General features: G+C 40.5%; 4 protein-coding genes across 4 annotated transcripts; 2 read left to right on the top strand and 2 right to left on the bottom strand.

The window, feature by feature from the left end:
• Positions 1-2,727: 2,727 nt before the first annotated feature.
• On the bottom strand, positions 2,728-9,893 carry OOSP1 (oocyte secreted protein 1). Its single transcript, XM_076001364.1, is given in 6 exon segments — positions 2,728-3,399; positions 3,402-3,505; positions 3,744-3,884; positions 4,700-4,797; positions 6,125-6,306; positions 9,644-9,893. Coding segments are annotated over 6 exon segments (714 nt in total). The 5' UTR covers positions 9,720-9,893; the 3' UTR covers positions 2,728-3,286.
• A 6,639-nt stretch (positions 9,894-16,532) lies between these two features.
• Positions 16,533-24,780, bottom strand: OOSP3 (oocyte secreted protein family member 3). The gene is made up of 5 exons (XM_076001365.1): positions 24,600-24,780; positions 22,670-22,824; positions 19,287-19,376; positions 17,681-17,833; positions 16,533-16,906 (listed from the first exon to the last, which is right to left on the bottom strand). Exons 1-5 carry the CDS (start codon positions 24,670-24,672, stop codon positions 16,826-16,828), a joined length of 552 nt encoding a protein of 183 aa, XP_075857480.1. The 5' UTR covers positions 24,673-24,780; the 3' UTR covers positions 16,533-16,825.
• Positions 24,781-29,363: 4,583 nt separating this feature from the next.
• Positions 29,364-40,672, top strand: TCN1 (transcobalamin 1). The gene is made up of 9 exons (XM_012759842.3): positions 29,364-29,534; positions 32,159-32,338; positions 33,411-33,551; positions 34,452-34,607; positions 35,833-36,023; positions 37,615-37,795; positions 38,774-38,957; positions 40,168-40,286; positions 40,445-40,672. Exons 1-9 carry the CDS (start codon positions 29,456-29,458, stop codon positions 40,504-40,506), a joined length of 1,293 nt encoding a protein of 430 aa, XP_012615296.2. The 5' UTR covers positions 29,364-29,455; the 3' UTR covers positions 40,507-40,672.
• Positions 40,673-46,060: 5,388 nt separating this feature from the next.
• Positions 46,061-60,215, top strand: CBLIF (cobalamin binding intrinsic factor). The gene is made up of 9 exons (XM_012759830.3): positions 46,061-46,139; positions 47,031-47,207; positions 47,971-48,084; positions 48,533-48,673; positions 50,223-50,404; positions 53,888-54,065; positions 55,274-55,475; positions 57,810-57,928; positions 59,942-60,215. Exons 1-9 carry the CDS (start codon positions 46,061-46,063, stop codon positions 60,001-60,003), a joined length of 1,254 nt encoding a protein of 417 aa, XP_012615284.1. The 3' UTR covers positions 60,004-60,215.
• Positions 60,216-63,393: the final 3,178 nt, after the last annotated feature.

Below are 63,393 nucleotides of genomic sequence, written 5' to 3' on the forward strand. Positions count from 1 at the left end.
GGGTCTCTTTCTTCTTATCTTCTCTTAAACCTGAATCAACAGACTTTCCACCCATATCTCTCTACCAAAACTCCCTTTATAAAAGTCATCATTGCCCCCCATGTTGCTAGATCTAATGGTTAATTCTTAGTTCTCACCCTACTTAACCCTTCAGCAACAGTCGGTGTGGTCAACAGCTCCACCTATGTGGCTTTCAGGATCCCACTCTACCCTGGTTTTACTTCCAGTCTACCTTACTGACTTCTCTTTGGCTCATTTAAAGGTGCTGCCTCCTCTCAGCTACTTCTTAACATTGAATATCCCAAGACTCAAGGCTTGGACCAATTATCTTCATTTATTTGCTTTGAATTCATGCAATCTTATCAGCTTAACTTTTTACTGATAAATCCAAATTTTCTACATCCAGCCTGAACCTTCCCCTTTTGAACTCACGGTCTATATATTCAATTACTCACTTGCTGTCTCTTCTTGGAGATCTAATGAGCCCGTCTTAAACATGACACTTTCAAATAGAGTTCTTGAGCCGACATCTTCCATATTTTTCGTTCTAAGTTAATGACCTCTCCCACTTTACAGTAACTCACCGATCATAAACTCTCCTGGATTCCTCTTTCTCATACCTTGTTTCTGTCTGCAAATCCTCCTCAGATAGACAGATCTGACCACTTCCTGTGAATTTCACTGCTCCAACTAACTCTGAGTTCTCAACCTCAGCACCAACATCTGGGCCAGATAACCCTGTCAGTGGCTGCCTTGTGCACAGATGTTTAGCAGCATCTTACCCACTGGATGTCAGTATTAACAGCACACTAATGCCTCCATTGTGACAAAACTGTCTCCAGATATGTTCCCTGGAAGGTAAAATTGCCCCTGGATGAGGACCGCCGGGCTAACAGTCATCATTACCTAACCCAGGGGTCCCCAACCTATAGCAAGTTGTACAATCATTTCATTACATATTACAATGTAATAATAGGGAAAAAATGCACTATAAATGTAATGCACTTGAATCATCCTGAAACCATCCCCTCTTCCCTCCCTGATCCATGAAAAAAATTGTCTTCCATGAAAACAGTCCCTGGTGCCAAAAAGTTTGGGGACTGATGCTAATCCATCTCCCTACTTCAGCCCTTGCTCCCTCTGTGTCTGTTCTCCCCACAGCAGCAGGTGATCTGGAAAAAATCCAAGTCAGATCATGGCACTCCTCCCTTTGGAACTTTCCAGTAGCTTCCTATTTTATTTCAAATAAAAACCAAGGTTGTCAATCAATTTTGAGAAACTAGATTATCTACTCCTACTCCACTCCCATTGTTTTAAGTTTTTTATGATTTTTTTCTTAAATCTCATTATGACTTTCCAACCACGCTGACCTTCTCACTCTGCGAACACTCTGGCATACTGTCCCTGCAGGGACTTTATACCTGCTGTTTCCATAGTCTCAACTGACCTTCCCTCCAGGGTCTGCACAGCTCATCCCTCACTTCCTCCCGGTCTTTGCTCAATCACCACCTTCCAGGGTGGGGTGGCCTTCATGATGCTGTATTTAGAACCACAACCCTCACCCAAGGATTCCCAATGTCCCTTCTCTGCCTTATGTTCCTGCAGGAACATTTGCTCTTTCCTAGAATACACTTTGTTTATACTGTCTCCTACTAAAAATGCGAACTCCATGGCAACGTTTGTGGAATAAATGAATGATTATGCACAATTACCAGGTCCAACCATGACTGAACCTTACCTAAGGGCATGAATCAGCAACTGAGGAACTTAACCTATTTATAATAACCTTAAAAACCTATTTATAATAAGCATGGAAGCTTAAAATTACCTACAAGTCAGCCCTTCAGTAATTAGAAGCAGCCATGTAATAGTACAAACTTTATTCGCAAATAAGACTCCAGAAAGTTAAAAGCAGGGGCAGCTCCATTTGCAAAAAGTGAACATAAAAAGGTATCATGCTATTTTATTTAAAATTGCAAATTAGTTTTTTTAAAGGTTGAGATATTAAATTCCATTCCTGCTTCTCAGATTTCCACAAAGTAGCATATTGCATCCTTTGTCCTATGGAGTCATGTTGGAGATTCCAAGTTGCCTCTCAATATTGAAGTGAACAGCTCAGTGTCTTCTCTTGCAATAAAGGTACATTTAATACACGAGGGAAGGTAGCATTCAGATTCTTACTGAAATGGAAGAAAGACAGTAAAAGATAGGCCCCCATGTAAACATTACTTAGCTACTTCTAAGAGCCCATTATTCATAAGTAAAGCCGTGTGTGTGTGTGTGTGTGTATATACATATAGGGGTGAGGGAGGAAAAAATGAGAAAGTAAATGTTCTATCCTTGAGACCATATCCTTAAGTGTATAAAGATTCAAGTGCAATACACATATAAGTAAATAAGGACATTTTTGCCCTTTCAGATGTGAAGTACATCGCAAATATTCTAGGACTATCCAGTTTATTCTCTATAAAACATAGCACTATCCCTTTATTAATAGCCAAATATCAATATATGGATTTTTCATAATATAACTTCATAGGGGACTCAAGAATGAAAAACTAAAGTACCTTTTTTTTTTTTTTTTTTTTTTTTTTTTTTGAGACAGAGTCTCGCTTTGTTGCCCAGGCTAGAGTGAGTGCCGTGGCGTCAGCCTAGCTCACAGCAACCTCAATCTCCTGGGCTCGAGCGATCCTTCTGCCTCAGCCTCCCGAGTAGCTGGGACTATAGGCATGAGCCACCATGCCCGGCTAATTTTTTTATATATATATATCAGTTGGCCAATTAATTTCTTTCTATTTATAGTAGAGACGGGGTCTCGCTCTTTCTCAGGCTGGTTTTGAACTCCTGACCTTGAGCAATCCGCCCGCCTCGGCCTCCCAAGAGCTAGGATTACAGGCGTGAGCCACCGCGCCCGGCCTAAAGTACCTTATAGTCATTTGGTTCTCCCTGGAAGAAGCTGCAACCAAGATTTATGACACTTTTGAGTTTCCTTCTTCAGAGACTACCAACATATGTAAGCCACTTCATAGGCTCAAAATTAATACTCATTTATTACAATTCAGAACTTTATTCATACTGGAATTAATAAGTATGTTACCTTTAAAATTTATCGTATTATTTCATATCATGCCAAGAGGGAAAGTTCTTATTTATATGGGGTCCCTATCAGTAACACATTAACAAGACCACCACGGTCAGTAATACATACCTTCAACAAACATGCATGAATTTGCCAGTTCTGAACTGGAAGCTCTTTAGGCACAAGGCACCTTAATACAAATAAATGTCATTCCTTTGACAATTGTATTGGCTCTTTATCTAGGATATGCCTGGACAAAAGACATAAGATGTCAGTTTTGAGTACCCTTACCAAGGTTGCATTGCAGAAGCAACTACCGTGTCTTCATTCTCAATGTGTATTCTCAGCCTTGTTTCCCATTGGGTAACATTGCCAGTTTCACCAACTCTTTCAACTTCATTTAAAGAAGGCTGCTGCCTAACAGAGAAATGTCACATGAGGCTCAAGATCTATTCAAAACCTAGCATTTACAAGGCTGAACTTGGGGCCAAATTCCTGTTACTAGTAGACGTATTGATTTCTGCTTATTTTTCCAGAACATCACAGGCAGTGTTTGTGGTGCTAAGAAGCATGAACTTACAAAACCAGACTTCCTGGTTCCACCACCTACCAACAAATGATCTTGGGCAAGTAACTTAATTTTTCTGTGCCTCAATTTTCTCACCTGAAAATTGGCATAACAGTATCTACTGCAGTTGGGTACTCATAGTCCTTGGGAGGTTGAAGATGGAGGTTGAGGAGGGAGACTTCCTTGGACCCAGAAATTTGAGGCCAGCCTTTTGGGCAACATAATGGGAATGCACATCTAAAAAATATAAATAAGTATCTGCTTTATGGAGTTGCCATGAGGAATAAATGCCTTCATACAAGTAAAGTGATTAGAACAGTATCAGCATACAGAAAGTGATTCATTAATGTTAGCTGCTATTATCTCTGGGAAGAACACTATGTAATGTGGCTCTTCTGTAATTGCTAAGGGGAAAAAAGTTTTTCAGGTCAAGATTTTAACCAGAAAAACCCAATAGAAAAATTATCTAAAAGAAAGTCCTGCCAAGTATATTACAGTTTTGCTAAGACTTGATCAAAGTTGTTATTATTCTAAACATTAATTATCTTAGACTTTCTCAGAAAGGTCAATTAATGCGGAACAAAATGATCAAATCTTAAGCCATGGATCCTGCTCTAATCTGGTCCATCTCTCTCCCCACAACCCTTCAAGGTACATGCTGATCTCAGCTCCCTGATGAGTTCATGTATATTTTAGACTTTTTGTTTATAGCCTTCAGGAATCTTGAATATGGGCCCAAATTCAAAACTAAAATAACCGAATTTGGTTGGCTAAGCTCTGTCGCGTTTGCAGTGACTCTGACATTTGTATTGAAAAGTGCATCATTTCATTTTTCAGCATTCCTAATAATCTTATATTCCAAAGGACAATTGTAACAAGTTTAGAAGACTACAGGACCAAGGATCAAGGGATTTATGTTCCCCACTAGGGTTTGGTGTCTCCCCCACCCCCACCCCCGGTTGTGCCATTTAACCTTTCAGGTTAGGGTTTTCTTATCTGGAAGGTAAAGATGAAGCCAGGGGCCAGGGCGGCAGTCTGGATGCTGTACTCACTTGCGGAGGACACACGACAGAGGCATTTCAGATTGGACATTACTGTACCGTGGGACATATGTGATTTTAGTTTTAAACAGAACAAATTCCTCGAAATTCTAAGGAGACAAAGAAAGATTTTGAACAGATGTTTGTCTCAAGTATCTCAGGAAACGTAAAGGCATTTGGGTAGGAATTTATAGATACTTCGAGCTCTCTAAAAATGGTCACACCCTCACTAAATTATAAAAAGCATCTGCTCATGGGAAACGGCCATTTTCTAATCTAAAGGGATAGATGGGTTAAAATCTGTCACAGTGCTTGCACACAAAAGACAAGCAATGCTTGTTAGTTGAAAGAGAAAGGATCTTTGTGACTCATTCAGTAAAGTGTACCATTTACTGAGCAGCAGTGGTAGCTGGAGTATTGCTTACCCACAGAGAACATGGCTTTTGAGATCCTATCAATCCTATTTGGAATCTCAGAGCTGCCTCTACTTGGAAATTCTGTTTAAACAATTAAGTCTGTTTCCTTATTTCTAAAAAAGCAGTGACAGTGGTGGCCAGGAAGAACATTAAAGTTCTCAGTATATAGTAAATGCCTAATGGGAAGAATTGCTGTTTTAGGGTGAAGAGGGAGTTAATAGTAGAATTCTTTTCTAAGAACGTGTATAATAGTTCTCAATATAAGGCCTGGTCCTTGATACCATAGGAGGATAAGATGAATCAGAGGTACTCACATTCATTATATAATTTTAAATGCAATGTTTCTATTGCCTTCAGATATATTATGCTCCTTTTTAGATAATTTGAAAATATAAAGTGAAATTCACATACTATCGTCTCCCACAGATGCTTCAGTTAACACATGAATATTTCCCCTGAATTTCCCCTGAATTTCCCCTGAATTTTCCCCCTAGCTTATGTCAAGGTTGATGATGTTCCCCTAATACTTGTGTGGTGGACCTGGAATATGCTTCCCAGATCCCGTAAGGGCTTGTTGTCCCAGCTGCTAGGAATGCAGTCCCCAGAGAGACTTCAGCTCCTAGCCCCTCCAGGAATTGTCACAGCTGCCAAAAGCTGTCTTTTGGCGCACGGCCACATTCCTTTCCTGGTGTGGCCCACTTCTACTTGCCTATCCAGCAAGAATGTGAAGCGCTCTCTCTGCAGGGTCAGCCAAAGCTGTCTTTGGGCCTGCATCACAGCTCAGCTTCACCTTTTACACAACCTTCTTTCTCCCAAGGAGGTTCTTGCTCTGTTGCCCAGGCTAGAGTGAAATGGCACAATCATAGCTCACTGCAGCCTCAAACTCCTGGGCTCAAGCAATCTTCTGTCCTGAATGTGACTGTTAGAGAAACCAGTCTAGCCATATTACAAATAGAAACTTAGTGACTTCCAATTTGTGGGTCTGTTGAAGGAATCAGTAAGATATAGCCATTTCTCTTACTTTAGTAACAATACCACATTCACTAGGATAGTAGAAAAACTCATAGTAAACATCCTGCTCAACAGCAGTTACAGGGCAGTTGTCTCCTAAATACACTTCGTGGGCATCCACATAATTATTGTGAAATATCGTGGGTTTAATCCTGGCACAGAACCAATGATGACTGCATTGTACTTGAATAGCTGAGAATTTAAAAAAAAAAGAGACATTCTGTTAGTATGCAATTACATAGATCAGCTCACAAAAATTTTAGCATAACCAGTTAATACAAATGGAGAGATCATCCCTTACTTGAACAAAACATCTTAGGGACAAGCCAGTCTGTAAAACATGGTCTCTGTTTTATTGCTTCATCCCCTAAAAATATCCACACATGCACCCATCCTTCAAAGAGACTCTTTAGTGATATTTTCATATACAGATTCAATATAAAATAAGATCTTATCCAACTCTCAAAAGTCAGCTTTTTATAGAGCTAGAATCATAAGAATATATCAATATTTATGCTAAGTAATATGGAGCATGTTCTGTCTCTCTCATTCAACTGAGGCTCCTAATTTAAGCAAGTCCTTGTTTCCATTTTTGTATCTGCAGCTTCGTGATATATAAAGGTAGTCACTGAGAGTTGATGTAGCAGTAAATACTAGTCCTCAAAATTAAAGTCTCACAACTAGGCTTTCATACAAATTTTCATGATAATATGCTATCCTTCCCCTTCTAACTTGAAATGTCAGGACAGTAATTTTTTGTCTGAGGGAACTCTCCTTTTTGAGCTAGGTCCCAGAGAAGGAGAATTAGAACAACCTAGAAGTTATAAGAATAGGTAGGCATGAGGAAAAAAAGAGTAAGTTTGGCTATTTATCCTAAAACCTCACTAAAGAAAAATCCTTTCAGTTGCACTGAAGATATCGGAAGGGGCCTGAGTCCTTAGGAGATACTGAAAACTCACTGACCAAACAGGAACTATGTAAACCTGCAATCCCTTCACCTAAGAAGCTACACATGAAAAGATGTTCAACATCATTAGCCATTATGGAAATCCAAATCACTACATACTTATCACAATGGCTGAAATAAAAAATAGTGACAATACCAAATGCTGGTAAGGATGTGGAGAAACGGGGTCATTCATATGTTGCTGGTGGCAATGTAAAATGAATCAATTACTTCGGAAAATAGTTTCTCAGTTTCTTTAAAAACTAAAACATACAACTACCATATGACCCATCAATTAAACTCTTGGGCATTTTCCAGGGAAACAAAAGTTTGTTCACATAAAATGTACAGAAATGTTTATAACAGCTTTATTCATGATAGCCAAAAACTGAAAACAGCCCAAATGTCTGTCAGTGGGTGAACAGTTAAACTATGGTAAATCCATGCCATAGACTACTACTCAGCAGTAAAGAAGAATGAACTATTGATACATGCAATAATTCCTTAGAGGAATCTCCAAGGAATTATGCCAAGTGAAAAAAGCCAAGCCCAAAACATTACATATTATGTGTCCATTTATATAACATTCTCAAGATGACAAAACTGCAGAAATGGAAGATAGATTTGTGGTTGACAAAGATTGAGGACTGGGAAGGAGGAACAGTTGGCAGGATTGGTTCAGGAGGAAAGCGGAAGTGGCTGTAAAAGGCAATGTAGGGCATCCTTATTGAGATAGAAATGTTCTGTAATTTGGCTGTGTCAGTCTCCCATTGTACTATTGTATCATAGTTATGTACCATGTTACTATTGAGTAAAGCTGAGTAAATGTTACACTTAAGCTCCATTATTTCTTACAATGGCATGTGAATCTACAATTATCTAAAAATAAAGTTTTTTTAAAAAAATGTAAAAGGCTGAGTTGTTTCACACCCAGATGAGCAAAAAACTAAGGCATCTGTGAATACCAAATGATGGTGAAAATGAGAAGAAAGAAAAGCTTTCATTCTTCTAAGAAGACTCTTAACTGGACAGCCCTGTTAGAGAACAATTGAGGAAGAGGGAGTCAGTTTTCAGATCTGCACACCCTGTGGCCTCATGATTCCATTCCTAGGTATGAAAAAGGAAAAACAAAAAACTTAAGTACACACATGTACTCACCATCAAATTGCTTTCACCGATGAGCACCTAAGTGCACATATAGGAATAACATTTATTGGGTGTCAGGCAGATGGGAGGGGGAGGAGAGGATGAGTATATACATACATAATGAATGCGATGCGCACTGTCTGGGTGATGGACATGCTTGAAGCTATGACTTGGGGGGGGGGAGGAGAGGACAATATACATAACCTAAACATTTGTACACCCATAATATGCTGAAATAAAAAAAAAACAACCTCAAGTACAAACATTACTTGTAATAGCCCAACACTAGAGAAATTCTAGCAATATGAGAGTAAAAACAATTTGCAATGTATCCAATCAATGGAATACCAAACAGTAATTAAAAGTACAAATATACACCTCTAAATAATTTTGAGTAATTAAAAAGCTATAGCATGAAACAGAAATAGAAGTTTAAATGCCTGCAAAACATATTTATGGACCCATAAATTTGATGTAAAACTATAAAACACACTGGGAAATGAATAATGCCAAACTTACATATGGGCAAAAAGGAAAGACAAGAGAGTCAGGATGGCCACAGGGACTTCAACTGTACTTGAGCTTTTACTTCTATCCGAAAAAATAACTTAAGCAAATGTAGCAAATTATTGATTTAATAAAGCTGGATAGTGGGTCGATGGATATTAATATGATTCCTTATAGTTTTCTGTTTCAAATAGCTCCTAATAAAAAAAAAAAAGCATCATGAATACACTAAGATCCTTACAAGCACTCACACAGCAGGTCAGGGTCGTCTTGTTGAACAGGTACCTTGACAAGAACACACAACCTTTCAATGCAACTCTGAAATTTCAATATCAGAAACTGACAGTGCAAGTTGATACTCAGGGTGACCAACTATCCTAGTCTGCCTAGGATGGGAGATTTTCAGGGCTAACACAGGGAAAGTACTGAGAAAAAACCTGGACCAAGGTTGGTCAACTCAACTTGGGAGAAGCTGATGGCTACGGCCTCTCAGAGTCAATGGATCTATGAAGGGTAAAGGCAGACTGAGCCCTTGACGAGGCGTCCTTCCTATATGTCACCCTCCCCAGAGTCCTCAATTCCTACCACCACCCATGGAAGCTTCTTCTGCTCTCCAGGCCACTCCACACTCCTTACAGTCAACCCACTGCACGTATTTGAGCCCCAAGAATATGATACGTTCTGAAAAGTGCCCGAAGAAAAAGGGAGTTGGACAAAGAAAGATACTCTCAAGTTAGGGCACATTCTCTAGCCTCAGTGTCCAAGAGAAGAAAAATGACATCTCGAGATCATTCATTTAAAAGAGGCTCCCCCCCTCCCATGTATCCTTAGCTATTATAAGATTCAACCAGACCAAAGCCATAAGAATCTGAAAGCCACATCTTTCAGCACTCTTTATGAAACTCCTGTTCTCCGAGTCATAAGTTATACCTGTCCAGTCTTCAGCACAAGTCCATATGAAGCAGTGAAGGAGAAAGAGCCCCCTTAACTCCAGGAAAGTCTTCATTTGCCCAGATTGGAAACCAAATCTCACTCAGGAAACAGGAAGTTGGGAGAATAGACAGTCTTATATGCCAAAATAGCTGAAGCCACACTCAGATGTAAGTCGTTAACTACGACTTCGGACAGCACACATGTGCCGTGAATATACTATCATTTCATTTTCTAAAACTTAACACTTTTTATTCAAATATCAAAGAACAAGAGCAAAAGTAAAGCAAAATGTGCTGAGCACAGTAGAAGGCTCTACTTCAGTGGCTTTAGAGCCCAAATCATCAAATACGGAGTTATTTTTATGTACTAAAGTTTACCTTATTAAAACCCCCTGTCATCCTAAAACATCTATCTCCATATCTGAACACTAAAGAAATAACTACAAGATAATTTAGTTGTTCTGTGCACCTCAGAAGGCAAAACCCTGAGAACATGCGGATTGAAAGACTGATTTTACCTTATTCCACCAACCAACCTCCAAACAGTGGCTCTCAAACTTTATAGACATAGAATCACCTGGAGGATGTCTTGACACACATCTGAATCTCATTTGGTTTTATGCTTCAGTAAGATTGATATGGGATCTGAGAATTTGTTTCTAGTAAGTTCCCAGGTGATGCAGATACCAGCCATGCAGAAACCACACTTTGGGAATCACTGGTCTAAAGGGATTTATTTGCCTTCACAGTGCATGCTGCGTCCATGCCCATTAACAGCATCCCTTGCTTCTCAGGCTTTAAGGAGCATACACATCACCCGAGAGCCCTGTCACAATGCAGATTCTAATCCAGAAAATCTGGGATGAGGGCTGAAATTCTGCATTTCTATTATAACAAATTCTCTAATAATACCCATGATGCTGGTCTATAGACTACATTTTGAGTAGCCTGAAAAATACTTTATGCATATTCCTTTCTTCAAAACAGAAGATGCCAACTTCAAATGAGAAATTCAAAATCTCAACTACAAAAGCTTAGAGAAATATTTGGTTCGAATGCATTCTGATTTTTTTTTCCCTCTAGATCACCAGTTACTAGAGTTCAGCAACTATGTGCTATTTTAACATAGCATGGAAAGTAGAAGCTTACTGGAAGCTTATCTTATCTTATTAGAAAAGAGTAGATAAATATATTTAACTATTCTCAGTATTATCTGAATTTTACCATTACATTTATAGTCTGTTTTAAAAGGTCACTAAATGATGAGCTCTTCAAAGGTAGGGACATGCTCATGTATTTTTGTGTCTTCAAAGCTTGACAAACCAGATGCCAAATACATTAATAATGCATGTCTTAGTGAAAAAATATTTCCATTTTTGGAACACAATGGTTGGAAAAATGAGGCAGCATAAGAAATAGCATGATCTGGGTGTGGTGGCTCACACCTGTAATCACTTGAGGCCAGGAGTTCAAGACCAGCCTATGCAATAGCAAGACCCCCATCTCTACAAAAAAATTAAAATTTAGCTGGGCATGGTGGCATAGGCTGTGGTCCCAGCTTTTGGTAACCTATCAAACAAACTTCAAGAGATTCTATGAATATCTGGCCTCAGACCAACGACTATTTTCAAGAAAAAATTATACAACACACTGAGAATATGTTCTCAAAATAGTTTTCTTAATTTAATAGACAACAGTTTCTGTGTTCATAATTGATTATCCCACAAGGGAGGATTTGGTGAGAGCCTGAGGGTTTTGAATAAGAATAACACACTAATGTGTTGTTCTTAAAACAAAATAAAACGTTATAGCTATTAAAGCAAGGCCTAGCAATATCTGAGCCTGGAACTCAATCCCAGGAATGATAGCTCTTAAGCCTTTGTATTGCTTTGCATTTCCTTTTTTTTTTTTCCTTTGAAAGTTCCTAGGTCTCACCTGAGTCCTCTATCAATACTCTACAGAGCAGAATATTCATCAAACACCTTTCTGCTCAACACTGATTCCTGATACAGAACAGGTACTGAGTGAGACATGGCTGTGCCCACTTCAGAGATGACTGGGTAAAGATACCTGCAAGGGCCAACATTTATGTACCCAACCAGGTATTTTATGATGCCCAAAAAGTATTCAGGGCAGGTAAAAACAGGGAAGGTATAAAACCCCTACTGAGACCTGAATGGCATGCAATTCAGCAATAGGGGTCTACAAGCAGGGGGATATGCAGTCTCTCTGGTACCTTGCGTCTCATCATATTTGGTATCCATATGAGGAAGACCTTTCACTTACCAGTCCTTATTCTCTCCTCATCCTACAGCTTTTTTCCTTGACAGTAAAGATTCCACTTTACAAAGTTCAGAACTGAACATGTGAGTCCAAAACCAGTGATTGTAATAAAAGGAGGGTTGATAAATTCAGGAGTTGCCAGTTTAGAACATATTATTTTTAGGTTTCACAAAGAGACCAAATATCTTAAGGTTTGGAAGGGGCCTTTGAAGGAATATTAGCTAAATTGTTTGGGTTTTACCACTGCATCTATTTCAAACAAAATTTCAAACATATACAAAACTTGAATTTGTTTTTTTCCTTTTTCTATAATCTTTAGGAGACAAGATCTATGTTGTTCCCATTCTTAAAATCCCGACTATCCCAAAACTATCTACCAAGAAGCTCAAGTCTGGGAGTTATACAAAAATCATGACCTAAAGTTATCCTTGTGTATTTTAGCTGGTTCCATTCCCATAGGTATGAGCTCAAAGAGTCCTCCCCATCTTTTGAAAAATATCCTTGAGCCTTGGATCTCATAAATATCAAACATTACCTGCTTATGAACTTTGTTTTTCTATAGTAAATTCCTTTTTATGGGCCACACAATCTTCTCAAAGGCATTTGATCCTCCTTTTCATCTGTAAATTTTAGAACTTTGTGCCCCTGGACATTCAGCAGCACCAAAAAATAACCCAATTTAATGACGTGATATGGAATTTTATTGCTATATTTTTACATGGTTTTAATTCATTTTCATCTATTATAATCCCTTTTAAGATGCTTTGTTTTTTGAGACAGAGTCTCACTCTGTTGCCTGAGCTAGCGTGCTGCCTACCTCACAGCAACCTCAAACTCCTGGGCTCAAGCAATCCTCCTGCCTCAGCCTCCCGAGTAGCTGGAACTACAGGCATGTGTCACCATGCCTGGCTAATTTTTTCTATATATTTTTAGTTGGCCAATTAATTTCTTTCTATTTTTAGTAGAGACGGGGTCTCGCTCTTGCTCAGGCTGGTTTCAAACTTCTGACCTTGAGGGATCCACCCACCTTGGCCTCCCAGAGTGCTAGGATTACAGGCGTGAGCTACCGCGCCCGGCCTTAAGATGTTTTTGAGAAAAGGACATCAGTATTGTTCACTTTCAATGTGACCACAAATCCATGGGTAAAACTTGACATATTTTATTGTGTATCTGTATTTATTGCATTTCTAATTTAGCTAAGTTAAATCTCATTAATTAAATGCTAAGCTGCTGGGCTGAGTTACCGGGATGGTGGGAGGTGGGGGGATAATCTTGCTTTTGATAGCTATTTAATGCCCAATTATTAAAAACCAGTCCTGGTTGTAGGCAATGTATGGCCAGTAAGCTTACTTGAAAGAAAGTGGGTGGAAATTGAAAACGTAAGAAACAGCTCAGAAAGGTGAATGAACAGGGTGTCTATTTAGATCCCCCACCAACCCAATTATTCCATAATATAAGTTGAAAGGGATGGATTTCTGGCTCTATCAACATGCCACCCCATCAGTCATTTGGACATATCCTCCGAATCTGAGCAATGTCAGCAACGTCCCCATTCTTGGTCCCAAAGATTGTGTTTACAGATGGTTGCACAGAGCACTCTGAAAGTTGTGATCATGTCTACCTCCACCTTTTCAGATTTTCCTTTCACTGAGATGTTATCATTTTAAATTTAGAAACCATGTTACCATGGGAGGAATCTCAATTGTATGCTCTGTGGTAATGATGTAAGCACAGTCACTTTCTTGTGTCTAACTTGGTGGAGAGGGCACAGGAAGATCTCCAGGTACAGGACAGAGTTTTCCCAAAATCCAAAAACTAGCCACTGAGCTTTAGTCTTGAACCTGGATGGGTTCTTCCTTGCCTAAAGTTCACCCCTGTCCATGTAATCACCATGTGTTTTCTGCTCAGGCATTAGTGATGACAGATATTTTCTGTTTGCATGTCCCAGGGTTGAGACAGAGAATTTGAATATTGAACAAATCCCCAAGTGACGCTGATGTTGCTACACTGGGGCACCACCCTTTGGGAACCACTGTATTGAAGGTTAGCTCCGGACGCCACCCACCCAGGTACTTCGAATGTCCTAAAGCTGTTCTAGAGATTACTCACAAACTACTTCCATTTGATTTGGCATGATATAATATCCTCTCTTCACACTTCAGAAGCGTGGCACTACAGGTATGTTGAGGGCTAATGAGTATCGTGTACACCTACTTACCTGTGGCATCAGGCATAAAAATCACTTCAGGCCTGGGGTCATTTTAAGTAAGAGTGTATCTCCTAAAATTTAGGCTAAAATTTTATAATCAAGAATGGTTCAAGGCCGGGTGCAGTGGCTCACGCCTGTAATCCTAGCACTCTGAGAGGCGGGGGCGGGCGGATCGCTCAAGGTCAGGAGTTTGAAACCAGCCTGAGCAAGAGCAAGACCCCGTCTCTACTAAAAATAGAAAGAAATTAATTGCTCAACTAAAAATATATAAAAAAAATTAGCCGGGCATGGTGGCTCATGCCTGTAGTCCCAGCTACTTGGGAGGCTGAGGCAGGAGGATTGCTTGAGCCCAGGAGTTGGAGGTTGCTGTGAGCTAGGCTGAAGCCATGGCACTCACTCTAGCCTGGGCAACAGAGTGAGACTCTGTCTCACAAAAAAAAAAAAAAAAAGAATGGATCAAATCTCCTGTTAAAGTGTCTACAGCTCCTGTACTCTAGTCCTTAGCAGTTTACGTATGTAGAAGTCCATTAACATCTCTCCCACTAAACTGTAAACTTTGCTGAGACAAGGATCATGCACTTTTGAATCCCAACCACTAAGCATAGGATCTGATGGGTCCTAAATATTCAAATATTTCCTCAATGACAGAGTGAATAAAGATATTAATGAATCCTCCAGTTAGGCCATAGCAGCTTCCCAAGAAAATACGTCAAGGGAATGGGTGAATACACATTGATGGCACCTCAATTCTCTCTAAAGCCCGAATTTCTCCAGGTGCCTAAGAGAGATTACTAACACTAACACATCACTGGGTCACAAAACAGTGTGTCAAATTTAGAGGAGCAGTCAGATCTTTGGTGTCAAAGGGAAGAATATTTAAAGTAAAAGTTTGATCAGAGCATTGTAATGGAAAACCAAGGCAAGGGGATTGGCTAAGAAGTTAGTTCAAAAGAATACAGAAAGGTGTTACAAAGGAGGATGAGGCATGAAGCAGATAGCATCATGCACCTGAAAATACACTATTTTCCAAAAACATTTTTGAGAAGAGAGTTTACTAGTCAGACCTGCTGGCCCTTGGAGGCCTTCACCTTGCTACCACTCACAGGCATGCACCACCATACCTGGCTAATTTTTGTATTTTTTGTAGAGACAGGGTCTCGCTCTTGCTCAGGCTGGTCTTGAACTCCTGAGCTCAAGGGATCCTCCCACCTCAGCCTCCCAAAGTGATAGGATTATAGGCGTGAGCCGCTTCACTGGCCTGAATTTGCATCTTGATGTTATACTTTTATTTCTTTTTAAAATATCAATTATCTAAACATCATAATATATTTCATATATATTAGTTGTTTACTATATGAATATCTATGCTTTTCAAATAAGTTTTTTCTTTTCAGACTGAGATTTATAAATCTCTGAGGGTATGCCAGAGGGTTGAAGGTAGCAGTTTACAAGAAGATACAATGGAACAATTAATAGCTGGATGATTTGTAGAAGGAAAAACTCATATTAAACATTGTTTTACATTTTAAAAAGTAAAAGTCTGTTAATGAAATAGAATGCAAAGTTTAGCTCCAAAATTTTAGATAAAAAGATTAAAGAAACCTAATGCTTGCCACAAGTACATTCCGACTATCTCCCCTTCTACACACTCCACGAAGGGGTTCATCCACTCCCTTTGGTACTACAGGTAATTTAAGGATCTGTACACTCAGGACCATCCAAATCTAAGACATTGATGTTTTTTATTGAATACAGATTTTCTAGCCTCATTTTTATCTTCTGCCAGCAGGAGGCACTGACAGATTAAAAGACATTTATCTTCACCCTGCTATTTTAAAATGACAAGTATCCAGACTCCCCCTATTGACCAAGGTTTGCTGATGTGAGGGATAGGATTCCACAGACAGGACTTGAGCTCTGAAAAGTTTTACTAAAGAGATTGCAAGAGCCTCATGAGCATGTTTCAGAATTATGCTATTACTAGCTGGAGAGTGGGAGTTGAAATAAAGAAGAGTGATCCTAAGGGATCACTAAAATGTAGTTCCTAGAGTGCCCAAAAGGAAGACTGAGTCTCATCCTATTGATCTTGAAGGAAGATATAGAAATATTCTACTACAGCTGTTTCCCCAATCCACAGGCCTTTAGGTCATCAAACTCTGCACTCGTCTCCTTGTCAATCCAATTATGTTCATTTCCACCATCACTACTAAATCTTTCCTATAGAAATGAAACTCCCAATGATGTGGGATTATTCTATGTCTACTGAATCTAAAACACAACCTGTACACAGGCTTAGAAAAGTGCTACTAGCAGCAGGGCGGGTGACAGTAACACTTCCATCCCTACCTCTTGGCTTGGGTCCTATTTTGAGGTAATCACTTGGTCACCAAGAAGTGTAGCCAAAGGCACGGCACATTTTATTTGTAAAATCAATTCCACATAAAAAGTACACAGAGACATCTTCTTGTCATCAGAGAAATAAGCAAGGGCACCACGGCCACCTTGTTGAAAAAGAAACACTTTTTAAAAACATATGAAGCACTAGGAGCACTATCCCAACCCTAACTTTGAGACATCCTCTCAGGAAATGGCACAGAAAAGTGCTAAAATATATAGTGATTGGTTTAAAAATTAAATTTTAAGGGAGCTGTAGCAACAGAATTATCAGGATTTTTGCCATGGAATGACCTAGAACATAGCCATGTTTGCATTCTCATGGACTAGTGGATGAGGCATATTAAGTAGAAGTGACGGAGAGCAGGACTCTACCTGCAGAGAAAAAAGAAAGACAATGAATGAAAAGCTTGCAATGTAACCACTAACAAACTTGGCACAGAAAGCACATTCACTCACACGTTGACTAATGAATTTGGAGCATCTACTATGCGCCAGGCATTAGAGGTTGTGGCAGTTGAGATACCTGGAAACTTTTATCCAAGCGGCTGAGCACTATTTACAGCGAGTGGTTTTCACAATGTTCTCACTTCAAAGTGGGAGCTTTCTCATGTATGCATGTCAACATAGAAAGTGGAATAATGGGCACTGGAGACTCGGAAGGGTGGAAGGGTGGTGAGGAACAAGAAATTACTTAATGGGTACAATGTACACTACTTGAGTGATGGCTATACTAAAAGCCCAGACTTCACCACTAGGCAATATGTTCATGTAACAAAACTGTATATAAAAAAATAAAAAATTAAATTAAATTAAGTGAGTTATTTGATTATCAACTCAGATTATGTTTAAACCATACTGGAGATTCAGTTAATTTGATGCAACAACTGGGATAAAGGAAGACTTATCAGTAACACGAGAACATACATAGACACATGGAAGTGGCATTTTTTCTAAACAGGACTATAGTGTACTTTAAGACTCATGACATAGCTAGACACTATTTAAACAACAACAACAAACCCATTAGCAGAGATTTAAGCTTATAGCAATACAATAGCCTTGTATCAATACAATAACCTTATATCAATACAATAGTTTCTATGTGAACACTGCCGCGTGTTGCCCGTTCCAAGGATCCTTACTCACCAAGGAGTCTTGGAAATGTGGAATATGAAGCAATCCAAGCAGGCAAGTGTTGGTTATGTTCCAGGCAAAATAAGAAATGGCAGAGGGAGAATCATTCCTGAACTTTGCAAGATTGTTTTGGTGGTGCTTGGAGTGGTCTCCAAACATGAAAAGCTATAATTTTAAAGAAGAAAAAATTTGCACATTACATTAATCAAAAAATAAACCAGTCTCATTTTGGCTCAATCCATTTTTGTTCAGCCTATTTTAGCAATAGATGTACCACTACCTCTCTGCTCCTACTTCATTTTTTTTAGACTTAACACCCTTCCCCACCCTTTCATGTCCCACCAGTCACAAATATATTCTAAACAGAAAATGTTAGCTCTGATAAGCTTTATCAAATCCCAAAACCAACCCCTCACAAGTGTAAAGCGGGCGTCCTGGATCTTTTAAAACTTGTCATTCATAAACTATGGGAAGGCTAACTGTGTTCTTCCATCCATCCTGGGGGTGTAACAAAGTTTAGGAGGTTTCCCCAAAAGCCATAGGGCCATAGTATCTATATCAAGCAAACATCCAAATTGCTATTTTTAAAAAATATCTTTCTAAGCAATGCCCACTCAATCTTATAGGATTTATATAAACTATCAAAACAGAAAAATGTTATGTCTTCTATAGAATAAAGAACAGCTTACACCAAAATGGTTTTCTTAAAATACGACCTTAAAGAGTTGAAAACTGAGTAATTTGGCTACTGTCTCTACTTCTCCAGGCACCTCCTGATTTGCAGGGTGGCAGCTATGTGACAACCTGCTCAAGTCCCGCCTTGCCATTTCCTAGCTACGTGATCATGGGTACAGCCACCTCTGAGCTCTATTTAACCCATTTTACCACGTCTTAGTTGGGCTTCCCAAAAGCAGAACTTGACAAGGGGATATATGTGCAGGCAATTTATTATAGAAGTGTTCCCAGTAAGGGAATGGGGGAAGCAGGACATGGAGGGCAAAGCCAACAAGCCAGAATGCTATTTTTAAAAAGTTTCACATGACACGAGAACCTTCGGAAATGAGGACCCAAAGAAACAGGAAAAAAACTATTTTTATGGATGGTTGTCCAGAAGTTTGATGGGAGAATAAAAGGATATGATCTGATGGTAAAACTGGAGGGAACTTAAAAAAACATCAAGAATGCTATCTAAGGCAGAGTCCTAGCCTTAGCAGGACCTTCCAGAGAGCTCCAAAGTTAAATCCTGTCTTCAAGTTTGTCCCTGACTCAAGCAACAGAACTGGGCTTTTATATTCCCAAATCACTCAATCAGAGGAGTGGGGAGCATTTTGTAAACTTCTAGGCCCATTTGGGGTCCTTAGAAGCCGAAGCACACACAAGCAAGGGGAGGGGCGCATGGAAATGGCAGTGGGAGTCCAGGGGCGTCTGGGCAGAGTATCTGCGAGGACCAAATGGCACAGATAAATATTTCATTGCACAGAGGAACCATGCACACCAACATTACTCCAGGCTTCAGGTGAAGCTGAGCTTCATTTCCCAAATGTTTTACTTTTCATGGTTAGTCCTTAGAAGGTAAACTGTGAACCAGCTGGTTCCTGATACTCTTTCTACTGAATACAATACACTTCGAAGGAATTTTGCCAGTGACTCCTTTGTGCATGGTGTTACAGTGTAGGGCAGAATAAAACATCATTCCATATGAGAAACACTAATGGGACAAAAACGACCTCTTTTTGAAGTATGCCATGACACACAGGAGTTTTTTAAAGAAATTGGAACAAGAAATAGATCAAGATGTAAGTTTCTTATACTGTACAAAAGTTTACCTGCACAGAGCCCTAAGGGACTGATTCCACAGAAAGATCAGGAAAACACTATGCCAAGCTCTTGATCATAAGAGCAACCAGTTAGCATTTGTGGAAATATTTTAAAAATTATGAAATTGAAATCCTGAATTGCTAGGCTAGGAACAAGGGCTACAACTTCTAATCAATACATTTTTTTATGGGATTTGCCCTTCAAACATTACCACAGTGCTGAGTCTCATGTCTCTGAAAATATTAGACCAATTAGAGGTTTATGCATGCTCATTGTAAAGGCATTAAAAAACAATGTTATGGCTACATAAAAATATCCATAATCGGCCGGGCGCTGTGGCTCACGCCTGTAATCCTAGCTCTTGGGAGGCCGAGGCGGGCGGATTGCTCAAGGTCAGGAGTTCAAAACCAGCCTGAGCAAGAGCGAGACCCCGTCTCTACTATAAATAGAAAGAAATTAATTGGCCAACTGATATATATATATAAAATTAGCCGGGCATGGTGGCGCATGCCTGTAGTCCCAGCTACCCGGGAGGCTGAGACAGAAGGATCACTCGAGCCCAGGAGTTTGAGGTTGCTGTGAGCTAGGCTGACGCCACGGCACTCACTCTAGCCTGGGCAACAAAGCGAGACTCTGTCTCAAAAAAAAAAAAAAAAAATATCCATAATCTTAATACAGAGATAACTTCTATAAACACATTTAAGTATATGTTTTTCTTTTACTCATTTTAACAAAAATGTCTTACGGAATTAGTATTTTTCAACCTATTAAATTATACAATAAATGTTTTAATGGAAATAAAATGTTTCCAAGGAGAGTTAATGGTAACATTCAATAACTTGGTTACAGTTGCTTTTGAATATATTGTTTTAGTCAGGTCTATCAGTTGTATGTGAAGTGCGGAAAATATATACCATATGCTCCTTACTTCTCATTAAATATGTATTCAATTGTCACTTCCAGTGAAGCAAAGACCACTAAAAATCTACTTCTCCATAAAACAACAAAAAAAAGTGGCAGAAATGATCAGATTCAACTTTTTCAAAACTCTGGAAATTAATCTAAGGCTTGCAACAATTCCAGGAGCATTTACTCAAGAAAAATGGTTGGCATCTCAGTAAGAACAATGAGCTTTGTGACACTTTAACTTGCTCTATTCTTATTCCCCTCTCCCCGGTCCATAGTAGCCATGAAAACCCACAGCCTAGCTGAACCTGGAGGGAACAAATTGGTTTGGAGACCAGGCACAGTCTCTCACTCTCCCCCCTCATCCTCTATGCTGGGCAGCTGGAGTTGGAGGAGGAGCCATGTGGCCCCCCCTTTTAGCCACCAAGTTCAGGTCATACCTGAAGCCAGCCCAGTGTCACCCACAGCCCGTAGTGATTGCTGCATGACTACCTCTGATGTTTACTCAAAGCCCAAGGGCTCTTTATCCAGTAGGTCGTGAATCCTGCCAGGACTGGGTCCTCCTCTTAAAGACAGCATGTTTCCCTCTGGCCCAGGGTGTGTCCAGAAATGCTGTCTGGGAAAAGGCCCAGACGGAGAGGAATCAGGAGTTTGCTTTGTACTTTATTTTACTGTGGATGAGCTGGTACCCAAGTTGGTAAAACAAACACTTCTGAATTCTTCCCTTTCCTTTCCCCAAGTGGAAGAAGACCCTGTGAGCTGTACTGCCTGGAGTATAGCTGGATGCCACAGCCGGTGTCTCACTGGGTCACATGCACCCCAAGTCCACGGGCTCCTAGCCAGTGCCGCTGTGGGAATTGCCCAAGGATGGCAGCCTTGGTGGCCTAACTGGTTTACTTACGAATTTGATCCAGGCCCAAGGCTGCTTTTTGTCAGCAAGTGATGGGGTTAGCTGGAATTTGGATTTCAGGGCAAAGAACTTCCCTCTGACTGGACTGGTCTAAATGCTCCCTCTGAGGGCACTGCATAATTTTGCCCTGTGCTGTGCTCCCCTGTGCCGGGATACCCCTGAGTTTCTATGCAAAGTCCCACGATCACTTCACTGTCCCTCCCCTGGGCACCCAGATTCTCTCTCCACTCAGCACTGATCCAGCACTGCCCGGGGGCATGGGAGAGGATGACATAGGCAACAAGATTGTCTTTTCTGCCCTCTTCAGTGCCTCTTCTCTTGTTGTTATGTTAAAACCAGGTAGTTGATCACTCACCTGATTTTTGGTTCTTTGAAGGTGCTTGGATAGTTGTTGAATTTGGTGTTTATACAGGTGACAATCACTGGAGGTTTCATTTCTATTCAGCCATCTTGCTCCACCCCCTCTCCTCAATATACTACTTTTGAATTCACATTGTATTAATGAAACCACTGCATGCTAAATACAGAGACTACTTTTTCCTCCTGCACCAAAGGTTAATGTTGAGTAGTCTGTAAGTTGCTGTCAGAAAATGTGGGTTCACTCCCTGCCACTCCTGCTCCCTGGTTCTATTACTTTAGACAAGTCACCTGGATTCACCTTCATTCTAGTTATACAGCCACAGAGTACAAATAAGAGATACAGATTTTACCACCAACTTCTACTGAGTATTTAAGGATCAAAAAATTCCAATCTTACTCAAACTGTTCTAAAACTTGATAAGGATAATATGAGAAGGGATATTTATAGATCAATCTCATTCATGGGCATAGATATAAAAATGAAAAACAAGATACTACCATAGTCACCTCTACATCAAATATTCTCAGGTGTTTCTTCTGAATTCCCCTAGTGAATTCTACCTCTGTTATAACTTACTGTCCAATTTAGCTCATTGCCATCTTCTTCAAAGAAAGAACATAAATTCCAATTTACCAATGTGTAAGTTTCAGTTACATGTCTGTTGGACAGCTCCATGGCCGGAAAACTGGGAAAGATGCCTTCTTTATAGTGTTTCTAGACTTTAGGAGATGTAAGGACTAAAAAAGATTTAAGTGTGCTTGAAAAATCATACTATATATATCAAATGTTCTCCTCTCTTAATGTGCTATGAACTCTTCACGGCCAAATCAAGGTTCCCGTTGGTCGGTATACCTATCCTGTAAGTACCAAACTCAAGTGTTATAAAGTCAGCAAGTTCTTCCTCTTTGGCCTTGGCTGCATCTACTTGCACTGACCGTACACATGGAGCCACTGCAAGGTAACATCTGGGGATCAGTTTATTATTTGAAATACACATAGCTCTTACCTCTTTCTGAATCCCATATTCAGTGACAGGATAATTAAACACATATCCCTTCTCAGTTATGTCAGTTACAAGACAACCAGTTCCCAGAGACATTTCACCAGAATGCCAGAAACAATCTTGACCAAGTAGAGTTGGTTCAGCCACGGCCCAGAACACTGTTGAAATAACCAAAGATAAAGACTCAGATGGCAATTTTATGCTAGAGGACATTGCAAGTTTGAACATCACCTTTTTCCCCCCATGCCATAAATATACACAATTTTACTTGTCATTTAAAACTAACACAATACAGAAACACAATTTCTTCCCCCACAGAGTGACCATGGAGCCTTAACTTGGATGGCGATGTTCCCCAGCTAGCACGCTGGAAATGAAAAGGTCGGGGGAAGAGTGAGTGCCAACCCGGGGTCAGCCCATGGGTCTTGGACCAAATATTCAGAGTAGATAAAAAGTGAAGGGTGGTGACAGCGAGGTCCCGCACTTGTAGAAGAGCCAGAGAACCCTGAGCTTCCAGGCAACACCCTGGCAGGGAACCCAAGAGATGGAGAGCTCAGGGACACAGAGCTTACTGAACATAGCCTTTTATTTAAAAAAAAAAAAAAAAATACCCCATCACAGCCTTCAGAGATGTGATGTGATCATTTAAATTGAATTGTAACAATTGTGAATGAAGCATATTTTATCTGATCAGTCCCACGCAGGCCTATCTAGGGACAACCTCTGTCCCTTCCCAGCACTGTTTCCTTAGAAACTACAGCACTAAGTTAAACGTGGGGTTTTGTCTCTGCTTCACTTCCTGTGTGGGGCTGCTCCTGGACTGGAGGAGACTCAAGCTGGCGCGCTGGCCTTGGATCTGCACGTAATTAGGACAGTGTAAGTGACTCGTGGAATACTGAATCTGCACCTTCTGTGGCTTCTGGCTCGCATCCCTGGCAGCCACATACACCCCACGCAGGTGGAAGGGACAAGAGAAACTGTATCCTTGAGCAGCTGCTGGACCTGCCGATAAGGTAAAGACCTGCACCTGCTGTGCTCCGCCCCGTATCCTTCCATAAAGCAAAAGGAAGATAGTCTTAGATTAAAACCTACTCACGTCTGGCACAACTGGCCACTCAAATCATTTTCCACAGTTGCCATGCTACAGTGGCATTTTCTCACTTTGCCCCACTAATTCTACCACCAGAAATATATCCAAAGGAAGTTTTTAGGCAAATATGCAAAGGCATGTCCTGCAAATGAAGCTATCCATCATGATAAGGAAATTATTATTTTCGTGATAAGGAAATACTAGAAATGACAAAATGTTACATTTAGTTTCTATGTCATATTTCTAGCCAGTAACTTTTAAAAAAAAAATGTGTAGTTTGAGTAAGATTACTATAAAATAAGCCGCAGGTAGGACACATGGACAAAGTAAGTGAAGTGCAAATAAAACAACAGATATTAACAACTTTATTACTTAGGGAGAATAAGAAGTGAGAAGAGGAAGAACCAAGGGCTTTCTTTCTACAGCCTGGTTTAGAACTAGCCCACAATCACTTAGGAGGTGCCAGGGGATACTGAGGCAGGTGGCCGGATTATGAGCAGGAGATGAGGAGTAGGACATGGAAGAGCAAGTTGAAACCTTAAATAGAGAAATATCTTTCCACAGGTAGGGTGAATGGCGTGGAGAGCTACACAATAGAAAACACCTACTACATTTAGAAGAAAGCATAAAAAAATAGCTTTTTCCCAAGCATAAGGATAAACTTAGATAAATCACTTGCTTTGGGTGAAGGTGAAGGGCAAAAGAGAGAAAACAACATGATAGCAAAAGTCAAAAAAATAAGTTGGCAAATCACATTTACTCAAAATAGCAAACAATAAAAGGCCCAGTGACCTCTAAGAAATTACACCTTGAAACAGCAAAACACGAGAATTGCCCTCGTACCTGACTCTTGCTCAGAAAAAGCCAAAATCACACACAAAAAGAAAGATGACTGTAACCCCACAAAATCCTTCATGGTGTCAGCTTCCAACTGATGGTCGATGAAAAACAAAGGAAATTAAAAGTGGCTGCCTCGCTTTGGGTAATTTTATACCCAATGCCCTACCCCCAGCTGACTGCATTTACAAATAACTTTTTGCCAATTGCTTGTATTTTCCAGGAATGTATTGTGTTTTTGTTGATCTAAATTGCTTGATGCTTGGAAAATCTGGAAAGTATAAAGGACAAAATAAAAACTTTGTAAAAGCCATCATTTCTATATTCAGAGAACGATTTCTTCCTACCTGCTGAAACTTGACATTCTCCTGATCAATTCAGTGCCAAAATCAGAGTGCGAATAAAGTGCTATTTAGCAAGTCTTTGATTTCTCCAGGCGGTCCAAAATTCCTAGAAGGACAGAACATTCAGGGAGTGTCAACACAGTTATTGAATTGCTGGGGAATGATATTCAGGAGGTTGTTTAAACCGGTGATTTTCAAACTTCAGCAGCATCAGAATCACCTGCAGGACTTGTGAAAACACAGATCGCAGGGCCATGCCCCTGAGATGATTATTCAGGGCTGGGGGTGGGAGGGCCAAGAATTTACATTTCTGAAAGTTTCCAGATGCTGCTGGTGCTGCTGGCCCCAGTACCATACTTTAAGAACTGCTGATTCAGACACTGTCACTTCAGAGAGTACCTATTTCATTGACTCCCAAACCTAAATTTTCAAAATTGTCTGGAAAACTATTTAAAAAAACAGATGTCCTAGCCCCAGTCCAGTCCAGAGAGATCTGTTGCAGCTGGAAGGATAAGAGTGCTAAGAGTGCATATGAGTCACTGCAGGGTCTTGTCGAAATGCAAATTCCATGAGTTAACTCAGTGGGGCAGGGCCCAGGAACCTGCATTTTTAATAATTGCCCCAAGGTGATTCCTGAAGGCTCATACTTTGAGAAACCCTGAGCAGACGCCCTCAGGATTGCTGATAGGGGAAAGAGGGAGGCAATTCTCCTCCAATTCTCCTTCAGTTAGTTTCATTTCACTCTCATCTGTTTTATATCAAACACTTTTGGGTTTTTGGTTTTGTTGAAAACCACCAACACTATAAATCTCAGCATCCTTTGATATAAAGTGTATGATCATGATTTTAAATGAGAAATCAGATATGCCTGGGGCTACTTATTAAATGGCATCTTTGCTGGATTAATAAGAAATAAAACAACGAATCCAAATCACATTCCTCATCATATATTCTCCTGAGATTTCCAATATGTGTTAAAATATAAACTTTGCAAAATATTTATCTGTACTATTAGTTTTTTGAGGATCTGGAATGAACTAAAAGAAAACAGGGACCATCCCTCCAACTAGCATAACATTGTACCAAGTTCCAGAATCAATAGTTTGACCGAAGTCTTTCCATAAGAAGGAAAAAACCTTCATGCCTCAATGTTTACATTTAGTGAGTCAAGCAAACAACTAGCATTAGGTAACTCTCACTTATCAGTATGGAGAGAGGTAAGGAGTGTAGATATCTCAAAGCAGATCTGCTTAATCAGATAAAGAATTGCTGGGGAGATGATTCTAACATACTTAACAATGGGGCCATTTAGACTTTAACTCCAGATACTTAAATCCCCAACTCACTCTCAAACTCAGTGGAAAACACCTGGGTCATTACTTTATTTTTATTTATTTATTTATTTTGAGACAGAGTCTCACTCTGTTGCCTGGGTAAGTGCCGCCATGGCATCAGCCTAGCTCACAGCAACGTTAAACTCCTGGGCTCAAGCAATCCTCCTGCCTCAGCCTCCTGAGTAGCTGGGACTACTGGATGCACCACGACGCTGAGCTAATTCTTTTTTTCTATTTTTGGTAGAGATGGGGTCTCGCTCTTGCTCAGGCTGGTCTTGAACTCCTGAGCTCTAGCTATCCTCCTGCCTCAGGCTCCCAGAGTACTAGCATTACAGGTGTGAGCCACTGTACCCGGCCTCCATCAGTTACTTTTTTTTTCCAGTTTGTTCCAGTATAAATTTCTAATATTTATCCAATGAGATTATCTACCTATACACATTATTAATTTATCACTTGGCTTAATGTTGTGAGGTTCCTTTCCACAAATATCTAACAACCTCTTATGTAATAGGCATGGTGCCTGGTGCAGGGTGGGACACAACAGTGAACAAGGAAGACTTATCTTGCCTTTGAGGAACTCACAGACTGGCAGGGAGACACACATTAAACATACACAGTTAAGAAATAATGCTTCAAAAAAGTAACTGCAATTCTCATAAGTGCTACAAAGGGAAGTACAGAGTATCAAGAGAGTGGCTAACAGAGGGGATAAGCAGGTCTGAGAGTGCAAAGAGAGCATCTCTCAGGAAGTAGCATATAAGCCGAAAGAGGGCAGGAAGCCCCATCATCTGACAGCAATAATACAGGAGAGGAAAACCACATGTGCAAAAGCAGGAAGGAACTTGGCATATTAGAAGAACTGAAAAACTGAGGCTGTAGCACAATGTACAAGACGGTGAGATAACATTTGAGAGGTAGAAAAGGGCCAGAAGATACAGGTTCTTAGAGATCACATTTAAAGGCTGGAGTATTATTCAAAACACAACGGAGGACTTCAAGGGTTTAACCAAGAATGAGGATTTTAAATTAAAAAAAAAAAAAAACATCAGCGTGATAACGACATATCTGTGTTGCAAAGAAAATTCAAAATTACCATATTCATAGATGAAAAGCCTTAAGAGCAATGTAATTCAAACTGTGTCCCTTGAGAATTCCTTTTCTTTAAATGTGGTCTATGTATGGACTGAGTTTGAGAAATGCTGCTCTAGGCGTTGGGTGGAGAATGGCTCGGAGAGGGGTGCGAGTGAATGCTGATACACAAATTGTCAAGTTATTTTGGTGATGCTGGAAATTATGGTAATCTCGACCACAGTAGAAGTAAAGGCAGGGAGAAGCAGACCGGTTCTAGAAGGTGAAATATATGCCACTGCTGATTGATTAGATAAAAGATCAAGGGAGACAGAGGTATGAGGCATTATATGCACCAGGGACTATTCTAAGAACCCTCCATGTATTAACTCATTGACTCCTCACCAAAACCTAAGCATTAAGAACTATTACTTTCCACATTTTACTGAGACTTAGAGAAGTTAAGGGGGCAAGGTGCGGTGGCTCACGCCTGTAATCCTAGCACTCTGGGAGGCTGAGGCGGGCGGATTCCTCAAGGTCAGGAGTTTGAACCAACCTGAGCAAGAGCGAGACCCTGTCTCTACTATCAATAAAAAGAAATTAATTGGCCAACTAATATATATAGAAAAAATCAGCCGAGCATGGTGGCACATGCCTGTAGTCCCAGCTACTCAGGAGGCTGAGGCAGTAGGATTATTTGAGCCCAGGAGTTTGAGGTTGCTGTGAGCTAGGCTGATGCCACGGCACTCACTCTAGCCAGGGCAACAAAGTGAGACTCTATCTAAAAAAAAAAAAAAAAAAAAAAAAAGAGAAGTTAAGGGACTTACCTAAGGTCGCACAGGTGTTACAATGGCAAAGATGGCAGCAGTGGCAAGTCAGTCTACAGTAGAAGACTAAGAATTCAAGTTTGAATATGCCGACTTTGAAATTGCTGAGACATTCAAGTAAAAGTGCAGGGAATGCACTTGTCTATAAGTTGGAACTGAGAAGAGAAGCTAAGACCAAAGTAAAAATTGGAGACATAATGTATTTGAAGGCTTGGACATGGATAAAGAGGGTATGTAACGTGAGAAATAATATTTTAGTATAAAGCCCTAGGATTGTATAACATTTAAAGTTTCAAAAAAGATTGGTAGTGAGTATAAAAAAGGAGTATAAAAGAAAAACTGGGAGAAAAATTAGGGGAGGATGATGGTGTTGTCACAGAAGACAAGGGGAAAATGTGTCTCACAATAAAAGGAAGAATCAACTGGATTCAGTGATTTTAAGAATTCAGGTAGAAAATACAACCCACAGAATGAGAGAATATTTGCAAATCATATATCTGATAAGGAGCACATATAAGGAATATATAAGGAACTCTTACAGCTCGCTAATAAAATGACAAATGGGAACCCAGTTAAAACGAGGGGAGCTAAACTATGGGTATGCATGGTCATACAGAGTGGAAAACAGACATTGAAGACTCCAAATGCAGGAGGGTAGGAGGGGATAAGGGATAAAAAACTACTTATTGGTACAATGTATACCATTCAGGTGATGGATATACTCAAAGCCCAGACCTCACCAATATATAATATATCCATGTAACAGAATTGCACTTTTACCCCCTATATATATGGAAATTTTTTGCAAAACACTATGCCAAAGATTCTCCCATGTGCCAGGCTCCCCAATCCTGCTTGCTGGGATTTCAGATTTACAACTTCTACTTTCATTTTTATATGTTGTATGTGCTTTCCTGATCAAATCTAATCTCTCAGGAGACATAAATAAATCATAAAGTGAAATAAAAACAAGAAACATTATTGAAAATAGTTACTCACCTAATATATGTTCATTGGGCTGAAAGCAAGTAATAAATGTGAAAGGTCTAGGACAAGAAACAACAAAAAAAATTATTTCCTCATTCTCTCTAACCATACCTTTTAAGTCTTCTTCCTGATTTATCACATTTCATGGACAAATACACTTGGCCACACCTTCTGACATTGCTCAATACTTGCTTAATTGAAAAAGGCTGAGGCAAATCAAAGGAAGGGCTCTCATTGCCTTCTCCCCATCACCCGATAAATAGCCAACCAAGCCCTCAACACTCCTGAACACTGTTGGAGAGATGAGACAACCACACTGGCTGCCCTTGGTGGGGCTCTTGCTGTTTTCTCTTATTTCAAGCCAAGTATGCACGATCTGTGGTAAGTACACTTTGAGCTAAAATTACTCTAGTGTGATAGTCTACTGAAGGCTGTTGGCAGCAGACACTGTGTAGAATTGCTTGAGAAAAGATCCTATTCTAATTCCATATGTGACTTGACCCCATTAGTGACAGAAAGGGTGGCAGGAGCTGGTGAGGAAAGTGCCACCACAATGTAGGATGTTTCAAGAGGAATCATAGAGTGAGCTTGTTAACTTGCCTACCTGCTCTTTCTAGGTTCAGATCCTTTCTGGCACAGCATCCCTACCAGGTAACTGTCTACCCTTGTTAATTTCCAATGACAGACAATTCATGATCCCAGAGATTTTTCAAGATTGTGGAAAATGATCTTTTGGTTTTGATATGTAGCTGATTTTCCTGGAGTTCAACCCATGATTGGCTTAATCACTTGTAACTACACAGCAAAAATAATAATCCCTTTCAAATAATGAGGACTACATTTTTGTCATTAGTTTAGATGTTCCACACTGCATACCTCCCTTCCTTCAACTTTTCCCCCAGAAGACATGGGCAAAAGGCTCATCCATCTCTCCTCTGGGTGTTGGCTCCAGAGATTGTTTGGTTCTATTAAAGAATAATAAAGTAGGAGAAATGAAAACTGGGTTCAGGTCTAGTTTAAGCTCTTAGGAGTTGAATGACCCAATGTTTCTGAATCTCTTTAGTTTCATCCATAAATGGAGGATAATGAAGGGAGGGTATTGAAGCAAAGATCTCCTGAAGTGTGATGTAGCTCTCTGGTGCATGACTTCCCATATGTGAGACTTTACTCTGGAATTGAGTTTTAAACCAGTCCAAAGATGCCTGGCTACAGCTTCCTCGTGCTCTATAGCCAATAAGAAGAGATTGGAAAACAAATTTTTGTTCATATAGGGTAAAACACAGAATCTTCCAACTATGATTTTTCTTCCTGGCCTGACATTTCCCCTGTTGGATCCTAAGAATAGAGGATCTCTATGGAGACTTTGAAGTTCAATTCATTGTACAAAGTAATTAAATTTATCTTTAGCAGGCAAAGAGGCTGATTTGGGTTGTTGATCAGGAACTAAAAAGCCTGTTTCAGTGCCAGAAAATCTGCTGAAATGGGTGCTTCCGTAAAATCTCAGAGAGACAACTCACAATTGTCCCATTGTGCTTGCAACAAACCATGACCTTCCTATAATCACTCCATTCAGAACTTCTTGACTCTTTAAAGTGAAGAAAAAATGGCCAAGGGAAATCACATTTTCTATATTCTCAAGTCTAGTGATAAAAACTCCAGTTGAGGCCGGGCGCGGTGGCTCACGCCTCTAATCCTAGCTCTTGGGAGGCCGAGGCGGGCGGATTGCTCAAGGTCAGGAGTTCAAAACCAGCCTGAGCAAGAGCGAGACCCCGTCTCTACTATAAATAGAAAGAAATTAATTGGCCAACTAATATATATATAAAAAATTAGCCGGGCATGGTGGCTCATGCCTGTAGTCCCAGCTACTCGGGAGGCTGAGGCAGAAGGATCACTCGAGCCCAGGAGTTTGAGGTTGCTGTGAGCTAGGCTGACGCCACGGCACTCACTCTAGCCTGGGCAACAAAGCGAGACTCTGTCTCAAAAAAAAAAAAAAAAAAAAAACTCCAGTTGACTATAAGTAATTATAAATATATATATATGGGATTTTACAGTTTATTAAATGGTTTCTTATCCAGTATCTCTAAGGCAGGTGTTAATAGCCACAATTTTAAAATGAGGAAACTGAGGGTTAGAAAAGTTACATAACTTATTTATAGTCATAAGTTAAGGAGTCCAGCTAAGGTGTGACTGAATCCAAGGTTCATATTCTTTTTACTCTCCCACTGACCCAGGAGACAATCTGGAAATGAGTAGGATTTTGGGCTACTACTCAAGATTCTGAGAAAATCGTGTTGAGAAATTGTACTATGTTTCAAGTGATAACTAACCCTTCTTATTTTCTGCTAGTTCTTTGGGGGCTCTGTATTCTCTTTTACTTCCATGTGACTTCCCTCAATCCTTGGAGTCTGGACATGTAGGCTAAAACTGGAGGGTTTTCCAAAGGGTCTACAATGCTGAATAATATTCTTAATGTCTGGCCAGCTGGACAATTAAACAATGAAGTGTTGGGGTCAATCACCAATGTAACATAGGATTTTTGCCTGCATTTCCTCAGTATTAACCCAATTGGTTCACAAGAAGATAGAGAAGGGAAGAACTGAATTCAGGAAGTAGAAGGTACTTATGACAGAGTCAGTAGACGTGTGTTCTAGTTTCTGCTAAGCCTCCAATTAGAGAGCTTTCTTTAAGGACATTCTCTCTGTAGGCTTCATATACAAAATTAGGGAATGGTACTCTATCTCCCAGGCAGGACTGATATCCTACCAGTACACAAAGGTAAGGCTGTAACAGTTGTTAACATTTTCATGCTGGTTGTTAAAAGAGTAATGTCTGGCATGGGGGGGCTCCAGACTTGCCTTCGTATTATTCCACCAACATGGTCAGTGGCCACTGGATTGGTCTAGATCTGCGCCATGCCTGTTATTAAATATTTTAATCTAACCTCTGCTCCAAGTCTTAATATTTTCTGAGTATGTGTTTCTTATTTCCTTCCTCCTCTGCCTCAGAGGTAAGTAAAGAAGACTACTTCCGCCTAAAGCCTCTGTTGAACACAATAGTCAAATCAAAATATACCGGGGCAACCAAAGCTGCCAATGTCCTGTTGTCCGTCACAGTTGTGGGGATCCAGAACCAAACCCTAGAGCAACGGCTGCTCCAACGAGTCCGAGACGCTGGGGAACGGAAAGGTGAGTGCCTGTATTCTCAGGAAGTGAGAATACAGGTGAGTATACAGGTGAGTGCCTGTATTCTCAGGAAGATTTAGGAAAAGATCTACCTTTCTAAAAGATTATCTCCAGCTAATCCTAAAAATTATGTGTTCAAAGTATCCCTGCTACGTCTATTCTAGCTGTATAAAACTTGAGGTGGGAGAAAGGTTTCTCTAGAGATAGGTCTTGCTTTTTTGGTCCTAAAAACCATTTTCCTTCAGGAAGCCACCAAGAAAAGCTCTGGACTCTTATCCATTAATACTGTTATATAAGCTAGCTAGCTGAGTTTGCTACCACAGAGATATGGACCACAACTAAGAAAGCTGACCATAGAGAGGAAACCATGGAGGAGTAAAAATTTGGACTAGGTTTGAGTCTATAGTCAGCCTTGAACTAGTCATGTCAATACTGAGCCTCAGTTCTCTAATTAATATTAGGGGGGAAATGAAGCCACCTTTGCCTGCCTCATTACATTATTGTAAAAATTATGAGAAGCCTCAGAGTTTTGATATTTTATAAGGCAAAACATAAAAATTAATTATTACTATCCTGGTAAGCTGGTATCACACAGAGAAAAAAAATCCCAATGTCTTGTTATTTATCTATTTACCTTCTTTTTTCATTTTTATAACAATTTTGTAATTCCAAAAAGATTCCATGATTTCATGGAAAAGACTAAGATCTAGCTTGCATTTATGCAGTCCTGCTATAAAAGGCTCTGCTTTAGGGACAAAGGGGGAAGAGAAGAATAAAATATTAGTATAGTTATGTTCCACATAATGATGGATTGTGTAGATGATGGAAGTCCCATTAGGTTATAATACTATGTTTTTACTTTCTATTTTTGGATATATTTAGATACAAATATTTACCATTATGTAATGATGGCCTACAATATTTGGTGTAATAGCACACTGTACCAGTTCATATGACTGTGTAGAGTGGAATAGAATAAAGACATGATAGGCAACATAAATCACAAGGAAGACAGGAAGCAAAAAAAAAAATCATAAGCATGTACCTTGTTAAGCTCGAATACTTTTATTTTCAGTGACAAATTTAACCTCTGGACAGCTTGCCTTGATTACAATGGCTTTGGGAGCATGTCATAGCCATGATGAAAACTTTATACATGATCATCACCTAATCAGCCAGCTAGAAAATAAATTCCAAGCAGAAATTGAAAATATGGGTAAGAATCAAATGTTTAGAGATCATAGACAACCTTGTCTTCTCTTCCATTGATTCAGAACTGCATGATGTTTCCCTCCACTCTTTTCTTCTCCTCTCCATCTATTTATCCCACTATGTCTTGCAGGTCATTCTCCTTCTTCCTTATTTCAGCAAATACCTTGAATTTTCTTTTTAAATATGTTCAACTGATCATTGAGCCTGTGTCAAGTGCTACTTTACAGATGATAGCAGGCACACACACACACACACACACAAACACACACTCACTTCATGTTCTCTAGTCCTCCAGGAGCTTGGCTTTTAGACAAATAATGAATTATATCAGAAATAGCTACACAGTACAGGACACTGTGCCATAAGTACCAAAGCATCTAATACCATCTTAAGAGATAAAGATGGCCAAAGTACTTTATCACTAGAAAAAACAGGTTGACCATGGTGGCCACTAATAAGGTGCATTGATTTATTTCAACATCCACCCAATATTTATCCTTTTATTCATTAAGTCCCTCTGATCCCATCATCCTTTGAGATGGCCTCCAATCCACACTTCTACTTATGTTTCCAACACCTTCCTGTCGAAAGTGCAAGAGGCTTGGAGGTGGGAAACCTGTGTTCTGATCCTAGCTCTGTACTCACCTGAATATTTGGATAGAATCTTAACCCTTTTATGGCTGGGTCCCCTCTGTTATAAAATGAAAGGAGTCGAGTGGAGTTTAGTGGCCCTTAAAAATCTTTAAATTCCTCAGGTTTGCTGACTCTGTGGGTGATCTCCCCCTTCTATTACTCGCCTTTCCTTAGATGTAGAGAAATGGAAATAACCTAGGCAGAAATAAATCAAAAATGTATTACTCCTGTACCACCTCCCTGAGTAAGGTTTGTCTTTTCCCTCTGCCAGAAACACATGATGGCAATCCATTGACTAACTACTACCAGCTCAGCCTGGACGTATTGGCCTTGTGTCTGTTCAATGGAAGCTACTCAGCCACCAAAGTTGCTGAAATCTTCTCTCCTGAAAATAAAAATTTTTATTTCGGTGGCCAGTTCTCAGTAGGTGAGTCACTAAATCCAATTCTCTTGGTACAGAGGACATGGTCATAAGCAAGTCTTACCCTGTGGGTCTTTCTACCAGTAAGTAATTGGATCTGTTTTCCTCTTCTCTTCACCCTAAGTCTCCTCAGAAGAAATTTTTCTTTTGGAGAAGAATGGATAATGGGTGGCCACTAATCCTCTTTCTAGATGTGTGGTATAATAGCAAGACCTAGCTCCTACCCCAGCTCTTCTTTGAGTTATGTAACCAATGGATGTTAACTCTAGATCCTAATTTGTAAAATGAGGATAGAGGATGAGAATATTCATATAAAACATCTTAGGAAGTATAAGCTGTAGAGAAAAGAAATGTAGTGGAATTCGTTCATCTTAACCCGGCCTCTTTCTCTAATTTATTGGGACAATTTGAATGTGTGGATTGACTTGAAAAATACAACTTCTCCAGTGACAAAGTCTGATATTTTAATCAATAAGATATGGACTCATCTTGGAGAAGAACCAGAAATTTTTCACTGAGTCAGCTTAAACATCCAAAAAGAAGTCCCTAGACAACTCAGCTCCTATGACTTCAAATGCACAAGCTCAACTTTCTCCAAGAAGTTACAAGCAAACCACCATTCAGTATTTCTAGATAGTAAGGAGAAAGTGAGGTTTCTCATACTCCTTTTTCTAGGAGAGAGGGAAGGTTCCATGCTAAACGACACAGGAGAAATCAAGTATCAAGCCAGAAAAAGAGCTCTTATGGCCCTCAAAGGATGTTTACTGGGTAAAAATTCTGTCAAGTACTATTTTCTAATCAGTCTTCTAAGGGAACTCTTAACATCCTTGCAAAGACATATTTTGTTTGGTGCATCATCCCAGGTTTTCTCAATTCCTTTGCCAATACGGCTGAAAGATGGAGAAAGATGGGAGAAATTAGGATGTAAAAACGGAAGACTGTCCCTGTGCGTGCACCTACAAATCCATAGGTGTTTTTATGACCCAGGTATGAGGTATTAAGTATGAGGAACCTGGCAACTCAACATTGGGTGGGAATTTTGAAATATTTGCGTGGTTAGTTCTGGAGCAATGATTGTTGTATCTTGAAATCCTTCTCTCCCATCATCAATGAGCATGACCAACCATCCCAGTTTCTCCAGATCTGTCCTGCTTTCAGCACTAAAGCCTTTCAGCCCAGGACAAACTCGAGTGGTTGGTCACCCTGCCTACAACATTCTGTGTCCTGACAGATACTGGTGCGTTGGCTATCCTGGCCCTGACCTGCGTGAAAAGGAATCTAACGAACGGGAAGATCAGAGCAGGTGGAAAGGATTTAGAGAGGATCAGTAATCACACAAAGGCACTGGTAAACAAGATTCTCCTTGAGAGAAAAGAAGATGGTCTCCTTGGAAATGCATTCAGTACAGGAAACGCTATGCAGGTAAGTCAGAGGGCGAAGCAGGAGGCAGAGGGGCGTCATGGAGGAAAGCGGTCTCTCTACCCTTTCTTATTGGCCTCCTGAGACCTTCCTATCCATTCTGTGTTTCCTATGCCAACTGTGATTTTGTTCAACTGATTCCCCTCCCCTGCCTGAAATGTAGCCTTCTCCCCTTCAACCTTTACCTCTCCATATCCCACGCTCCTAGGAAGCTTTTCCTAATTACAATCTAAGAAATTCTAGAGTCTACTGCAATCTATCTTGTTCTATCACGTGCAATTTTACACTTTGCCATATACAGTAGTCCCCCTTACCTGTGTTTCTCTTTTTTTTTTTTCACTGTTTCAATTACCTACAGTCAACCATGGTCTGAAAATACTAAATGGAAAATTCCAGAAGTAGATAATCAATACATGTTAAATTGTGCTTCATTCTGAGTAGCATAATAAAATCTCACACCTTCCTGCTCCATCCTTCTGGCATGTGAATCATCCCTTTGTCCAGTGGTTTGTCCACACTGTCCACACTCCCTGCCTATTAGTCACTTAGCAGCCATCTTGGCTGTCAGATCAACTGTCACAAAACCCCTTATATTAGTGTGGTGTGCACCGTCTCAGGGATGGACATGCCTGATGCTCTGATTCGGGTGGGGCAAAGGCAATATATGTAAGCTAAACATTTGTACCTCCATAATATGCTGAAATAAAAAATAACCCTTATATTACTTAATAGTGACCCCAAAGCACAAGAGTAGTGATGCTGTAGTATATTGCTATAATTGTTCTATTTTATTATTAGTTTATTGTAGTTAATCTCTTACTGTGCCTAATTTATAAATTAAACTTTATCACAGGTATGTATGTATAGGAAAAAACAGTATATTTAAGGGTCGGTACTATTCATAGTTTCAGGCATCCACTGGGGGTCTTGAACATTCATCTAGGTCTCCTTTTACAATAGTTTGTCAACAATATCTACTGAGTCCCTCCTATATAACAGCTATTTTTCCAGCATTGGGATACAGGGGTGAATATGGCAGAGAAAGTCTGTTGTCATTGAAGCTATTATAGCTTGTGTTATTAAGCAGTTTCCCACCTCCCCACCCAAAGTAGGTTATAAGCTTTTCGACAGCAGGAAATATAGCTGAGTTATCTAAAGTGCCTCTTATGTAGTAAATGTTCAATAAATACTGAATTACTAGATTCTCTCTCTCTCCTCTCTCTCTCTCTCTCTCTCCCTCCTCTCTCCCCTCTCACTCTCTCTCCTCTCTCCCCTCTCTCCCCTCTCTCCCCTCTCTCTCCCCCCTCCCTCTCTCCTCTCTCTCCCCCTCTCTCTCCTCTCTCTCCTCTCTCTCTCTCCTCTCTCCCCCCCTCTCTCCTCTCTCTCCCCTCTCTCCCCTCTCTCCCCCCTCTCTCTCTTCTCTCTCTCTATTCTCTCTCTCCCCTCTTCTCTCTCTCCTCTCTCTCCCCCTCTGTCTCTATTCTCTCTCTGCCCCCCTCCTCTCTCTCTCCTCTCTCCCCCCTCTCTCTCCTCTCTCTCCCCTCTCTCTCTCTCCCCTCTCTCTCTTCTTTCCCCTCCCCTCTCTGTCTCTCAGGCCCTTTTTGTGTCATCAGAGTATTACCAAGAAAGTGAATGGAATTGTCAAGAAACTCTGAACACAGTGCTCAAGGAAATTTCTCAAGGAACATTCGGTATTCCAATTGCCGCAGCCCAGGTCTTCCCTGCTCTGATGGGAAAGACCTACTTAGATGTTAACTCCTGTGTCCCTCGTTCAGGTACAAGTTCTAAACAGCAAACTATTGTGCCTTTCACCATAACATAAAAAGCATGTGAGATTTAGGTGTTCTTGTGGACCCAAAGTAACCAGATAAACCTCTGAAACAGTTCCCAGAGAGAATTCCATTCTTATTATGTCATCAGGGATTATAACCACCTGAGGATTTGTTCTTAACTGAGTGCTAGATGCCATTCTTGGTTCAAACATTGATAAACAAGGTATACTTGATGAAGTGATGTCTACCTCTAAAGGTATATTTTCCGATTGTCAGATACAGAGAGATCTGAGCATATTCCCAACTTAAACAGAGTGCAGAGGATCTGTTTTGTGACTCTGACTTTCCATTGTCCCCAGTGAGTGGTGATGCATCAGGGAAAGAAGACACCTGTGTGGAAGGAATATGGCAATATTCTAAGAAAATCATAGCATGAGCCACTTATTCAAACAAATGATTTTACAACATGTATCTCTGTACATTCCTTGCTCTGCCACTTAAAGTTTTAGGAACCTGGGACAAAATGTTTAACCTCTAAGCTTCAGTTTTGTGATGTACAAAAATGGTAATGATGACAGTATCTAACAAAGGTTCTTGTGGGGACTGAATGAGATAATCCATGTGCCAAGACTAGCACAGTGCCTGACATTTAGTGTGTTTTCAGTTAAGTCTTAAGAAATTTTTTAAAAAGTCTAGATCTTCTGTGAGAAATGGGAGTTGGGACAACTGAATTGCTTAAATAGCTAGGATTTAATCCAGATGCCATCATTCACAAGCCCATGAGGTTTCTGGTTTTAGTTTCTGCTTTAGTTATATGAGAAATCTGCTTCTTAATTGATGATGCTTCCTCTTTGTATCAAGTCCACCTTTCTTCCATAAAGGAAAAACATCCTTGGATAGAGGCTGAATAGGTAGGTGTACAATCTCTGACATAATTTTTATTATTCTGAATATGACTTTTGGCTTTTCTGTCTCCTTCAGGTAACTTCAACATTCCCATTCCTCTGCCTATAACTGTGGCACCTCATAAGCCACCCTCATATATCTCAGTCAATTACTCTGTGAGAATCAATGAAACGTATGACACCAATGTCACCGTGCGACATGGTTCTGTCTTTCTGGATGTAATGGAGCAAGCTCAGAAACAGAACAAGACTATCTTTGGGTATGTCCACATAACCTAAGGTTAAGGGGTTTGTGTCATTCCTAAAGACTCAGTAAGAACACATCTGCAGTGAATCCAAAACACATTTTAAAACGATTCTGGATCAGTGTCTTTGCTAACCACCCCATCTCACAGCAGGAGTTTAAAAAGAGAGCTGAGATATTTTGTCTTCTAGCACGTAATAGTTATTAAATTAATGTTCCTTTAACGGATTAATGAATCCCAGGGCTTTCTCTTATTTCAGCAAAACTCTTTCAATAAATAGAACCTCGTAAGTCAGACGTTTTAGGTTTACAACAGTGATTTCTTAACTATTTTTGAATCACTGACCCCTTTGAAAATCAGATGAATGCAATTAATGCTCGTCCCAGAAAAACAAATATACACACAAAATTGGGCATTTAAATTGGGGGTTTCACAGATGTCCTGAAGCCTCTTCATCCTCCTCTTTCAAGAAACTCTTGGAACCCTAGATTCAGGTTCCCTAGCCTAGGAGGTCAAATATTAAAATTAAGATATCGACTTTGCCTCTGAAAAGTATCATTTAATTGGCTTCTTAAATCTAGTTGACATTTATTGTGTTTAACAACATGCTCTAGAATGCTATGGAGAAAGAATAATTATATATATATATATATATAATATGTATATATACATATTATATATATATATATATATATAATATGTATATTTTAAAGCCTGCCTTCAAGGCCCTCCAGGAAGATATATGACTATGGAATATGAAACAAACACTGACAATGTCACTTTTTAACAAACACAACATGAAATATCAAATTATTCTTTCCTGTTCCACTTTCCCAAGGGAAAACCCACCAACTTATGATACCTCTGGGACTTGAGGTTAACACTTTCTTCTACAGCATTAGTATCTTCACAGTTGCCACCTTAGAGTGGAAAGTTGAAGCTGTTGACCAAAAAGTGTCTAGTATGGCCAGAAGTGGGGCAGAAACCATGGACATCATTTCTATAACTTAGCATGTAGAGTGCCAGCATCAGACTCATCTGCAGTGTTTATAAAACATGCAGATTCCCGGGCCTCAGCCCAGACCTCAAAATCAAAGTATCTGGGCATAGGGCCAGGAAATGTGCATTTTTTTTGGAATCATCAAGTGATTCTTAGATTCGTTACAGTGTGAGACTTGCTCACGTAAATTCTAAGGGCCTGTAACTTGTTCACTGTTCCCCACAGTTTCACCATGGTGGAGAGTGACTGGGGCCCCTACATCACCTCTGTTCAGGGCCTAAAGGCCAGCAGTAATGACAGAACCTACTGGGAACTTCTGAGTGGAGGCAAACCACTGAGCCAAGGTAAGGAAAGACCCACAGAGTGAAATGCCCAAGCGTTCAGGTATGTGAGGGTGTGAGCCTTTGTGGGGGAGGTCCCAAGGGGTTAGGAGGGAAAATATCCATTACTTGGTGATTAAGTGGTCAAATCATTTGAGCCAGTTCTTGTTCTTCCTTTTCAGGAGCTGGTAATTATGTTGTCCATGAAGGAGAAAACTTGCAGGTTCGTTGGAGCAAATACTAATAAGCCCAAACCTTCCTCAGCTGGATAAAAGCCTTTTGCAGTGGAATTCCATGCAGAAATTGGCCTCATGCCTTCCTTTTCACTTATCCTAATTCCAACAGGAGAGTCAGTAACCTTCCCTTCTCTCTCTACATGTTCAATAAAAAGACTAGCAACTACACAAAAAGAGCATGTTCTGAGCGCTTCATTTTTTAAAGGGTTTTAGAAGTTATTAGAGGGAAGACCACCTCAGGAAGAAGTATAAAGAGGTTAGACCACATGTCTAATAAGCGGGGCTCTACTCAATGTTTCCCTACTAACTGTCTAGGTGACCTTGAGCAACCGGGTAAATTGGAGATAAGGGTCTAGATCTAACGTTGCAGCTGCAGAAAGTTTGCAGGGAAACTGAATTCTCTGAGGCCTGCATGCAAAAGAGGAACCCAGTGGTCATACTGACTTCAGACAGGCAGTGGGCAGAGAGAGAAATGTCGCTCAGAAGAAAGGGGGAGATGGGAGGCTTATGCATGCAAAGTCAGCCCTCGGTTCATGAAACAATACCATCTCTTCTTCCCAGCTGTCTCCCTTGGGCCCCACTTGTTCTTCTCCCACATTTATTTTCCTTTTATTTCAGAATAAATCACCCTGATATTCATATCACCAAAATACACATGCAAAAAAAAAAATCACTTCCAACTTCCAGTCTTTATTTCGACAGGATTCACATATAAAAATACAAAGAGCTGAATCACATCTAGGTGGCTGGATGACGCTTTATACCGAGCACCTGAGCCACACACAGACACAGAACCAGAAGTGCCTTTAAGCTAGCAAAGGGCAAAAGGGGCTTCATATGAAGCATAAGTAACCCATTTAAACTAACTCTTGCCCCCCTCCCAAAAAAGAGCCTTCAGGTAGAATTAGTGAAATTGCTTTAGTAACGCCTTCTTCCTTACCCCTCGTGTTTTCTTAATGATCATCTTTGCTCCCGCCATCTGCCAACAGCGCTGCTTCCCTGTGGGAGACTGAACGCTCTTCCTCCATACTGCCTCTGGCATGGGTACTCCACTCTCCCTGGCCTTCATTACCCGGATGTGACTGATGCCCTCACGGAGGGACAGAAATGGATTCTGTCACTTGGGTCGGTGTCTCATTTTGAGAGTTAAGTTAGAGAAGCTAGAGGCATGTCACCCTTCCAGGCCCCAGGGTGCTGTTAGCACAGGGGCAGTTGTCAGATCTGTTTGTAGACTCTACAATCTACCTGAAATTGAAGGATAGTGGTTTAAGGTGACAAATGCACAAAGTGTTAGAATTGGCATCACTGTCCGTGAGTAGTGTGATCATACAATTTGTCACCCAACCAGGAAATTGTTAAGAGCAAAAGCAAAGACTGTTAGTAATCATACTCAAAAAAAGAAGCCAGGCAAGATGGCTCACTTCAGTAATCCTAGCACTCTGAGAGGCCAAGGAGGGACCAGCAAGAGCAAGACACTGTCTCTACTAAAAATAGAAAAATTAGCTGGGCATGGTGGTGCATTCCTGTAGTCCCAGCTACTCAGGAGGCTGAGGCAGGAGGATCGTGTGAACCCAGGAGTTTGAGGTTGCTGTGAGCTTTGATGACCCCACTACATTCTAGCTGGGGGCAACAGAGCAAGACTCTGTCTCAAAAAAAAAAAAAAAGAAAAGGAAAGAAAGAAAGAAAGAAAGAAAGAAAGAAAGAAAGAAAGAAAGAAAGAAAGAAAGAAAGAAAGAAAGAAAGAAAGAAAGAAAGAAAGAAAAGAAATTACTTCCATGCCTTAGATAACAAGGAATGATTACATCAAGTGATTAACTTATCCATCCTCTTACCTACTTAGTATTTTTTTTGTGGAGAGACATTAGAAAATTACTCTCAGCAATTCTGAAATACACATTAATTATAATCACCCTGCTGTACAATAGGTCTAACAAACTTATTCCTCCTAACTGAAACTTTGTGCCCTTTGACCAACATTTCACTATTCCCCTCCCACCAAGATCACACTGTATCCCATAAATATAAACAATCATTATTTGCCAATTAAAAATAATTTAATTATTTAAAAAGAAAAACATTAAAAACTGGACAGTCCTGGGAAAACCAGTACACATGGTCAGCTTTGTCAATAAAGAAGCTCACGCAGAAAGCACAAGTACAAATACAGTCCTGCATTGCCTAACAACAGGGATAAGTTCTGAAAAAATATGTCATTGGGCAATTTCATTGTATGCAAACATCACTGAAAAAATGGGTTTAATTCAAATTGGTGATGAAGAAGTATTATTGAAAGGGAGCTAGCATCACTGAGAAAGAGTCATTGTTCTCCAAGACACCTATTCCAACCTTGCTACGGAGAAATGCCTCTAATCTCAGAGAGAGAGATGAAAGTTAATGAAACAACACTCCCTCAGCATTCCACTAACTTTGATTAGTGAAACCTAGTTCTGGCCACGCTTGCCTTATGAGAAGCTCCTAAGCTTGAGACAATTGCAGAACCTGGACTGAATCTGAGGACAGGAACTTCCATCTGCTGCCACAGCGAAGAGAAACTGCCACAAATAAACCTTACTGATGTCCAGAGAAAGTGGGGGTGCTTTGATACCAGAAAATTAGGCACAGGAGAAACAAGCCAATGAATAAATAAGCCCAGTCAGTAGGTAGCCAAGGATTGTCAAAACGCAGTTGTTAAGAAATGTATGGTCTGCATGGTTCCTGTTCTGCAAGTTGGCTGCTAGCTGCAACAATCGTGTCAAAATCAGCTTGCAGCAACCACGGTTGTAAGTGGGTGTTGACAAGAAGAGTGTGTTTAAAGAGCTGGCACAGCAATGATGTGCAGGTCATCGCCGGGTGGGCAGGAGCAGGGTCTAGACCCCAGAGTTAGCACCATGCCAGATTCCTGATCCTGTATTCGATGCTTATCGTTGCTGCAGCAGATTACCACAAATTTGTTATCTTACAGTTGTGGGTGTCAGGAGTCCCACTGGGCTAAAATCAAGGTGTTGAAAGGGCTGTGTTCCTTCTAGAAGTTCTAGGGGGAAATCCATTTCCTTGTGTTTTCCAGCTTCTGGGGGCTGCCCACGTCCCATGGCTCATGGCCCCCTTCCACCTTCAAAGCCAGCAATTGCAGCATTTTGACCTCTGCCTCCATCATCTCATCTGCTTCTCTGACTCTAACTCTCCTTCCTCCCTCTTCCATGTCTAACGACCCCCCGTGGTTACATTGGGACCACCCAGCTAATCCAAGCTAATCTTCTTCTCTTAAAGTCAATTCATTGGCCCCCTTAATTCCATGTGCAACTTTAATTACTTCTTGCCACATAGTCTACCTAACATATTCACAAATCATGACATCCCTGTGATTTGTGACATCTGGTGGGGGAGGGGGACATCTCATGGAGGAGGGGGAGAGGTGGCATTATTCTGCCTACTAATCCTTCACCACGTAGACCTAAACTGTCTTCCTGGTCTTATCTGTTACGATATACCATGCATTGGATATATATTGCTCCATAACGTTACCCTAAAACTTGGTGGCCTAAAACGACAACATTCGTCGGTCCCACAGTTTCTGTGGGTCAGGAATTCAGAAAGGGCTTAACTGGGTCCTCTGGCTCAGGGTCTGTCATGAGGCTACAATCAAGATTTCAGCTGGGACTGCCTTCCACTCAAAGCTGGAGTGGGGAAGAATCTGTTTCCAACCCCATTCACGTGGTTGTTAGCAGGATCCCTCCCTCCCTGGAGGCTGGCTGGAGGACACTCTCAGGAGAGGGACATGGGCTTCTCCATCAAGCAGCTCACACTTGGCAGGTGTGAGCTGTTCCTGCCATCACTGCAGGAAGCAAGAAGAGCCGGAAAGTATAAGCAAGAGGGGAAATCAGTCTTTTGCAGCCTCATCTCATCCTTTTGCTGCATTATATTAATATTGATTAGAAGTGAGGCCAGCCCACCCTCTAGGGGAGGAGACTACGCAAGGGAATGAATACTGGGAGACAGGAACATGGGGCCACATCGGAAGCTGTCTTGCACACCGCAATATGTTACCCTGTGCTCTCAGCTCACAAAACCACCAACATTCTCTGAGAAAGAAAAAAGTGTTTTATAACCCATCTTGTATTTGCTCATTGATTCATTCATTCAAAACAAAAATTACTTGATTCGTACTGTGAGCTAGGTCATGTTGCCAGTGCTGGGGAGAGAGCCATGAGCAAAAGAGACAACGCCCCTGGCCCCTTGGAGCAGACATTCTCCGGGGGAGGAAGGCAAACAATGAACAAGCCCGCATATGGCGTGACGGGTCCCAGGGTGATGAGTCGCAGCAGGGCAGGGGCTTGGTGGGTGTCAGTGGACGTGAGGCTGTCTCACAGATGGTGGCCTGGGAAGGCCTCTCGAAAAACCCACCTTTGAGCAGAGACATGAAGGAAGTGAGGGAGCCGCCATGAGGCTATTTGGAGGAAGAGAGGCCGGGGCAGAGGGGACATCAAGAGCAAAGGTGGCCGCTGTGTTCGAGGAACAGAAGTTCCACGTGGCTGGGGCAGAGTGAGCAGAAGAGAAAATGGTCGGACCTGAGGTCGGAAAGGAAACCAGAAGCCAGATCTTCTAAGGTCTTGTAGCTCATTGAGAGGACTTTGACTTTTATTCTCAAATGAGGGCCACTGGAGAATGTCCCCTTCAAGGGAGCTACTTAAAATGCAGAAAAAATTAAGCCCCCTCGTTCATAATTTCAAGCGACTGTGTACAGTTCTCTCTTATAAGGAGGCATACTTTGCTTTATAATGTAGCTACACTTCTGGGGAAACTATGTATATGTAATCAATCCCACGTTTTTTCTAATTACTTCCTTTAAAAGATAACATCTGAAAGCCTCGGGTATTTGTTTGAGACTGCTTTAATCCCCAGATAAGGAAAGAGAAATCAAACAAAATCATTTCTTGGAAACTTAAATAAATTTCTTGATTAATGTCAAACACCTTTAAAGAAAGAGTCTAGGCTAGAGCCCGGGTCCAGGCCAACTTAATTAATTGTGTAAAGCCAGACTGCACTCCGCAGTTCCTTACCTGAGAGCCTCAAAGGACATACGGTGAAGCAGGTGCCTTGGACCATAAAATGAGCTGATGCCTGCACATCCCCCAATATCAAGGCAATGGCTGGGGATAAACAGCCAGGAGGTTGTCTGACCGGATACAATAGGACCTGGGATAGGTCTCGCTGACATGGCACATTAGCCAAACGCCCCAGTGTAATGACCCAGAATTTTGGAAAAGGACACTTTCTCATCATTGCCCTCACTGCACACTCAGCCCTAAGCTTCCCATAGGACTGTGCCACCTAGAAGTCACCTTCAGACACCTTGGAGGGTCTATAGTAGGTAAACTTAGATAAGCAAATGGAAATTAGCTGTACCAGGGAAGGAGAGGTCAGCATAGGTAGTGAGGAGTGGTTGGGTCCAGGAACAGACTGCATTACAAAGGGAAGCACATATAAGAGAAGGCAGCGAAACACTCCACTTGCAAATACTGGCACCTGTGGACGGGAGACGTGGACAGGACAGAAGAGAGGGAGATGGGCTGGTTCACCCTCCACCTCCTGAGCCTTCTCTGGGCTGTGGCTGGGACCGTCACCCACATCCGGAACTCTTGTTGTAAGTATAATGTTTTTTTCCAAGGAGACCAAAGAGCCAGTTACCTGCAGAAAGGCAGAGACCTCAGACACTGAGCTCTGCTGATGAGAGATGGAAGTAGGACTGATGGTTGATGATACAAAGACAGACATTTGGTGACTATGGTAACCAGATACCACCACCAGAGGGAGGTTTGGGTACCTGCTGAGGACAGGCCATATCCTAAATCTTTACTATGCTTCATGGCAGAGTGACAGAAAGAAAATGGATGCATGGAAATCAGTCATTTCTAGGAAGGGGCTAGAAATCATATGAAATGCCTTGGCCGGGCGCGGTGGCTCACACCTGTAATCCTAGCTCTCTGGGAGGCCGAGGCGGGCAGATTGCTCAAGGTCAGGAGTTTGAAACCAGCCTGAGCAAGAGCGAGACCCCGTCTCTACTATAAATAGAAAGAAATTAATTGGCCAACTAATATATATATAGAAAAAATTAGCCGAGCATGGTGGCGCTTGCCTGTAGTCCCAGCTACTCTGGAGGCTGAGGCAAGCAGGATTGCTTGAGTCCAGGAGTTTGAGGTTGCTGTGAGCTAGGCTGACGCCACGGCACTCACTCTAGCCTGGGCAACAAAGTGAGAATCCGTCTCAAAAAAAAAAAAAAGAAATGCCTGTGAGCCATGTTACTTGGAGTTACTAAATTAAAAAATCACTTTCTTAAAAACATGAGTTATTTGAGAAGATATAGGGACTAACTGGCCTCCAAAGAAAAATCTCAATGTTTTCTTCAGTTCTCTTCAGTCACTTGGGATGCCAATGCTAATCAAGTCTTCTCCTAAAAGGTGTAAGAGACACAGGGATCATGTTTCTGAGAAGGAACAAAGGTTCAGGGATTTGTAAATGGCTTTCCTCTCCTCAGCCGTCCCCTCCGCACAGCAGCCCTTGGTGGATGGCATACAAGTGCTCATGGAGAACTCGGTGACCTCCTCCTCCTTCCCAAACCCCAGCATCCTGATTGCCATGAACCTGGCCGGAGCCTACAGCGTGGAGGCCCAGAAGCTTCTGACTTATGAGCTCATGGCCAGCAACACAGCCGGTGAGACACCTGAGCCCCTCGCGTGTTTCCCTGAATCTTGCACGCCACTCACCACCCCCAGATCCCAACGTCATGTCCCCCCACCCCAGTGCTGCCTCTGACTGTCCCTGAACTATCCACGCACCTTTCCCTATACACCTGTAAGGTACCTGGAAAGAAATATGGGGAAGTCAGAGCATTCGTGGAGAGGGACAGTAACACAGAGAGAGCACTAGACTAGGTGTGGAAAGAGCAGGCTTATTAGCTCAGTGACCTTGAACAAGTCACTTGATCCTCCTCAGCCTCACCTTCCAGAAGGTTCTAATAACAATAACACAACTACCAATAATAACAATGATAATAATAAATAATCTCTGTTCTGCCTACCTCCCAGGAGTTGTCTTGAGGCTCAAGTTAGATATTAAAGCTTAAATTATTTTGTAACTGTAAATTTTTTGGCATAGGATTGTATAGGTATTCTTGCCGCTTTTCTAATCAAATGCCAGGGATTCTTGATGGACTCATCTGTCTGTACAGAGGCCACTAGATTAAATACAAATATTTCCTTAAGTATTTTTTCTGCATTTCTTTCTTTGGAAAGACAGATCAAAAAACTACTCACACTATTAAAACATCAAAATGATCTGGATAAGAAGCAGAGACTCATGTTCAACTACTAATGATTAAAAAAATTAAAAGAAGCAGCAGGGACCTCAGCCCTGGGCCCTGGTGGTCTCTCCCCTGCGAATGTCTTTGTCTAACTGCTTTGTTCTCTTTTCTGCAGACCTGACCACTGGCCAGCTCGCCCTCACCATTATGGCCCTCACCTCCTCCTGCCGAGACCCTGGGAATAGAGTATCAATTCTGCAAAAACAAATGGAGAACTGGGCACCTTCAAGTAGGACCTCATTGGAAGGGAGGGGAGAGTGAGGCGCGTGGTCCTCCCTGGGAATTTTAAACCCAGAAAGGGAAATGGTGGGGTAGGGAGGATGGAAAGTTAGGAAACCAGACACATGCACCCTTCACTCTGGTCCCTCTGACAATCCTACAAGTGAGAGAGTCCCTTCCAATCCAAAAATGACCTAAAAAAGACCCTTACCCGAGGGACAGACTTGTCAGGCACCTCCTGTCTGAAGACAGCATCATCCCTTTTAATCTATCCAAATGCCAGGTGACACTCTTACTCTGAGGAACACGGAAGCTTCCCTTTGCCAATACTGCGTCTGTCTTTGAAGATGGGTTTGTTTTCTAGCAATTTCTATTTCAAGGTTTTGGCTGTTCTGTCTTCACAAATGCCCTCATCATGCTGAATGTTAGTCTAATGAAGGTGCTGTGTCCCCTTCTAGGCCCCAACGCCGAGGCGTCAGCCTTCTACGGGCCCAGCCTGGCGATTTTGGCACTGTGCCAGAAGAACTCCGAGGCGACCTTGCCGATAGCAGTCCGCTTTGCCAAGACCCTGCTGGCCAATTCCTCCCCCTTCAACGTGGGTGAGTAGGTCACCACCGCCTTGAGCTGGGGACGCCAGAGGCACAGAACTCTGAACGCTGCAGCTGGCAGGGGAGTGGGAGGAGGAGCTGACGACCATCGACTGTCGCTTCCATCAGCGGCAGATGGGAGCCACTTAGTAAAAGTTTGCCGGACATGTGAGTTAAGGAGTACATGAAGGAAGGGAAGGCAGTGACATGTAGCAGCAAGGACAATACTTGAAATGTCTGGCTGCTGCAGAACCTCCACGTGCACGTGAGTCACAGTTGCTCCCAAATTGAATATTAATGTCTTGCCTCATTCCTACCCTGCACCCCTCTTTAATGACTACTGATGCTTCCACTCTCCATTCTTCTCAATGCTTCTCCTTAATTACATCTAAATACTCTCTGTTAAACAGCTGCTTTGTGAACCCTAAAGCCACAATGTTGCCTTCAAGGAAGCTCTGGGACCACCTTATTTCTTTGTTCTGCAGGGATATGTGCTTGCGAATGGGCGCCTTTTCCTCTACAACATCATGGTTCCCCTTTCTGTCCACCCTCCTGTGTATAGTGATCCCTTCTCTGTTGGGGGGCCCCGTCACAACCCACATTCATGGTCCCTTTTTCTCCTCTGCCACCCTCTACGGAGGAGCACTATGTGCCTCCTCAGCAACCTCTTTTGTTTGAGTTTCTATCAGACAAGTAGCTGAACAGCTCCTCTAGTACTCTCCCCATGGGCCAAGAACAGACCGGTCTCCCTGTTCCATCCAGGACCTCACACATTGCTGGGCCATCTCTGCCTGTTCAGGAAGGCTGGGCTTCCTTGCCTCTGGGTTTCAATAATAGTATCACCTTGAAGGAAGTTATGCAACTTTCAGATGGAGATTAGGGTGGGGAGGGGAAGATCAATGAAATCAAAGGTGCCACCTGGTAAGTCTTTCATTGGTTCTGGCCTTGTCATCCCAGAGCTTGTGTATTGCATGTGTATGTATATTGATTGCATGCAAGTAATGAAAAAGTTCCTGTGCTGGGTGCTATGGGGGCTGCAAAGTTCCCACCACCCAAGAGTTCACAGAGCACAGTCACAACAAAACCCAGCAGAGAGCACCAAGATTGCAAAACGGGTATAAACAACAAATGCTGAAGGAGTTCAGGAAAGAGACTGGCCCTGCTGTGCTGAGACGACCAAGAAGCTTTGCTGAAAGGTGGTGATGGGGGAGCCTTCAAGAACTGGTGACATCCTGAAAGATAAACACCAGCACAAGAGAAGTGGGATTGAACATACTGCCAGTCTACATCAATTAAAAGCATGAGCTGTTGAGTTGCACACATCTGGGTTCAGGTCCTGGCACTGCTACTTGCTGGCTGTGTGGCCTTGAGCAGTTGCTTTACTTCTCTGAGCCTCCATTGCCTCATCTCTTCAATGGAGATAATTATAGGTCCTATTTCTCAGGTTGTCCTGAGGAGTAAATGAGATCATGTAACCAGGATATAGTAAGGACACAATAAATGTCCGCGGTTCATTCATCGTGGCAGTGATTTTGGTGTCTTCCTTCCCTGTGATTCGCAGACACGGGAGCAGTGGCAACTTTGGCTCTGACTTGCATGTACAACAAGATCCCCGTAGGTTCAGAGGAGGCTTACAGAACCCTGTTTGGCCAGGTACTAAAGGATATTGTGGAGAATATCAGCCTAAGGATCAAAAGCAATGGCATCATCGGAGACATCTACAGTACTGGCCTCGCCATGCAGGTAAACACTTCCCAGACGCTCCTAGTAGGGTCTGTACCAATTATCCTGGACTGTAGGATCAAGATTCCAGGCCTCTGCTAACATCTCTGTGAAAGTCCAGCTAGTATGACTGGAGGTATATTCCTTGTAGTACATGTTCCTCAGTTTACCTACTGGTAAAACGTAGGTGAGTGTTAATACATTCCTACCTTATGGATAAAGTGTGAAATTCTATATTTACTCATTTCTCTTCCTTAGGGAAAAAAATGAAACAAAAAAGAAATCAAGAAATATATTAGTTTAATATTAATAATGATCAATTTATTAATAATATTTATAGACTTTTGAAACTTTGATGCATAAACAAACAATAGGATATTATAGCAGGTTCTCAAAAAATATGAAATTTTCTAATTCAGTCTTACCAGCCATGTGTTCTTTTTTAAGCCCTTCATCCTGATCCAGAAAAGGCAGATTTTTATTCAAAATGATTAGTGAAAATGATCCAAAGTTGACTTGACCTCTCAAAAACACCTCTAGTAAGTGGTATAGCCAGGTCTGTCTGGTAGCCATGTCCATACTCAATCCTATGCTTCCATAGCATGTATTCCCAGGCTTGGACTCTATAAGATTCTATAAGATGTTGGATTTGATAGGCCCAAATCCAACACCCTAGTTGATTAAGACAGCATCCTTCATGGAAGGCAGATGCACCAATGAGAGGGGCAAAGATAACCAACTAGAATCAAAAATTAAAAAGCCATCTGTGGCCAAATCCTCTAATCCAAACTAAGGAGTTTGTGTTCCAAAGTCTCAAAATATCCTGTGGATATTTAATAGAAAAATTGCACCATAAACTCCCCAGCTCAGAAAGCCCAGGAAAGCAAAAATCATGAAGTTACGATGCCAGCCCTAAACCTAATATACCTCTGGACCTCTATTAGAAAGACATTGTCTCCTGAGGAAAACAATAGAGACTGGTATAGGTATTCCACACACAAAAAAATTATACAAGGGCCTAAACAACCCAGGAATTAGTTAATGTTAAACACAAGAGTAAAAGTAAAGTTCTCACTCCAATGGCATCGTCAGTGAGATTCTGTCACAGAACAAAACCCTGATTTTTTTCTATGGCTGAATTATACAAGGGCATTCCAAGGGTTTGGGTCTGTAAAGATTTGTGGAAGAAAAAAGACAGTATGGAAGGGATGTAAACTGGTTTGGGGTGGGGAGGTTGTGTGTGTAACTTGCTTAAAATAACCTTGCTTCAACTTAGCACCAGAGAACTGTTTACTTTTGCTGATTTGGTTTGTGAGTTCTGTCTGGTATTTTATCACCTGCTATGTACACTCTGATAAGCTGTTCCTGGGCATTAAAGCTTTGCCCATCAAGAGGCAAGACTTCATCCATATCTAGATACGAAAGGCCATGTGGCTTTCCTGTTAGTTGGTGTCCTAACCCTCTTTCTACCCGCCTTACTGCCCCTATCTGGAGTTTACCCAGGCAGCCTGAAATCTGAAATCACCAGCTGTCTATTACATAACTTTTTCTAATCTAAAATGTTCTGGCGTAGAAAATCAAAGGGCTCTGGAGCTATAACAACTTGGGTTTGAACCTCAAACCTGGCACCCTCTCAGGCAAATATTGAAATTCTCTGAGTTTCATTTTCCCTACAATAGCAAGCTTGTATCCAGGTTAAATAAAATGTTGTATGCAAAAAAAAAAAAAATCACAGGCACAATGTCATGATTAATAATTGTTCATGGTTTCTCCCAGCAGAACAATAGGGCTGTTAAATCTCCCTTTCAGCCTTTGCTCACTGTCTTCCAAAATGTGCATGCCCTTCAAGTGGCCCAGGGACCCTCACCCCTTCCCAAAGGCACTCATGAGGCATTTCCTCTGTTCTAGAACTGTTCTTTTCTCTTTCATCAATATTTGGCTGCTTTCAAGTTTCCTCTGATAGGAACTTAACCTTGAAAAGGGATCTGGCAAACTTCTTGAAAAGTTACTGATGACCTCTAACGGCTTAATGTGTTACTCCTATCTAGAGTGTTGCCATTGGTGATTTTAATCCCAAGGGGCTACATCTCACTTAGGGGAATTTGGGAGATGCATAAGGCAAGTGGACAAGATATTGTTGCTGAGGAGTACCTGAGGCTCCTTTAAACCAAACTGCCTTGTAAAGTGGCCTCTGTCCAGAGCCATGGTTCACAGTCACCAAGGTCAACAATGATGGTCACGACTGTCTGCTTCTCACACCACTGCCCCTAGCAGAGAAAGCCATTTCTGACTCCCCTCTTCTTTCTCCTGTTGCCCATCCCAAGCTTCAGGTGAGTCAGCCATCAGCAATCCCAGCCCATTAACACGCTCTGGTGGCCACAGTCAGCACAACTGTGAAGGGAGAGGCGGTGTGGCAGCATCCACATGACACACTACAAAATGCTTTTGCATGTTGGCCGTTCCGGACCTCAAATGATCTCCCCAGCTGTAGGCAGAAATTATGATTTCTATTTTACCCATGAGATATAAAACTCAGAAAAGTCACGTGGACTTATTGATGTATTAATCAAGATCCATTTTGCAAGTAACAAAAACCCAAGTTATTTTTGCTAAAGAAAAAAAAAATGGGGATTCGCTATTTCATATACACTGGGAACTCCAGAGCTGGAATGGGTAGTTTCAGGAATAACTAGACGAAAGGGCTCAAATCACAATATCAGGGGTCGCTGTTTTTCTATCTCTCGGCCCTTGTTTCCTCATTCTCTCATGCTGCTACTTCAAAGTAGCTGAAGAAGATGGTCACTAGCAGCTCAGTGTTTACTTACATGATCTCAGTTGAATAACCTCATCAGGAAAAAAAAAAATTTCTCTCTCCCAAAAAAAAAAAAACATTTCTCTCTCCCATACAGATGTCAGAGAAGGACTCTGATTAGTGCGTATGTCCACCAATCCCTGTTACCAAGGGGATGGTGCATTATCATCAGCCCAACCCAGGCCACGAGTCCACTCCATGGCCAGTATTGTGGAGCCTCTGACAAGATCACAAAGTGAGGGAGGAGCCCGCCAAAGGCTGTGCATGACAATGCAAAACATGAAGTCTATTGTTTATGTGGCCATGTTGTCCTAGACTAGAGCTCCCTCTGGAGCATGCTTTGCCCAGCTCTCACCCTCACCCTGCATGCAAGAATTGTTAGCAAATACAGCAGCCTACTAGTGTTCCCTGGATCTGGTCATTGCACAGGTATTTGTTATGTAACTGCTAAGTGATAGATACTGTGCTAAGGAGTGGAGATATAGCACTGAAGAAGACAAACGTAGTTCCAAACCTTGTGTAGCTTTGGTTTTGGATTTAAGGTGACCCGGTGATCAAGATTAGTGATCAAGTCTGTCTCTTATAAGATGTGTTAGGGCCAACTCTCAGCATCTATGCCTAATATCTCTCTCTCTCTCTCTCTCTCTCTCTCTCTCTCTCTCTCTCTCTCTCTCTCTCTCATCCTGCCCCAGGCTCTCTCTGTAACACCTGAGCAACCTAACAAGGGGTGGAACTGCGAGAAGACTATGGATATAATACTTGATGAGATTAAGCAGGGGAAATTCCACAACCCCATGTCCGTTGCCCAAATCCTCCCTTCACTAAAAGGCAAGACGTACCTAGATGTGCCCCAAGTGTCTTGTAACCCTGGTAAGAACCTTTTAATATTTGCCTCTCTTTATGTTATAAACCAGCAACTTATGCCAGGAATAATATGTTGGTCATTGTTAAGTGACATATAGTCGTGTTATGTCCATTATTCTCATGTGGGTAGAGCATTCCTGACTTCCAGTCCCCAAGAGTGTATGCTAGCATACAGCCATACCATCCTGCCCTCAGAATTCAGCCCCATGTCTACTTCATTCATTGTGCATTTATGGGCAAAGCATTTTGTGGGACGCTATGGAAAGGAGAAGGTCCATGATCCTAACAACCAAATCACATATAGCTTCGTTCATTCATTTGACAAATGTACCACCCAACATTATGCATATCTTATCATATCCGCTCTTTACAAAGTCAGGAGACAGATATATAGACAAATACTACAATATTTGGAAGGAGGGTATAAGTATTAAATAGAAATTAAAGCCACATACTGTGCAAAAGCAAAAGAAGAAAAGTAGTGACCTATTGTTGATTTTGTTTGGGAGGCTTAAGAGAAGAAGAGAGTTTACATTTAAGCTGAGCTTTAAAGATTTAAATATGAAAACTTGATGCTCACAGCACACCAACAAGATGGGGTGGACACTTGGCATGCTACTTTTTAAATTAGAAATATCTTTATTTTATCCAATTACTAATGTAATTCAGAGATATTTCAAATTCAACCTCTGCTGAAAATATGCATTTAGAAAGTGAGGGTTCCTGTATAAAAATTTTACCACCTGAGCGGTAACTAGTGTCGGGTATGGATTCCTCCAACTCTTCTTTTTAATCAAATACTAAAACATCACTCATCAGTTGGTATTTAAAAAAAAAAAAAGAAAGTAGATAAAAAAAATACTAAAACAAAGTATTATTTCTCCTACATTATATGAACTTCCTAAGACAAGAAGATATTAATAGGCTTATTATCTATCTCAATTCAGAATCTACAGAGACCAAAATCAAGCAAACTGATCCCAATCATACCAAACACTACCGAATTCACCTAACTCCTTAGGCTGCTTCCCAATAACTTCCCAGCTTTAACTAAGTGACCGTGGATTCCTTGCCAGGATTCTAGATTCATTGTACAAGTGCTTTGTTAAGTTATATGAAACCTACTATTTTCATGAAATGTTTTCTATGATGAGTTACCAGCAACAGAGATCTTGCACCCATAATATAAACCCCATAATCCTTGCTCTTGACAGGTCATGAAGTGCTACCAACTCTACCCAACGATCTTAGCCCTGTCCCCACCTCAGCACCCAACATCACTGTCATATACACCATCAATAACCAGCTGAGGGGGGTGGAGCTACTCTTCAATGTGACCATCAACGTTAGTGTGAAGAGAGGGTCGGTGCTACTCATTGTCCTTGAAGAAGCACAGCGCAAAAATCCCGTGTTCAAGTGAGTGTTACAAGTGGTGTTCACCGTTCTCTCCAGGTCTAACCCGAATTCTGATTCTCTCTCTCTCTCTCTTTGTCCACCTACATGTTCTTTTTTTTTTTTCCCCTTTTGATCATTTAACAGATTTTTTATTCGACAGCCTCTTGAGGAGCTTGCAATCTAGTAAATAGGCAAGGCTGGCATGAAGAATTAAATCCTACAAGTCAACCTATGATGGAGTTTTAGAAACAGAAATTCAGAGGAGGGAAAGTCCATTGTAGATTAGAATAGTCAAAGAAGGCTCCGTGGCTTTGGACCACAAAGAATAGGTACTACTTAGGAAGATGTGGGAAAGGGGTGTTGTAGGAAGAATAAATGGGTAAAACAAAGCATTTGCAATGAAGCAAGCAAGGAATTGGGGGCCAGCAAATAAGCCAACTTGACTAGAGGAGAGAATATATAACCGAATTGAATGAGTGATATATATCTACAAGGGTAGGTTGGGTGATCATGTAAAAAGCTGAAATGCCTGACTAAGGAGACTAGACTTCATATTACAGGGAAGCATTGCAAGCTTTTGACTAAGAAAAGCCATGTTGTAAAATGTTACTTGGGTGGTGAGAATAGAAGACAAGGCTGAAATCTAGGGCACAACTACACTAGTGAAGCTGTGAAGTGATGAGGACTTTACCTAGGATAAACGGACTCACATCAAGGAAGCCTCCCCAGGGCTCTGCGAGTGACCAGATGTGGAGGTCAAGAGAAAGAAACTTCAGAACTATTCACAGGAGTGCTGAGAAGAAAGAACACCTTTCAAAAAAAGAGATTTAATTCCTTACCTTAGACATGTTTAATGGTGGGTCTTCAAAATAGAACTATCAGCAGGCTTGGGGAGGTATAAAAGAAGTTCTAGGAAAAGACATTAAGACAGGCAAAAAATATTGGACAGTCATCTGAAAGAGGTGATGGCTGAAGTCAAGGAGCTGTGCAATAGGTGGCAGACACATGCACCCAATAAAACCATAGGACAGATCCAAGTATCCCCACTTTACAGACAGAACCTTTAGGCCCAAAGAAGCTAAGTAACATTCCTAAGACCACATAGTGTGTAACCAATAGAGTTGAGAGCTGAACCCAAATTGGACTGAGTCTGATGCTCATGTTCTTTCCATCCCACTGTCAGGGAAGAGCAGGATACAAAAATAAATCACAGAGGAGAAAAATAAACTTTGAGGAATTTTATAGTTTGCAAAAAGAGGAAGTGGTGAGGAAATAATGGAGAAGTCTAAGCTATAGCAGTAAAGAAATGCCAAGTCATGGAAAGGAAAAGAGGAGATGCTTTCAAAGAAAAGAAGACATGATCCAAATTTTGCAGCGGGATGTCAAGAAGGAATACTGACAAAAGCCAAGGAATTGACCACTGAGTGATACTACATAGAGATTTACTCCATGAGGTTCTGTTGTTGAGCACATTGTATCTGCTGCCTACTGCCTGGTGCCATAACTTACCTAACTTAAAGAAGCACGTCAAGATAAACGCTGCACCTCAACCCCTCTGAATATATTATACTGTACTTCTCTGAGCTTAGCTTTAATTGTGCCTGGTTTTTCTTTTTCTGGTTGTAAATGCAATAAATACACATAGCATACATTTTGACAAAAAAAGCATAAAGAAGAAAACAAAAGTCATCTACAGTCCTTCCATGATATAACCACTGCTAATATTTTTTATAATTTTATAGATGTGTTTTTTTCTGTGCATATTACAAATAGTTGTGAACTATCAACTACATGGGACAGCTATTTCATGTAAACTTTGTATCCCATGATTTCACTGAACATTTTTATGTATTTTCCCATGTTACTGAAAATTATTGAAAAATATAATTTTATAACTTCCAAATAGTCAATCTTGGATATTCATTCCATTACTCATCTAATTATTTGCCCATTGTTGGACATTTGCATTTTTTTAATTTGCTTATTGATAGGTGTTTAAAAAATTCATTCATTTTGTTTTGTTTTGTTTTGTTTGTTTTGTTTTCAGCTTCATTTTTTTATTTTTTTATTTTAGCATATTATGCTGGTATAAGTGTTAAGGTTACATATATTTCCCATGCCCCCCTCCCCCCTCGAGTAAGAGCTTCAAGCATGTCCATCCCCCAAACGTTGCACATCTTACTCATTTAATTCCAAGTGAATTAATTTCATATTCATTAGTCATTTTCATTTTCTCTCTTAAGCATAATTTTATCTTATCTTTAAAGCATTCAGGATGTCTCTGTCCCCTACACCTTACTCCATTATTGCCTGACCTAAAGTGAAGTAGTAATCACACATGATTTTTTTTCTTAGATTTGAAACTACAATGACATCTTGGGGCCTTATCATCTCTTCTATCAACAATATTGCTGAGAATATTAATCACAAGACATACTGGGAGTTCCTTAGTGGCACAACACCTCTGAATGAAGGTGAGAGAAGAAAGGGAATGGGCACTTTCATAGTTTGAAGGCTATATTCCTTAATTCTTTTATTTAATTCATTCATTCAATTGGTAAATAACTATGAAATTCCATATGTATATACAGTAGTTGTATATAAAATAATTACATATATATCTATATGTATATATTATGTGAGTATACATACAGCCATTAGATAGATCAATTCTATACGTATTAGTGACTCCCTTTTTACCAAGAAGGAAAGTGTTACAGACATGAAAGGGACTAGTACAAAGCATGCATTTAGCATGTTAGAGCAGAAATTCAAACCCAAGTTTCCAAACTCTAGGACAAGTGTGCTTTCTACAATAGCTTTGCTCAAGATTCATTCTTCTTCTTTTTTTTTTTTGAGACAGAGTCTCACTTGCCCAGGCTAGAGTGAGTGCCATTGCATCAGCCTAGCTCACAGCAACCCCAATCTCCTGGGCTCAAGCAATCCTACTGCCTCAGCCTCCCAAGTAGCTGGGACTACAGGCATGCGCCACCATGCCCGGCTAATTTTTTGTATATATATTTTTAGTTGGTCAATTAATTTCCTTTTATTTTTAGTAAAGACGGTGTCTCGCTCAGGCTGGTTTTGAACTTCTGACCTAGAGCAAACCGCCCACCTCAGCCTCCCAGAGTGCTAGCATTACAGGCGTGAGCCAAAGATTCATTCTTAGTCTTCTTTTTGCTACAATGGTTTTTAAAAAAATCTCCAAAAAGAGAAATATCTTTGTGTGCATGTTTGTGTAGAGAAAGCAGGAAGAATAAGACTTCAGCAAAACCTTAATATTTGTTAAAGTTTTGGCACAAATATTAAAATATTCTCCAACTTAAAGAGCACTGGTACATGGTTTTTTCTAAGCATGATGTCACCTAGTTAACCTGAGCTTAAGTGTCACCATGCAGAGACATGTAAAGCCAAAGTCACAGTAGAGGAAAGATCATGGTTTCATAAAGATGCTTCATTATCTAATATTACAATGGGAGAGATGTTTTCCTTAGAGTGTATCTGTATTCAAGAAAATTTGGCCAGTCAGAATTTGTGAAATTGCAGCAAAATATATAACAAAGATCTTGGCGTCACACAGGGCTTGGTTAGAATCTCCTTCTCTTATTTTCTGGCTGGATGAGATAAGTTATAAATCTTCTCTAAGCTACAGTTTCCATAGCTATAAAATGAAAATAGTAATAACCACTTCATGGTTCTTATGAGGATTAGAAATAATGTGCTTAAAATGATTAAATAGAGTCCCTTTTGTATGTCATGTGTTCAAAAATGGTTGTCATCATTGTTACTATTAGTTTTCCAACCACCTTCATCTCAAGAAATTGCCCCAGGAACTTAAATCAGGCTCATTTTCATGTCTGACAATTACTTTTATTCCCTGGGAGAAAGAATAGTGAAGAGAAAGGCCTTTGAAATCTCAAAAGATTGAGGCCTGGAATTGTCATTCTTTCTGTTGCTTGTACCCAAATGATCGTGGATATTGTCATCATCTATGTTTCCTGTCCTGAAAGATAAGAAGTCTCAACACGCTGCCATATTTTATTTCTTACATATCTTCAAAAATGAAACATGAGGTCCTCCCATGAATGTTCTAATTTTGGCTTAAAGAAGCCATTTTAACAATAACCATCACTTATTGTACAATTACTATGTGTCAGGTACTGTATTAGGCACCCAACAGTCATTATTTCTAATTCTGAAAATAACTCTTCAGAATAAATATTATTAACAAAATTTTAAATGTGAGGAAAAAGAAACATTTAAGGGGTTTACCCAAAGGCATAGGCCACAAAATGGCAACCTAGAGACTGGAAACAAGAACTCCTTAAATCCCAGTTCCATGTTCTTTCAATACTAATCAAATTGCCCATTTCTCTCTGGGATGATTTTACTCCTTTAACAAATTTAATGGGCTGATACTTGGAGGACGGGGTGTGGAGGCAGTTACATGTAGCTCAGTCACCTCATGTTACTCTGCTTGTTTCCAGGGGTTGCTGACTACATACCCTTCGACCACGAGCATATCACAGCTAACTTCACACAGTACTAAGGAGGAGGTGGGTTCAGCCTCCATTGGACATCTCCGAAAGGATGGGTGGAATTTTTTTCACTTCATTTCAAATCTACGCAAAAAAGTGAATATTTATGATGCCACCATATTCCTTCTCAAAACATGGAAAACTACCATGTGGAATAAAGATGCAAAGTTCGCTGGAGTCTCAACCTCTGTGACCCATGAAAATAAAAGTTCTAGCTTCTCAATGTAATGACTGCCAGTCATCATTTAAACCTAAGAAGAGGGGAAAAGGAAAAGTCCAGCTGACATTTTTGGAGATTATTTTTGGAGATTTAATCTTCTTGATTAAATAACACATTCCCTAATTCTACAACTGAAATAATATATTTTTTAAATCTTTTATATTTTTCTTATACCAAGTACTCTTTTTCAAATCACCTAATGTAAAAATACATACATATGTACATATATATACATATATATACACACACACAGACACATGAAATGACCAAATGCATTTCATACGAAACTTTCAGAGAGTTCAGAACTAGCTAAATATTATATCATAACTCTTCCCTTTCATTTCTGATGTTTGTTCTGGGTAAAATCAAAGTAAAATATATTTTATATAATTTATATATGAAATATGTAAATATAATCTATATTCAATATATATTTTATTTGATAGATATAGAACTTTGGAAAAAATTTAAGCTTTCAAAGACAATCATAACTCTAATTTTGGCTGGTAAGAGTCAACACCAGTTGACAAACCTTCTACAGAAGGATATGAAAATTAGTACAACCCCTATGGAAAGTAATTTGGAGATACCTCAAAAAGCTAAAAATAGAAATACCATTTAATCCAGCAATCCCACTACTAGGCATCTACCCAAAGGGGGGAAAAAAAAAACATTCTATCATAAAGTCATCTGCACTAGAATGTTTATAGCAGCATAATTCACAATTACAAAGATGTGGAAACAACCAAGTGCCCATCAATACATGAGTGGATTAATAAAATGTGGTATATGTATAACATGGAATACTACTCAACTACAAAAAACAATGGCGATCTAGCACCTCTTATATCATCCTGGATAGAGATTGAGCCCATCCTTCATGGGAAAACATGCATGACATGTACTCGCTATCAAATTGGTACTAACTGACCAACACTAAGGTGTTCACATGGTAGTAATACCCACTGGGTGCCAGTTGGGGGGCTGGGGGGAGTAAATTCACAACTAGTGGAAGTGGAATGCACTGTATGGGGGAGGGACATGTTTGTAGACATGGCTTGGGAGGGACAAACAGTATTACATGTAACCAAATTGTTTGTATCCCCATAATATCCTGAATAAAAAATAAATAAACTCCTTATCAGAGAATTAAAAAAAAAAAAAAAGAAAACCATTCATTATGGTGAACCCATTCATAGAAATACCATAGATATAATCTGTGAACGCCAAGACAAAAACCAAAAGCACTAGTTGGCATTGTTCTCTCTTTTTGGTCAAACAATTAAGGAATTGATCCATTCTTTGTGCCTGTTGAGTTGATAGATGAGAACAGCTAGAAATTGCTCGCTTATTAAATTTTAGGAACTCCTAAAGTTGAGATCGAATTTAATTTACCTTTTAAGCTCTGAAATACGTGCAGACATTAATTTTGCTCGTGGCAGGAAGGTAGATGCTCCAGAGATGCTTATTAAATGGATGAATACTTGTGTGAAAATCCAGCTCCATGCAAAGATTTTAACATTTCTGTGACCCATATCCACCATTATTATCTACAAAATAGGATTCTCATTAAAAAATCGATGTGCATATCAAAGTCCTTTGTAAACAGTAAATCACTCTGATATGTTAATTATTAATATTGTATTAAAGAGCAATTGTTTTGTGTTCTGGCAAACCTATAGTATTGTTGTCCTCTTAGAAATGCTCTAAATCATATAGAAGTTAAATTGATGAGTAAGTTAATATTAACAAGTCTGTTAGTTCTATGAGCTTCCCAGAATGAGGAAGTTCCACAGTGATTTACTACATTATGACATCATTATTAGAAACTGATAAGCAAAAACCTAATCTGTTTATTCAAATGAGACAGCATGCATGCTCACACATGCATGCACATATACATACACACATATATATGCACCCGTGTGTGTATATATGTATATGTGTGTGTGTTTGTGCCATTTACATCAACAATCAGACCTGGGACTATGCTACAGGTTTTTATCTTTTGATTTTAAAACAAGAAATATTAAAAATTGAGGTGGTAATAATTTTTATACAAATGCAAAAAATTGTAAATCCCAGTGGATGTAGGCCTGGACAGTACAGAAATGATGCTTCATACTTAGAAAACACTGAATCTCATACTTCTTTAGGCATTCCAATCACCCATGGAGCTAGTTTAATTAATAATAAAAATTCCAGAACCCCACCTTCAGACCTTCTGACTTAAGAGGTCAGATTTTTACATTTTTTTAATGAGGGTTTTAGGAGAGTCTGAGGCAGGTGGTCTGAAGACCAACTTTCGGGAGATTTTAGAAACCCACTGAGAAAATATAAGAATACTAGGTTCTTATCCATACTTTGTATCATACAGTGGGCCCTCCATAGCCAACAGTCCTGCATCCACCAATTCAACCAAGTGTGGATCAATAATATTCAGGAAAAAACAAACAAACAATAAAAAACCATACAAATTTCAAAAACATACAGTATAACAACTATTTACACAGCATTTACATTGCATTAGGTATTATAAGTAATCTAGAGATGGTTTAAAGTATGTGGGAAGACATGCATAGGTTGTATGCAAATAATACACCATTTTATAAAAGAGACTAGAGCATCCACAGTTGTTGGTGTCCACAGGGGTCCTGGAACCATACACTTGCATTTCCCTAATGATTAGTATGCTGAGCATTTTTTAATGTACCTGTTAGCCCTTTGTATGTCTTGTATGTCTTTTGAGAAATGTCTGTTTAGGTCCTTTGCCTATTTTTTAATTTCTACTTTCTAACAGTCAGGGAGTCAACCCCCTTTCCCAAGTGTCAGATTCTGGATTACTCTTTTGTGCTTCCTGTCTCCTCCACCCAAAGTGGGTATCCAAATGTGCTTAGACATTTAAAAAATCTCAGATTGAATATTATGTACTGTCATTTGGGTGAAAAAATAAAGTGGCAGTCAAATCACTCTTTGGTTGGTCTCTAAGTCTTTCTGTACCCTAAAACTTCTGCATCCTTATTTATTTCAAAAGACCTAAAAAACGTAATCTGAAGAATCAATGCAATGTCTATCAAAAGAGAGAGAGAGATAGAGATTCTTTGATTAGAGATTGCATTTTTCACAGAAATAGAGGGAAAAAATCCTTAAGTTCGTATGCAACCACAAAAGACCCCAAATA

This window comes from Microcebus murinus, chromosome 4 (genome assembly GCF_040939455.1).
Source record: "Microcebus murinus isolate Inina chromosome 4, M.murinus_Inina_mat1.0, whole genome shotgun sequence".
Taxonomy (NCBI): Eukaryota; Metazoa; Chordata; class Mammalia; order Primates; family Cheirogaleidae; genus Microcebus; species Microcebus murinus.

What these genes read in the sequence shown, in the direction of transcription:
- OOSP3 (XM_076001365.1), bottom strand. Translation starts at nt 24,672, where the DNA reads ATGAAGGATTTTGTGGGGTTACAGTCATCTTTCTTTTTGTGTGTGATT. An exon ending in AATATGGGATTCAGAAAGAG is followed by an intron (nt 19,377 to 22,669) that starts GTAAGAGCTATG and finishes TTGTCCCATTAG; the next exon opens with TGTTTCTCATATGGAATGAT. An exon ending in CACATTTCCAAGACTCCTTG is followed by an intron (nt 16,907 to 17,680) that starts GTGAGTAAGGAT and finishes TTTTCTCTGCAG; the next exon opens with GTAGAGTCCTGCTCTCCGTC.
- TCN1 (XM_012759842.3), top strand. Translation starts at nt 29,456, where the DNA reads ATGAGACAACCACACTGGCTGCCCTTGGTGGGGCTCTTGCTGTTTTCT. An exon ending in CAGAACAAGACTATCTTTGG is followed by an intron (nt 38,958 to 40,167) that starts GTATGTCCACAT and finishes TGTTCCCCACAG; the next exon opens with TTTCACCATGGTGGAGAGTG. An exon ending in AGGCAAACCACTGAGCCAAG is followed by an intron (nt 40,287 to 40,444) that starts GTAAGGAAAGAC and finishes CTTCCTTTTCAG; the next exon opens with GAGCTGGTAATTATGTTGTC.
- CBLIF (XM_012759830.3), top strand. Translation starts at nt 46,061, where the DNA reads ATGGGCTGGTTCACCCTCCACCTCCTGAGCCTTCTCTGGGCTGTGGCT. An exon ending in CATGGCCAGCAACACAGCCG is followed by an intron (nt 47,208 to 47,970) that starts GTGAGACACCTG and finishes TCTTTTCTGCAG; the next exon opens with ACCTGACCACTGGCCAGCTC. An exon ending in GGAGAACTGGGCACCTTCAA is followed by an intron (nt 48,085 to 48,532) that starts GTAGGACCTCAT and finishes GTCCCCTTCTAG; the next exon opens with GCCCCAACGCCGAGGCGTCA.